Source organism: Epargyreus clarus, unplaced genomic scaffold, assembly GCF_041222505.1.
Source record: "Epargyreus clarus isolate Ecla_fem2 unplaced genomic scaffold, WU_Ecla_fem_2.2 ptg000023l, whole genome shotgun sequence".
Classification (NCBI taxonomy): Eukaryota; Metazoa; Arthropoda; class Insecta; order Lepidoptera; family Hesperiidae; genus Epargyreus; species Epargyreus clarus.
The window spans coordinates 10437529-10509617 of NW_027332230.1; the positions used below are offsets into that span (position 1 = coordinate 10437529).

At 38.2% G+C, this 72089-nt stretch overlaps 1 protein-coding gene across 1 annotated transcript; it reads left to right on the forward strand.

Moving 5' to 3' along the window:
- The first annotated feature begins 7055 nt into the window (after nt 1–7055).
- Nucleotides 7056–60004, forward strand: LOC140751606 (zeta-sarcoglycan). Its single transcript, XM_073085574.1, has 7 exons — nt 7056–7325; nt 8451–8733; nt 41417–41642; nt 42641–42830; nt 51135–51327; nt 57861–57984; nt 58719–60004. Exons 2-7 carry the CDS (start codon nt 8651–8653, stop codon nt 58911–58913), a joined length of 1011 nt encoding a protein of 336 aa, XP_072941675.1. The 5' UTR covers nt 7056–7325; nt 8451–8650; the 3' UTR covers nt 58914–60004.
- Nucleotides 60005–72089: the final 12085 nt, after the last annotated feature.

Consider the following 72089-nt stretch of genomic DNA (forward strand, 5'->3'; position numbering starts at 1 on the left):
AATTGACACGGTTTTAACGGTTATTACTGTGCTAACTGCGTGTGCTAAGTGTATACATAACTAATTTATATAAATATAAGTAATAATTAAATAAATTACGATCAAATAAAAGACAAAATATGTTTAACTTTTTTCTATTAAATTATCTACTTTTAACTCAATTTTTTATTCAAAATAGGTTTTTTACAGAGCACTTTTTGAATGTCAATACAACTACCACCACTTCACAAGGTGTTTCGTTATGGAGAAGAAGCGGCGAAAGTATACACTTTGTTGCGTTCTTGTTAGATACGTATATTTTTAACATCCTTGTTTAATTGACGTAACAAGTTTAACATGAACATAGGACTAATGATCACATATTTGTAACTTCATAGTAATAATGCCCCGTTACCTGAAACCCAGAAGTTTAAACTACGGTAGTCGCGCTATACCGAGGTGGTTAATTATTTGATGCTTGCGCCTCGGTATTGCACCACATTAAACAAAGGCTGACTATATACATGGTGTTAATTAATTATCATGGCTTCAAATCTTTTAAGTTTAATATTAACCTTAATGTACTAGGATAAGATTTTTTAAAGTATTTTCATTTTTCTATTGTTATATCGTTACTTTATTTAAAAGACATATGAAATTATTTTATGAATATTGACGATAGTATTTTTTTTACATTTCAATTATTTTGTACTTATTTTTATTACTTTTATTCAGTTATTGTTATGTATGATTTTTAGGATCCCTGTTTGATTTATTAAAAACACATATGAAATTATTTTATGACTTATCAATTATATATATTGACGATACTAAAATTGTATACTGTTCTACTCCATACCAATAGTTCAGTTCTTGTGATGTAGGATTTGCAGGATCCCTGTTGTTTCTTAAAAACAATTTGAATAGGACTAATGATCACACATTTGCAACCTCATACTAATAATGCCTGTTATCTGAAACCCAGGAGTTTAATTTTCCTCTTCCGCGGCTGTCCCGCGCCGAGCTCATTAATGCCGCGACAATACTTGCGCTTCGGTATTGCACCACATTAAACAAAAACTGTCTATATACATGGTGTAGATTAATTGTCATGACTTTATATCTCTAAAATTTAATATTGACTTAAATGTGCTTGAACAAGATTTTTTAATGTTATATCGTTACTTTATTTAAAACACATATGAAATTATTTATGAATATTGACAATACTAAAACTGTGCTACTCCGTACTAATAGTTCAGTTCTTGTGATGTAGGATTTGCAGGATCCCTGTTGTTGCTTAAAAACAATTTGAATAGGACTAATGATCACATATTTGCAACCTCATACTAATAATGCCCGTTATCTGAAACCCAGGAGTTTAATTTTCCTCTTCCGCGGCTGTCCCGCGCCGAGCTCATTAATGCCGCGACAATACTTGCGCCTTCGCTGCGCCGAGGCGGCCTGCATTTTACTTTTAAACAAAGCCCTTTATATATCTGCGTTTTCCGTTCGCTAATGAACTGGGAATCTGGAAAAATATTTTTATTTAGTTTATAATTCTATCGAGGGATATTCAGTGAAGAAAAATAGCGTAGGAAGCAGATGTGCTCCATATAAAAATATTACTACTTAGGTATGTAACTGGTGATTTTAAATAACCAATTAGAACTAAAAATTAAAAAAGAAACCCGTAGGTAAGAAAAATGTAAAGATATCTTAATTGTATACATTTTTCACATGCGTAAGGAAATCAAGATGTAATAAAGTATATTACAAACATGCAAATATAGGCACTTTTTTTTATAATATAAGAGTATCAGACGAGCATGCAGTCCACCTGATGGTAAGTGGCTACTGCCGCCCATGGACATCTGTAATGAACTCCAGATAGGATTAGATATTCCTACGTGAGGTTGGCCACAGATGCGCCGCTACCCCTGAGGACTAAGCTGGAACGCCTCTGAAAAGTCTGTCTCCCTTACCACACCCTTCAAACCGGAACACAGCAGCGCCTAACACTGCTGTTATAAGGTAGAAATAGGTGTGGCGGTGGTGCCGCCGGAGTCGAACCACAAAGGGTTCTACCACCTTCATAAGATAGGCATAAAAAACCATAATTCATCTTTGAAATCAAAAAGTAAAAATATTCATTATTACGAATCTACGCAAACGATTATGTAAGCTCTTGTTAAAATTTCATGAAATAAGACCTACTAAAAGCATTTACTAACAATAGTAAGAGGTAGAGCTGCGACATTAGTCTCATGAATGAATGATCGCGATCGCCGGTCGGCGGTCGTATTCGATTAGCGCGAATAATTCCGAAAGGGAAATTGAAAAGCTAAAGCGATGCCCTGAGGACTTGCTCTTTCTGTTATTTGCGGCCAGCTGGTACAGCGAGCGGAATACTAAAGTAGACCTACTGTTTACGCTACACTGATCTTGAAGATGAGGTACATACTCATATGACATATTCGAATTATGTAAATATTGCTTTTTTATAGTATAGGAGTAGCAGACGAGCATACAGTCCACCTGATGGTAAGTGGCTACTGCCGCCCATGGACATCTGTAATCAATCCCAGATAGGATTAGGTATTCCTACCTGAGGTCGGCCACAGAATCGCCACTACCCCTGAGGACTAAGCTGGAACGCCTCGGAACAGTTTGTCTCCCTTACCTTAGGTGCGTGCTTCGACTTTGAACTTCAGCCCTCTCCATTCAGAGACCAAGTTTCGCTATCACAATGATAATTAATGTATCATATACATTTTCTATATTGCAGTAGCAATAAGCTTGCAATCCACCTGATAGTAGTCAATGCCGCCCGTACATGGGTATCTCAAGTATTAGCAAGGTTTTACCTGAAGTAAACCGAACATGTATTTCCTTTTCTAAGGACTAAGGTTTCATGTAGGTTAGGTTGCATTCACATCCTTTCACTGAAACGTACAACTTCACGGTAGAATATTTATTTTTTTGTCAAATGAAAATAACAGCAAGGTGGTATGCAAGTTGCAGTGTCGTAAGTCCTAGCAAAGTGCGTCGTGTTTCGACATTAGCCTCATGAATGAATGATCGTACGGCGCCCCGGCCGGTCGTATTCGATTAGCACGAATAATTCCGAAAGGGAAATTGAATAGCAGACGCGAAGCCCAGAGGACTTGCTCTTTCTGTTACTTGCGGTAGCCGCCGTAGTGTGCGGAATACTAAAATGATCTACTCCTTACGGTCTATTGACCCTAAAACTTGTTTACTGTTCCCTTAAATGTATGACATTGAACAAGAAAAAGTTGAGCGGTTTTTAGTATGGTTGAAATGGTTAGTTTTTAAGAAATGTTAGTAACGAGCTTTTGCCCGCGGCTTCGCTCGAGTTACGAAGTAATATTATTAACTAAGAAGATTTATAAAAACTTTCATCCCCTATTTTATCCCCTTGGGGGTAGAATTGATCTAAATCATTTCTTAGCGGATGCCTACGTAATAACATCTACCTGCATGCCAAATTTCAGCCCGATCCGTCCAGTGGTTTGGGCTGTGCGTTGATAGATCACTATGTCAGTCAGTCACCTTTGAGTTATATATATTTAGATACATATTAGGAAGAGCTGACTTTGATTTTTAATTTTGTTTCTAATTTTTTTATGAAATAAGCATGTCCGTCACACAAGTACCTATATTTGAGTTAAGATATATTTTAATTTAATGTATGGTTCAATGTTAAATATTCATCAGTAATAACATAAACATAGGTTACACAATCATTATACTTTAATCTTTCTGAATAAGTCTCATCACTTAAATTCTATACACTTGTTTCTACTACTTGAGATTTTTGGTCAATGTTAAAAATAAATGTTGTTACATTGTTTTGAACTAACTGGGCTCGAACAGCAGCGGTCGACACATTATTTGCGCTGTCTTCGATTCAGTTGTAAACAGTAAATAGCCGTAGACGGTCTGTTCGGTAATCCAGAGTTAATTAGTAGTTGGTTGTGAGCAGCGCCACCCTGGACACACGGTTCTGTAGTTCCAGGAATAAATAATTTGAGTATTCTTTGACTTGGACTGGGAGAAAATACTATTTAGCATTAAGTCCGCCTTGCACCACATTGTTTTTAACGTGGTCAAAAAAAAAAATTAAATAAATGAAATCTTTCTTGTACGTATCTTGTATGCAATATTATTTATATGAGTTCGTTCGGGCATAATGTTTTTTTTTAGAACTTTTTTCTTTTTTTCGTGAACGTTTATTTATTGTATTTTTTTGTATAAAGTCGTAGCGTACAATTAAGTAAATGTTGTATTGTATGTTAGATCCTTCATTTCAATTTTTTTTTGTGCAACATAAAAATCGTCCGAGATTTAAAATAAATTTTAACTATCCTCACGTTCAAATAACATTTATACTTAGACTTGCGTCATAAGCTACATAGAAAACATACGAATGCTTTTCTTATTATGTGACTCATTTTAGCAGTGACTCGATATATTTTAACACCTTGCACTATAGACTCCGAGTTTATATGTTTGTATGTTTTCTTATTATCTACATCACGAATAGCCTATTTTATACTATTATAAGTTAAATAGTACATTTGGCTAACAAATGTTGAAACATTTGCTCACCGTTCTTTAAACCGTGTGTCCCAAACGTCCCCATTGTAGTGTAACGAAGTAACGCGCGCCGCATACGATCTGCTTTTATCAAGTTGTTACCCCGTGGATGTGTACCGGGAATTCATAATTATCTTCCTTGGGTGCGAATTACCTTGATGGGACTTTATTGGGCGGAAATTTGCTGTTTTAACACGCTATACGTTGTAAACATGTAACATTTAATAGGCTTGTATGGTTGACAAAAAAATGTTATAAATTAGTAATAACAAAGTGGCTCTGATTTTTTTCAAATTAGTTGCAGCTATTAAATATATATGTATAGTGTAGTCATTGGCATCGTAATCAATTTAACAAATACATAAAATGTTGTTAATATTGACAATACTTCTAAAAAAGTTCCAATAAATAATCATTGAAGATTTACACATAAATCCCTACACCCTTTAAATATTTATTAACCTACAAGTTACAAAATATAGATACGATTTTTAAGTTAATGAAATTGCTCATTGTCAGAACCAGTAACGGCACTTAAAATTTTCGACTACTAGACGCATAGTGTATACACATATATACGAAAAGTTTTGTACCATTCGAAATAACAAGCAATCTCAAGAGTATATTAGAGGACAACGTCCAGCCTCACCGTCGCTAATCCACTCCTAATTGGTGGGTAGAAGACTATTAGACTTGAAATGGCCGAGGCAATGCAATTATCGCCACAAAGGATTTGCCAGATCTATATTACGATTATCTTAATTGATCTAAACACACACAGCTTAAAATTTTAACAAAGAGCATATATACATACATAGAATGGATTTATTTAATTTATGAGCTAATGAATCAAAAATTAGTCATTTATTCCATTCGTAGAAAAAAATCTCATTCCTAGTTTCCCTTGGACAGTATTCTTTATCTTTAAATAATTTAACTATTGTTAAAACAAACAAAGGAGTATAATTTATACATAAAAAATCTACTTTTCAAGGTTACAAAAGCATTACAATTGAAAAGAAAACACTGAATAAAATATCCGAACGCAATATAATCTAAGGTAAACTCATCTTTGACAAGAAAGGAACCCATCGAAATTCTTAAAGGGAAATATTACTTTGCAATCGCGAAATTCCTCGCTGAAACAACTCGTGGAGAGGTAACGTTCATTTCGACAAAAGACGAGCAATATTCCGTGCACAAAGGAAAGCAGCCGATATATTCAATGCAGTGACACAAGAAATGGCGGCACAAAGCGGTAACAAAGCTCATATTGAAAGTTACATCGCGGGGAACGAGCGTCGTGGTTACGCGCTCTTGTACTGTGATACACGAAAATGTTCTCGTTCGATTAATTAAACATCTTGCTAATTGAGAACTAAGTTCCTATTAGTAAATAAAAGATAGTTATATGGGAAATAGTAATTAAAAGGTAAAAAATGGTTCTGTTGTCTTTGCATGAAAATGTGTGCTTCTTATACACGAAATTTTTCACTTCGTTCGGTTAATTAAACATGGAAACTAAGTTCCTATTTTATAAGTAGAATAGGAATTTGGGAAAAATCGTAATTAAAAGTTTAAAAAATGGTTGATTAAATACAAAAGTGTTAGATTTTTTAGGCTATTGTAATTAATTTATTTCTTAACTGCTTGGTTTACCTATTTCTTGAATAAAAATATATATTTTTAATTTTTTATATGAAAAACAATATTAAATTTGATATTGTTTTTTACTTGCTTTTTAGTAAATTACTTTATTTCGTCGGTCTGTTATAGAAGAAAATTGATGTACAGAAAGAGTAACACAGGGTAGAAATTTAACTTTTTAAACAAAATTTTAATAGGCGTATGTGGTTATGTTGTAGATTTTATTATAATGACTGGTTATCATATAACTATTATATCATAGACATAAAATGCTTTAACTTCGTAGAGATACTTAGTATAAACGAAACAATATCATCGCCATAGTCATAACCGTATCATCGGTTTTGTTCTGAAACTACAAAAATATATTTATAACGCGTGAAATTATCGACAATTCATTTAGCATACAAGTTCAGACTTTCTGAAAATTTTCAAAAGAGAGACGCATGCGCGCGATTTACGCACCACCCCTTGAGCTCTACGACCGCCTCCGTAGAACAAACATAGCCTGAAAATTGAACCTTCGGGCTCTCTACATAGAGCTTTTCACTCGCGCGATTCGTCATCAAACGAAAGTTGGAAACTTGAAATCATCCTTCAGTTCCAAAGCCGTCATTATGTTCGCGTACGAAGAATTAGATTTTCGTAACGTGTCCTTATACTCTACATTATTCGCGAAGAAAAGATTTCTTTTTAAGGAAAATTAAATTCCACCGCGTAGAGTATAGAGTGCATGTTCGAGCGACGATTTCGATTGAACAGGATAATTGTAGAGTAAAGAGTACAGTGCTCTCAGTCGGCTGCGAGCCTTGAGCGAGGGAACATAGCCTCCTTTACGTATCCGTGCCGCGTTCGTAACTTATTTCGTGCTACGTCGTAGATCGTAGAGCTTGCTACGGATTTCGCGTAGCGATGTTTTTTGAATTAAGATATTAAGCTTGCTATGGATCTGGCGTAGCAATGTTCGATTGAATAATTAGTTTAGTTGTATATTAATTTTGGTTTTGTTTCCTTTTTGTTCAAATTTTAGTGGTTTTATTTCTTACAAAAGTTTTGAATAACCGTCGGCAGAATATTTAGTGAGTATAAATATTTTGCGTCACACTATGAACAAATTGAAATATATATTTTTTTATACTTTTTGAAATCATTTTAATTTATAGCAATTCAATTAAAACAATAAACAATCAAAAGTTAGTTAGGCTTTAACAATAAAAATAACAAACACTTTCCAAGTGTGAAACTCGTTAAAGAAATTAGTTAACGTAATAAAATTTATAGCGTCTTTAAATTAAAGGGAACTGTGATCCTGTATCGTACAATAAATAAACGAGAGTGAATGTAAATCGTAGTTAGCGTAGCCGCCGCGGGGGTGGCCGCGTTGCTGGCATATTTGCCGTTTCGCCGACATTCCCCAGTTAATTAAAGCCCATTTGTACACTGTCTTGCGAAATATAATTTATGAAATGAGAAAACATTTAACGTCTGCAAAATATTTGACTGCTCAGAATGTACGCGTAATAAGTATCGTATTTATTAGACATTTAAACAATTTGAATTTCACGCTTTACAGTATAAGTGATTAATTTGACGTTAATTTAAATTTGTGTACTGAGATTAGAATTTGTGTAGACAGCGAACGAATTCGCGTTTCTTATGTATAGGTAGCTATTGATAAACAACGATCTCTACTCCACCTCCTTGTCGATTCCAAATAAGCCCGCCTCAATTCTTAGCTCCGCCTACTCAGAGACGGTAAATAATGTATTTTTATATACTCCAAGAGGGCATGATATTTTTTTACATGTATGTCCCTTCGCGTTGACCTTTAGGATAGAAGCGCTTGTCTTACCTTAGTTGTTGAGTTCAAGGCTATAGAATTATGTATCAGTTACCTGCTGCTATCTAACTAAATTAATCGAAGTTTAATCGAGGTTTAATTTCTTTCAGTTCTTAATATTTTATACCTTGAGATCGATAACAGTGTATACAATTAATAATAAAATCCTACCCTAATTTAGCAAAAATATACATCACATTTCTAAATTAAAATAAATATAAAAGTACTTACAAATTACCCTTAATAAAAATAACACCACTATTAATATAAATAAGAAATTTAACCGCAAAGAAATAGCTCAAAAGTACTGTCGCTAACGAATATAACTGATGAACAAAATCAACAGAGGGTCAAACTTTTACAGCTAAGAAGTCGAAACTGTGTACACAATGTTGGGGGCGAGCTTTAACAAGCCGGCCATCCGAAGTTGTTAAACGTGGGCAGGCGACTGCATAATCTACGACTAACTGAACAGACAGTTTACAAGTGTTCGTTGCTAGCTCCGCTACACTGCGGCCTCATTCCTTCATGGACCCGTGAAAACTAGAAACAGACCCAAACGAAATGGACTCGCACTCCCTCGGAAGAACCCGACAAACTCCCGCCGCCAGAAACCACATCGTATACACGGACCACAAAGGCCGCAAGTGAGTACCTAGAATTACACGTAATAAAGTACATCAATTAATTTATTAAACGTCTTGATTGTCAAGAGGCAATTAGGTACGAAGGGAGAAATTTAAACACTTAAACCAAACAAATGAGTGCTATTATTTCTCTCAATTTAGCCCTACAAGCAAGTTAGAGCCGAAGGTTCACGAAGTACGGAACTCAATGACCGTGAATTTGTAATCTTCATTATTTTCCAGTTAAACTTCGTTCGAGCCCTTTCACTTTTGTTCCCGTTAAAATTCCGTTAAAAACTTTTTAATTTTAACAATAAATATTTGAAATTTGTATTTGTGTCATTTTAAAATACGCATTTGTATTAACGTCATTTTCAACTTCATATTTGTATTTTTGTCATTTTAGAAATTATATGTGGAGGAAATATAAATGTAAGCTTTTTCATTTATCTGAAGGAAATATGAATATAAACTTCTATTAACATATTCTAAGTGAATGTTGCTTTCCGAACTGCGTTTAACTTCAGGAAACTATATTTCAGGGACATTGCATAAATTATCCATTGCGTTTTATGTCTTGTGACATTGAAAATGTATTTTCATAGTTAAGTACCCAACATTTATACATTCGACGTACATTTGTATAAAAAGTACAAATTTAGTATTGTTTTAACTGACAACAATACTTAATTAGTATTAAAACTGAATACAAAACAAATATAATATAAGTTTTAATAATATAAGTATAAATAACATAAGTTTTAATGGAATCGGGTTTCATGTTCATAAGACAAAATGATACGAGATTAATTAAATTGAATTAGCAGTCTAATAATAACTTTTCCATTTTCATCTGTAGATATAGAAAAACGCACCATACCACGTAATTATAGTTTAATAACTAAAAACCACGCTAAAATCGCACAAGGAAAATCGTAAATCCTCATTTCTGACGGTCCTGATGAGGAGAATGGGATAAAATTATTAAAATCGTGTATTGTCATCGGTTCTTAATAATTGTTCAAATTTTTAAATTAATTTGACCGTTCAAAGTGGGTAACAATCGAGTTCAAAGATTCCGTTACCTACATACATCCATACATACATAGAACCCAAGCTAATAAAAGCGTGTTAAAAATAACCATTTACTGATCTTTCCGTTTATTAAGCGTTTTTTTTATTTTATCTCAAAATGGAATATCTAAAACTTCATATATTTTTAACTTTAACCGTAACAAAACCAATACAAAACAAAACAATTTACAGTTTTTATCTTTAAAAGTCTTATCAATTTGCAATATAGAATGTTCTGTTAGGAATGTTGTATCCTGAGACCAATCATCACAGTTAGTACGTTTTAATAATATCCTAATTTAATTTATATGTATTCAATAAAAATAAATTTGTCCAACTGTCCACCCATAAATATTTGAACATAACCCCAATTACAAAAAGAATACACAACCTTAAATTATACGAATCCAACAATACCTCATATTAAAATCCTTCAAGTCGTTATGGCTGCAGAGTGTGCCAAACGATGAGAATACCCTAGTAAAACATTACCTGCCTCAATTGGATTTTAAAAAAATAGAACTAATTTAATTGACATTACTCCGATAGGTCCTACCATAAATATCTATTTCTGTTTCTATAGGTTACTGGTCTACCCTGTATGGTATTTTTATAGTATAATTTTAGTCCTATTACATGACTGCACTCACCTCACAACAAGTTTTATTCCTCAATACAAGCAATGAGGCCGCTGTCACAGCCTAAGGTAGGATGAATCATGAAAAAAAATGTTGCCAGAAATAACTTAGGCACTAAAGCACACATGATTTAATATTAACAGTTTTTTTGTAACGCAAATACGAGTAGAATGACGTAACCTAACCTAACCTAACCTAAATATAAAGGAGCGTTGCTAACACACAAATGTGATTGAGTTTAGATAGGATTTGGTTACAAATTGTTCAAAGATTTGAAACTAATCTGATAAAACAATAAACATTACTGGATAAGTAATAGAATAAAAAACATTCCGAAGTTGTAAGTTTAAATTTTGGAGCTTGGTTGTAATAATGAACATAATCTCTGTATTTTATATTACGCATTGCACTAAAAAGCGCGGACACGAGATAAAAACTAGCAAAAACTCAAAAAGTAATGAAGAGTAACATTTAAAATAAAATTAAACCAGTTATGTCGCTGTAACTAAACATAAAATAAGCAACCAAACAAGGCTGCATCATAAATGGAAATGCAAATTCAAAATTTATAGTTTGTTGCAGTTTACATAAAACCATTGCAAACAATCCATTAGTTATTCAGACGGATTTGGTTTTTGGATGGCTTTAGTTAGGCTATGTTTGGACACTTATTTTTATGTTTAAAATGGTAAAGGATAAGTGCGTCTTTTTTATGAATTTTGCAAGTTATGTGCTTGTTATAAAAATACTACCAATTGTTTTAACGGTAAAGAAAAACTTAAGGAAATCTCTGATAATTCTTTAAAAAGTTCTCAAACATCTATTAGATCTAAGGTGCACACACGGCCAGCGCGGTAGACTATCGCCTAAATTCCTCTCGGACTGAGAGGAGACGCTTTTTGTAGTAGGACTGTCGGGTTGACGACGACAATATTAAGACAAGCAAAGGAAATTAGAAAACAAGGCTAAAGTGCAAAACAATGGCAATGCCACAGAAATTAATCCACGAAGACTTCTACTTTTATAATATTTTATATTTTAATAGACTGATAAGAGTTAAATTAATTTGCAGTCATAATAATAAAAAGAACCTCAGCCGCTGCAGAGCGCTTCAGATGTGATAATCCAAAACTATTTTGTACAGAATATTTGCATGAAAGCATTCTTTATTAAATGATATAAATACGGTTTCTATATTCATTGCAGTAACAATTTTTCATAAGGCTAATTCACTATTTTTCAGTCTAGCCTTTTTTTATAAAATAACTGTTGTTAGGAGAATCATAGAAGGAATTAGTAGTAAATAATACAACAGAAAACAATCCCAGATAAGATTATGCACAATAAATCAAAGTAGATAAAAGTGTTAAACAGCAGTTTCGTCTATAAATCTGATATCTGAAACATTGTTTGCGTGACTTTTCATAATTACTACAGGTGGCTCACCTTCAGTCGGTTCTATTGAGCCAGGTTTCATAAAGTAAATTGTTAGTTTACTAAAACTTTCCTACAATTGCATTAGAGGAAAATTGATCGTTAATGTAGTTCGTTTTAACTTTCTGGTCATTAACCTAATTCTTTGGAGCTATTGACGAGTTTTGTGTATAAGTAAATAATAGATTTTTTGTAATACAAAAGTTGTAAAGGAACCTGCAGTCTACTTGACGATGAGTGGCTACTGCTGCCTATAACATTTGTAATCAACACCTGATAGACTTACGCTGTTTGTCCACCAAGCACCGATACCGAACCAATACCGATAATTAATGACGGCGCCGAAGTAGCGTACATACATTTACTATAGCAGCTTGTCCACTGAACGTCCGTCACCCGAGCACCGTCATCCCGGCCGCCGATATTCCGAGTAGATCGGCGTGACCGCTAGATCGGCTCCGAGATTTTGAGGGGCCGATGTGCTGGCAATGTAAAACACATTGGAACTTGTCCATACACAGCCGTCACACGAATGACAGCTAGAACAAAATAAATCGCCGATATCGGTCGCCTTGGACAAACTATCGCCATCACGACATAATTAAAATCGGCCCGAAATCATCTTGTTCTCGGTATCGGCTCGGTGACGGTGCAGTGGACAAACAGTGTTACTCTGTTTGTCCACCAACCACCGATACCGAGCCGATACCGATAATTCATGACGGCGCCGAAGTAGCGTACATACTTTTACTATAGCAGCTTGTCCACCGAACGTCCGTCACCCGAGCACCGTCATCCCGGCCGCCGATATTCCGAGTAGATCGGCGTGACCGCTAGATCGGCACCGAGTTTTTAACGGGCCGATGTGCCGGCAATGTAAAACACATTGGAACTTGTCCATACACTGTCGTCACACGAGAACAAAATAAACCGTCGATATCGGTCGCAGTGGATAAACAGTCGCCGTCACGACATAATAAAAATTGGCCCGAAATAATCTTGTTCTCTGTATCGGTTCGGTGACGGTGCAGTAGACAAACAGCCTTAGAGTCCTACCTAAGGTCGGCTACAGATGTGCCCTTCAAATTCACACAGCAGTGCTTAACAATGCTGGTATAAGGCAGATTTCGTCCTCTGGTAAGCGGCCACAGTGTCTCATAACTAAGGACTAAGTTGAAACGCTTTGTCGCATGTCTCCTCCTTACCACATCCTTAAAACTAGAACAGAGCATCGCAATACTGTTGTTATGAGGCAGTCTTGTGGCGGAGTCGAACCACGAATGGTTCTACGCACTTATCGTACACGGGGAATATTGTTTATATTGTTTATTGTAAACGAGGTAAATATATTTAAGCAGTACGTGTCAACGGAACGTAAAATTTACATATAACTTATTTGCCGGAGGTGCGTCGGCTCGTAAATCTCGCGACAAGGGGATTTCTGTTTGTGAAGTTTCTTTTTTATTTCCACTTTATCTGTAACGCAAAGGCCTGAATACTCAGGCGCAACTCGGAAACCCGCTTAACTTCAATAAATCAATTTGTACACTTACCCTTACTTATACACTCGCGCCGAGCGAGTTCGGGAAGTGTGGAGAGGAGACAGACTGAATGAAAAATTTTTACTTCGTGACAGGATAGTTATGTACCGAGTACCAGTACTAAATCTAGTAAGATTTAAGTACCATTTGCAGTTGAGATTTTTTCTTTGAATGTTCAAAAAGTGTATTAATTAAACACTTCCTATGTCATCTTCAAATGTATAATAACAATAGATTTTTTAAATAAAGAAAGTTGCCTTTTCTGTCTGTAAATAGAATTAAGAGCTCCCTGAATACACATTGGAACAGCGTGGAGTATGTTTTAAGCCTTCCTATTTGTGGAGAGAATCGTGTAGTGTGACATAAAAAGTGTTGAAGCAGCAATGTTAAGCAAAATGTTACTTGTTCATTACTTCAATGAGTAAATATTTAAAATTAATACACTTATTTTTGCTATAATTTATTTAACTAGTCTAGTTCGTAAAATGTAAAAGTAAAGTGAACGTATTGTATTAAGTTTCAACAAATCCCGTTACCGAATTGCAATAACCCTACTTTCTACGTTAGTCTTGACGTGTCCACTTTGCACAAAGTTAGATGTGCCTGACGTTCTATTTTAAACACGATAACGCCAACTTTCCAGTCCTCGAAATGTGAATACCTTGTTGCGAAAATGTGACTAACGGAAACTGTACAAGTAACTCGGCTGTCCTTCCCCGGCACACATTCACTCGCTCTTCGGTTCCCCCTTCTCCCCTACAAGGTGGACCGCGGGACTATTTCTATTCAAATTTCCTTATTGTAACTACCTACTTATTCTCCTACTTCAACGGAACAGTTCGGGCCTTAACAATTCTTAGTTAGAGAACTTATGATATACTCCTACCTACGTCTTTTAAAATGTTGGAGTTGCGGTTACTGCATATCATTGACTTTAAATTTGAAAGTTCATGCATTAAGTACTATGATTTTAAAAATAGTAGTAATGTGCCAAGAGATGGTTTTTGCTAAAGTTTTAAGTAAACGAGAGTTATGGTTCAAGTAGAGGTAGGAGGTAGGAGAGGTTATTCTTAGAAGCATTTATGTTGAAGGTATTTCTCATTAACCCGTTATAGTGCCAGTGCTGGGGACCTGTGCCCAGCAATGTAAAATCCTGTAAAATGGAGTACTATGTACTAAAAAACTGATATTTTTTTTTAAAATTGCTATAACTGTCAAAATTTCAAGTTTTAAAAGAATAATGGAATTATGCTAGTTAAACGAAGTTTTATTACACAATATACAAAGAAACACATTTGTGACTAGGTTCATAATGAAAAAAGAGAAAAAAGAAAATAAAATTTAAACAAAGCCCATTTATTGATCTTTTAGGTATTGTTTCAGAAAGGTCACATTCGTACTCCTGCAGACTAACTCATCGGTTTAATTAGTCAGTTGTTAACCCCGTCGGCGTAGTCTTTAACGAGTTAAATAACTTTGCCCCAGCCAGGAAAGCCTTTCTTTAACCTTCTTATCCAACAAAGGCGTCTAATACTTTATATATGTCAATTGTTATATATTTATTAAAATGATATAGGGAGCGTGAATGTGTGAACATTAGTAAGTAACAAACAATTAAAAACAACAAAGCAATTGAATTTTTAATTATTTGTTGAACTACATTGTGATATTATTGTAAATGTACGGTAATAGTATTCTTGATTTTTGGCTCTAATAATTTCACACTAATAAATAATATAATTTCACACTAATAATATAATTTCACGCTATGGACTGTCTTGTAAGAATAACTACTAACTAATAATATAATTTCACGCTATGGACTGTCTTGTAAGAATAACTACTAACTAATAATATAATTTCACACTATGGACTGTCTTGTAAGAATGGTATTTTTTTGAGAGTCAGTATGTATTTATTTATGTCGATTCTGACTCGCTTTGTTTATATTACAACGATCTTTCATAAAATAATAACATTTCATGACCATAAAAAAGGCTGTCAAAGCGGCGGAGGAATAAAATAAAATTCATTCATTTCAATAAATTTAATTGTTCCTTTGAAAGAAAGTTAGTGATTAAGATTTCACTCCAAGTTTTGAGCCAACGTGGCGTACGCCGTACTATTTTTACTTATTATAATAGTTAGATAAATGTAGTTGATTGTGTTTTAAAAATTGCTTCTAGTCGTAACTTTGTTTAAGTGAATGGCATTTTTGTAAGTGGCAATTGTCACTCATGGACTACTATACGAGTATCTAGAGTTCTAGGATAGAGATCCAGGCAGAGTTAAAAGATCATAGTCCCCGCTAAACTGCTAGTCTGCTCTGAAGTTGTTGCGAGCAGGTGTAGTCATACAATTTGCTATGGCGACGCGATTCATTTCTATATTCAGAGTGGACTAGCAGTTTTGCGGACTATACCTAGAGCTTCCATATGTGTTGCTGCCGATTAGGACTAAGCTGGAACGCCTCATATTAGCATCTGTCCCTGAACACACTTTTCAAATCAAAAGCAACACCTAACAATATTGTTACAACAAAAATAGTTGTGGCGGTAGTGTCACTGTACTCGAACCACGATGAAGGAGAAGATTTCTATCTCATTTTACTATGTAGATATATCGCAAGTAGACTGACAATTAGTAGACAGTGCAGTCACAAGCCTAGATTATCTGCAAACAGAACAGAAGCTATGTATGAAGTCGATCACAAACAGGTGTTTCGGATCCCTGAGGTGAGTTGGAACCCACTCTCGTTATTAAATCTGTCTACCGCATCGTCAAATTAGAACATAGCAGTTCGTAAGAGACTGAAATGCAGAAATAAGTGCGATTGAGGACGAAAATTCTTCATATATACGAGTACGTCAGTTGCTATCCACTCCCTTCCATCGAAACGCAAGTTTTTTTTTTATAATATCGCAGAAGCAGACGAGCATGCAGTTCCAGGTGGACTGTAAGTGGCTAATGCCGCCCATGGACATCTATCTATAGGATTAGATATTCCTACCTGAGGTTGGCTACAGATGCACCGCTACCCCTGAGGATTAAGCTGGAACGCCTCGGAAAAGTCCGTCTCCATTACGACATCCTTCAAACCGGAACACAGCAGCGCCTAACACTGCTGTTATTAGGTAGAAATAGGTGTGGCGGTGGTGCCGCCGGAGTCGAACTACAAAGGGTTCTACCACCTTCAAAAGTATTGATATTCTAGAATTCCAGATTGTTGAAGGTGCATTATTGTTCATATCAAGGGCTTATTCAAATATACGTGTGAAGTATGTGGGTAGCCCAAAGGCTCATTTCATAGACAATGATTTAAATTTTTCACGAAAGTGAGGAAGTTGATAATTTACGTGAAATTTAAGCCATAAAATTATGGTTATGTCATGAATGAATATGAAATGTATCGCCTCGATTCGCGAAGTCGGCGGCTCGTATTACGCTATTAGTATGCAGGCATTTTTCATACAAATCGGTGAGGCTTTCTTATTAGAAACGATTATTGTGATTGGACTATAATGGATGGATTGGATTATAATTTATATTTGGAATAATTTACATTATTATTTTTCTTATAACACATATTTATAATATCTAATTATTATTTATTTGGAAATTATACCTATTTATCATTTTATAAATACACTTATTTTTTATTTAAGGTGTTTTCCTTTTTCTTCCATACGTACCTATTTCTATCAATATATCTATATTAATATTATAAAGAGGAAACCTTTGTTTGTTTGTTTGATTGTAATGAATAGGCTCAAAAACTCCTGGGCCGATTTTAAAAATTATTTCAGCATTCGAAAGCTACATTATCCACGAGTAACATAGGCTATATTTTATATGAAATATATTTGATAAATAGATTTTGAGGCGGTACAAAGTTTGCCGGGTCAGCTAGTTTTTATATAACTCTCTATTTTTGCTTTGCAAGTTTTTTAATGTGAGGTACAATAATACCTTTGATGATGAACCTTTCAAATCTTATTCTGTAAATACAAAGTAGACCCGTATCTTTAATTATAAGGCTTCTATTTTCGGTTCAGTTAAGACTTATTCGGTTTTGATTTTTCCATCAAAACTTTCATATTTAACGAGAAAAGTTAGTTAGCTACTTAAAATACTTTGAAGTACACAATGATAAATGAATGCATTTGATTCAACTGTAAAGTTTCCATTAATTGGTAGTATTGCTGCATCGGTCGATAGTAGGGATGTGCAATATCTGGATTTGATCCGATTTCTTGAATGTCGCGAATAATATGATTCGATATTTAAAAGATCGTTGAAAAAGACAACCGTAGAGAAAAGCGTTGGTAAAGCGTAACATAAACAGAGTTTAAGTTTTATCATGTTCTGATAGCATAATTATGTAAACTTTCTTGTATTTATGATTTGATCCATGCGATCTGATATCGGGTATTTCAATCGATTTGATAGAAATCAAATGGCTTTGAATCGATCCCATAATCACTTTGTATCCAAATTTTATTTTCTATCTAAATTGGAAAATTTGTAGTATGAACTAATTGTCAAGTGATTACATTAATAATAGGGTTCATCGTATGCTCGTGATCCGATTTAACCCAAAAATCTATTCGGATCCACCCATCACTAACCATAGTATATGAGTGCCAACTGACGTGCAGCTATAAGTAGAAAATGGTTTTTGACGCTGTTCAGATGTGATATTTATTCATCGAATTAACATCCAGCAAATGCAAGCACAATTTAAACGCTATTTTCCGGGCAAAATTTCTGTTTGTCAATTAAAATATTTGAAACACTGAAATCATTTCAGTAGCGGTTAATTTGATTACTCGGGGAAACTCGACAAGAGACAGCAAATTACCGTTCGGTTATTGTTATCATTAGCGTATTGACTCTTTGTTTTAAATATGTATGTATGCGCTATACCTATAATACACACACACACACACACACACACACACACATACACACACACACACATACACGCTCGGATTTTAAAACCCAGGAGATGCCCCACGGCTGACTATCCTCTTATCCCACCTAACACCACAGGGATTATAGGAGCGGCTGAAAAACAGCGCTACTCGAATTCCTGATTCTGAGACAGCAATGCTGAGCCGAATTCCTTTTGTCATATTAATATTACTGTAAAATGTACATTTATTCTTTGTGTAAACTGTGTTATTATGGCAATAAACGTTTATTATTATTATTATTATAATGTATATTTATCACTAGTCTTCCTTATTGGACTTTCTGTCTAAATTCTCATATTTTATGGTATCGATTGAAGACGATGACGTGCCGTACGGTGCCGTGCCGTACGGTCACACGAAAGAATTGATTTTTGATCTTGCGCCGGTCGCTTGCACAGGTTCTAAAAACTGCACAGGTCTATTCCCACACATAGTCCAGTCTATCCGCGCAGATATAGACCTCTTTAGTACACCGAAGTGTGGATGGTAGGCATTAGGCGTGTTTCAAAATGTATACACAAATAAATAAGTAATAAATTCTAAAGCATTTCGTTAAACAAATTCTGTTAAAATTTACCGTGTAAGTCTCTAAGTTATCATGTTATTATTCCAAACGTGATGTTAACCAGTGACTCTCTAGAGCGGTAAGTAGGTAGAAGGCACATTTGCATGTATATGTTCTAGACTAAAGCTTATGACAGCCTGAGTAATGAGAGTCATATCGTGTACGCTAGTAGCTCATCGAGTTTGAAGTAGAAGAACGCTCTGTGGTTCGACTCCGGATGCACCAACGCTGCACCTACTTCCGCCTAACCGTGTTTAGCGCTGCTCCGTGGGTTCGGAGGGTGTGGTAAGGGAGACATACTTATCTCAGTCGTTCCAACTTAGTCATCGGCCGACATCAGGAAGGACTCTTTGGGCCCTTGTTTGTTACTTCTACTTTATAAAAAATGACCTCAAAAAAGAATACAAGCCTTGGGTAAAACCCTATTTAAATCTATCCTGTGTATAATTTTATCTACATCAAAAAAACCTGTTTTCTTTTCTATTAATATATTTCATAGCATAATTGTCTAGGCTAATAACAAGAATAAAAAGTAGCACAATCGAGGTTTCATTACTCATAAAAATATTTTCATTAAGCACAGGGCAGAACACTAGTCATTTTAGAACAAGCAATCAGGCGGCGATAATAAAGGGGACAATACGCGGTGTCGCCGTTGCGCGCGGCTCATTATCTGCCGGCGATATCCGGGAACTGTGTCATGCTATTGCTATACTTTTAATCACAATAACTTTTTAGTTTAATATAGCCACGTTAATCATTTTTCATTTTGAACTTGGTTTGGTCCTTTTAAGGAGCGTACTTTGTGTTCGTCTGTTTTCATCCTGTCTATAGGTGTTAAACTTTCTTATGGCGCTACTCTTTTTGTCAGGATTTTGAAAGTAAAAGGTAGTGATGTACTTGTACGTTGTCTACTAATGAAGAATTATAACATTATCAACGTTATAAGGAATTTCGTTGAAAATAGTCAGTAGTGTAATTTCCGAATATCCTCACTTTCTCCCTTCCCGTCAATATTGTAGGAATGGTAAGAGAAACTTGTCAAGAGCTGTTCCGCAATTTGGACCGAGATATTTTTACTAAGCACAGGGCAGAACACTAGTCATTTTAGAACAAGCAATCAGGCGGCGATAATAAAGAAACAATACGCGGTGTCGCCGTTACGCGCGGCTCATTATCTGCCGGCGATATCCGGGAACTGTGTCATGCTATTGCTATATTTTTAATCACAATAACTTTTTAGTTTAATATACATATAAAGGCACTTTAATCATTTTTCATTTTTGACTTGGTTTGCTCATTTTTAAGGAGTGTACTTTGCGTTCGTCTGTTTGTCTTCCTTTCTATAAGTAATCTTTCTCATGGCTTTACTGATGTTGTCAGGATTTTGGAAGTAAAAGGTAGTGATGTACTTGTACGTTGTCTACTAATGAAGAATTATAACATTATCAACGTTATAAGGAATTTCGTTGAAAATAGTCAGTAGTGTAATTTCCGAATATCCTCACTTTCTCCCTTCCCGTCAATATTGTAGGAATGGTAAGGGAATCTTGTCAGGAGATGTTCCAAAATTTGGGCCGAGATATTTTTATAAAGCACAGGGCAGAACACTAGTCATTTTAGAACAAGCAATCAGGCGGCGATAATAAAGAAACAATATGCGGTGTCGCCGTTACGCGCGGCTCATTATCTGCCGGCGATATCCGGGAAATGTGTCATGCTATTGCTATACTTTTAATCACAATAACTTTTTAGTTTAATATACATATAAAGCCACTTTAATCATTTTTCAGTTTGGACTTTGTTTGCTCATTTTTAAGGACCGTACTTTGTGTTCGTCTTTTTGTCTTCTCCTGTATGCGGGTTAATCTTCCTTATGGCTTTACTCTTTTTGTCAGGATTTTGAAAGTGAAAGGTAGCGATGTACATAAGTACAAACGTTGTCTATAATCAAGAATTATACGATTCACAACGTTATAAGGAATTTCGTTGAAAATAATGATGTCAGTAGTGTAATTTCCATATATCCTCACTTTCTCCCTTCCCGTCAATATTGTAGGAACGGTAAGAGAAACTTGTCAAGAGCTGTTCCGCAATTTGGGCCGAAATATCTTTATAAAGCACAGGGCAGAACACTAGTCATTTTAGAACAAGCAATCAGGCAGCGATAATAAAGGGGACAATACGCGGTGTCGCTGTTACGCGCGGCTCATTATCTGCCGGCGATATCCGGGAACTGTGTCATGCTATTGCTATACTTTTAATCACAATAACTTTTAGTTTAATATACATAATATACTCACAGAGTAATGTACTTAAATAAATTTTCGTTTTGAAATTGGTTTGCTTGTTTTTAAGTAGTGTACTTTGTCTATTTGTCTTCCTTTCTATAAGTAATGTGTCTTATGGATTTACTGATGTTGTCAGGATTTTAGAAGTAAAAGGTAGGGACGTACTTGTACGTTGTCTACTAATGAAGTATTATAAAATTATCAACGTTATAAGAAATTTCGTTGAAAATAGTAGTGTCATTACCGAATATCCTCACTTTCTTCCTTCCCGTCAATATTGTAGGAACGGTAAGAGAAACTTGTCAGGAGCCGTTCCGCAATTTGGACCGAAATATTTTCATTAAGCACAGGGCAGAACACTAGTCATTTTAGAACAAGCAATCAGGCGGCGATAATAAAGGGGACAATACGCGGTATCGCCGTTACGCGCGGCTCATTATCTGCCGGCGATATCCGTGAACTGTGTCATGCTATTGCTATACTTTTAATCACAATAACTTTTTAGTTTAATATACATATAAATCCATTTTAATTATTTTTCAATTTGAATTTGGTTTGCTCCTTTTTAAGGAGTGTACTTTGTATCCGTCTTTCTGTCTGTCTATAAAAATGTTAATCTTCCTTATGGCTTCACTCTTTTTGCCAGGATATTGAAAGTGAACCTAAGTGATGTACGTTGTCTACTAATCAAGAATTAAAAGCTTTTCAACGGTATAAGGAATTTCGTTGAAAAGAATAGTGTCATTACCGAATATCCTCAATTTCTCCATTCCGTCAATATTGTAGGAATGGTAAAGAAAACTTGTCAGGAGCAGTTCCAAAATTCGGACCAAAATTCTTCTAGACTCTTAGCATACCCAAATGAACTCAGAAGGGATCCCTGTAGCTGTGCACAAGTAGCACAAACGAGATTCTGTGCCATCTTATTCTCACCAGCATCAATGCTACTGAACAGAACAGAAGGAAGTGGAACAGAAGCAAAGCTTTAAGAAACCTATATACAGTCCAGAGGGAAAATAGACAGCGCATTGCAGGTCCTTTCTTTCTCCTTCTTTCTACAAATAATATAAAAATTAAAGGACCAAATAGATTAAAAGACTGTACAGTAAATAACGTAGGACAAGTAGTACGTAGCAGTCAACAAGAGTTTAAAATGTAGTTGTAAAATTAACTCGAGTAACTTAGATTTTAATCACACTTAGGTTGACTTTATGGGTCAAGATTGCGAGTAATGTAAGTCTTCGTTAACAAACCTTACTTGTTCGTATTTAATAAAAGATGTACAATGAATATGGGATTATTAACAATTTTGCAAACGTATTAATTGTAGGTTATGTATTTTGGATGGATTGCTTGGATATTGTGGGTGGATTGATGTAACTGTTTTAGTATACACTGTGGGATATATGTGTGTCATAATTAATTTGTCAAATAATCAATTGGACAATACTTATATATTTTATTGAAACCGATCAGAGACTAGGACAGAACTATTGAGTGAAAAAAGTTGTAAAATAGAAAAATATAAGACTGAAAAAGAATGTGGAAGTTACCGTGTAAATTCTCTACCCATTACATCTGTATTATCATGTTTAGAAAATAAATTTCACTTTCTTTAACGATGAATGAAGAACATAGTGAGAAAATCTGTATATCTGACAGATTTTTAAAAAGTTCCCGAAGGTATGGAACTTTACTAATGCGAAATTGGCTAGCCTGGTAAACTATGGCTTAATCCTTCTAATTTGGAGAGAAGACCCTTACCCAGCAGTGGGACAGAAATAGCTTGTCGACGACATCTGTTTTGACGACATCTACTTATATTTGTTTTTAAGTATGTTGTAGTGTGCTTTAAGCACATAAAAAATACAGCGCAATGTGCATTTTCCCAAAAAAAAAGAGAAACTAAATCCCTTAAAATTATATGTGATCGGATATAGGGATTGATAAAGATTTATCGTGCGCAATCACGGATCAGATGTTGGTATTCTGTTCAAAGCCCGCGGGAGCCAGCTTCGTATCGACTGAATAATTTACACATACCTTCCTGCTCCTTCGATTGTGGACCACTTGCGTATGGTAGGCGTGTCGGGGAATGTAATGCTTTTCCTTAACCGCATTTACTTTAGAGCTGGAGATGAACAATACAGATTTTTTAGTTTTATTTATAAGTAATGTTAGGTTTAATATGGTTAATATTGTGTGCATTAGGTTTTTGGTTGCTCATTTTTTATTATATAATACAAAAACATTAAGCTAAACAAGAAATGTAAGTATATACATATTTTTATAGGTATAGAGTATTCAGCAAAAAGCAAAATGATGAAATAACAAAGTTATAGTTATGTCCTACGCCACTCAACAAACAACAAAGTTCTAGTTATTTCATACGACACTCTACAGTCAACAGTAAACAATACTTATATATTGAAGAAGAAAGAAGATATCCTTACTCGATCTAGTTACAGGATTATAAGAATTGTATCCACAAAATCGTCATATTGCTTATAAAAGGAGTTAGTTGACCTTACCGACTTACCGACTGATGACACAACTGAAAAATGTAATAAACATCAAAAATTGCTAGATCATTCAATAAAAATATATCTTTCCAAATGGTTTAGTCCATTGAACTTATCCAAGAGTTTCTTACCCTTGAAGTCCGTAAGTAAGAATTGCATTTATGAAATGTTCATATTCTTAGATGCACTTAAAAGTGGTCGTACCGACTTTATGAGTGGAATGCGCCCGGGGCAACTTTGCTTGAACTAACTTCAAGTGTTGGGGTAAAGTCTGCGGCTTACTCGCCTTCCCGAATTAATTCTAAGCGATTTGCTGGCAGAAGGACGTCAATTGGCAATTCAACGTTTTTATAATTTCGAAATATTGATCTTAATACCTACGTTGGTGTGTAATACACTTAAAGTACTAATAAAGTAAGGTCACTTTTAAGAGCGAAGGAAAATGTCTCGAGGAACGTTTGGTAGGTATCCAGTAACAATAAGTAAATGCTCAAGTCAACTCACGTGTTCGCAAAAAGGAGAGACAAAACATAAAGCGTCATTTTGTCAATTTAGACATTTAATGTTACGATACTGACACTATAGTTCTGATACAATCCGCCAGGGGCGCTGATTGGAAATCGTGGGCAAATACGTAAACAAATACCAAAACAGTCATATTTGTCAAAACGTAAAAAATCATGGTATGGGTACTGCTCTGAGTCTGGCTTTCATCAGCTTTATCCAAACAGTAATTTTTCCGCGAGTCACAACAGCAATACTTAAACTGACATCAAATCGAGCGGTTTTCAGACGCCTAATGTTTGAATTGATTTTTTAAATTGCAGTTTAATTGTCATTCGTTCATTATTGGAATACGGAGAGAAGTTTAAACACGTCTCATTAATTCGTAATGCTATTATGTATTGGCCTTTTGCAAATGTCAGCGGCAATTTAATGAAATTCGCATTTCATTATCTGTTCTGTACTTTTGACATATTGGCGAATTTTTGAGCATTGTCCCAATTAGCTGCCTTGAAACTATGAGTATTAAAATGATTTAAACCCAAAGCGTGTTCATCAAGGCATTGTCAGTTTTAAAGTAGGTTGATATTCAGCAGAATACTTTAAAAAGATGAACGGGTAGTATCGTTGTTAACGCCAAAAATTTCACTTACGATGTTTTGTTCAAAGTGTTTACTATAACTAATTAAATCAATCCGCCGAAAAATATGTCCTGTTATGTAGAGTTGTTATATCTAGTTACATTGACATCTATAATGTATATACTATACAGCTATCTTCCTATACCATGATTGTTCTGTTCGACAGTATGTTGCTAAATGTTTAAGGAGTATGGATGGAGAACCATCAAAAGGCTCGTTAAGTAATAGGTCTCATACTTATTCATAGTTTCAAATAATTGGTGTATTTGAGTTTTATGAAATAAAAGTTAACATTTATACTTATACATTTTAATAGTATTTTCTTAGCAACTTTATACTAGTACGAGCTATTGCCCGCGGCTTCGCTCGCGTTACGAAGTAATATTATTAACAAAGAAGATTTATACAAACTTTCATCCCCTATTTTATCCCCTTGGGGGTAGAACTGATCAAAATCCTTTCTTAGCGGATGCCTACGTCATGGCATCTACTTGCATGCCAAATTTCAGCCCGATCAGTCCAGTGGTTTGGGCTGTGCGTTGATAGATCACTATGTCAGTCAGTCACCTTTGAGTTATATATATTTAGATAACAGAAATGAGATAATACAACACTTCGTGGTACATTCTGGAGGCACCACCGCGTCTAATTCTGTCTTATAACAGCAGCGTCAGGCGGTGCAGTGTTTTTTTCAAGCTTTTGATAAAGGAGAGACTTATACGAGGTAACGATGTGACTGTGGCCGACCTTACGTAGATTCCAATCCTATCTGCGTTTGTTACAGCTCTTCGTGGGCTGCAGTGGCCTTACAATCAGGTGAACTGCATGCTTGTTTGGTTCTTATTATTTAATAAAAATGTTTTGTAATAAAATACTTCGCAACGAATTAAACTCATTTGCATATAACACAGCAAAATAATTAGTGCTTATAATGTAATTGGCTTACTTACTATTATTTGCTTTAGCGTTTTAAATACATGGCATAGATTAATTGGCATCATCGGTCAGTAATTTTTGCGGACACCAATGTGTGAACAACATATTTCATCGTCGAAACTGAATTAATGTTGCGCCATTATGCTCTTAAATAATATTATTTTCACAACACGAACATAACTAATTTGATGGAACTACTCATGTACGTAATAAATTGTAATTAACATGAAAATTACCTGCGGCTCCGTTTTTACTTATCGGGTGTATGGTTACTTCTAGTATTATACCAATAATCATGATCAGCAGTTTTCGATTACCTACTACCGCTTTGATATAAAAGGAAATTAATTACGAATATCTCTCTTTCCGTTCTATTTTTAATACACGATCACATATTTTTGTTTATTTTTATTTTTTAAATTATTTTTTTGTTTATAATATAGGAGTAGCAGACGAGCATGCAGGCCACCTGATGGTAAGTGGCTACTGCTGCCCACGGTCATCTGTAATCAACACCAAATAGGATTAGATATTCTTACCTGAGATCGGCCACAGATGCGCCGCTACTCCTGACGATAAAGCTGGAACGCCTCGGAAGAGTATGTTTCCCTTACCAGAATACAGCAGCGTTTAACACTGCTATTATGAGAGAGAAATAGGTGTAGCGGTAGTGCCGCCGGAGTCGAACCACAAAATGTTCTTCCACCTTTGGTTGCCGTAGGTATACCATTACGATATTACCGTTTATTATAATAATTAATTAGATGAGTCTAAATATGCGTTAATTTGTGTATAATCGTATTGTTATTGAAATTAATTAAGTATTATTATGATTTACTTCCAAAACATGTGTTATATTGTAATTCTATTCGTCCAAGTTAATCTACCAAAAACCTATTACTACAAACACTGTCATTAACATACACATAAGAAAGCATTCAAGAAATAAAACCTACCTTGTAAACCACTGATTTCTTGTACTTCACACGGATAGATGTTTCGAATACATGTCATATAAGTGGGGTGGGTGTGAAATTACGTCTCATTACAGCGATCCGGGCAAATTGAAAGATCGCAAGGGGTAGCAGACGTTCCCTCTGAGGCGTGAGCGTTATTTTATGGTCGTCGTGCCGCCAACAAACTTCGGCAACTGCTTTATGATCCTAATTTATAAGTGAGCGGCGTCGTGAGTATTTACGACTCTTTCTACGAACCCTCCGGAGTGCGTTCAGCTCTGATGCCCTTAACACGAGAATCACGTTCATTTTGCCCAAAGCGCAGCGAAGGGATTATGGTTTAAGGCTTGATCTCTATGTTACTTTTATGTCATGATTAAAAATGTTTTTAAAGCCCTGTCCTGAATATTATTGTTAAGTTTAACGAATGTGCAATAAAGAGTATTGCATCTATTTCACGGCCAACATAGCATATCGGACTAATCATTCTGACAAACAGAGGGTTCCGGGTTCGATCCTCGGTCAGGCAGATATCCAATGATAAAATTAGATTTCTAGCCAGGATTACATTTTTATGTACCCGTCAATTTCTGTGTCAATGGCGATCACGTCACTACAAAAATTCTAATGTGAATTCTATGTATATTCGGATTGCACATGACTTGACTTCAATGTAAATTGTAAAACAGAAATTTATTATGTACATCGCAACAAGTTCCTTTCATCATTAAAGTTTTTGACAGAGCGCACCTGGAGTTACGTGGTACCAGTGGTGGTGTCTTTGAGGCATTATGTTTGGAACTAAGGCAATCAAATATATAATAGCATTTCTATATGCTAAAAACGCTTAGAAGGGCTTCCAATAACAATATATGCTTCCAGAATCATCAACATATATAATAATTCATCTTTATCCGCTAATTTATCACACTTCCTTTACATAAGACATTGCAAAAATCGCATTGCATTTCATAAGCAAAGTAAGACGGACTATTCCAAAAATATAGTAGAAAAATATAACCAGCAATTATACGGTTTGTATATGAATCAGTGTGATGTGTCTGTAGCACTTTATATGACCTCTTTATGTTGTACGAGTAAATACGTCGTTGAAATATTGTAGATAAAAGAAATACATACAGTTGACCACACTCCTGCTTTTTCGAAGTCGACAAAAAATATTATCTTTCTTTTTTCTTGAGGCGAAAAACATAATACTAACTTACATAACTAATGAAGTATATCGTTTATTTTTATGAATAGGTGAACATTTTATACAAACTTTTGACAGTATTTTGTGACTCTACTGACATCCAAGTTTATTTTTGTTTCAACTGTAATGGTCTAAGATCCGAAGCTAAATCGAACTGGACCGAGCTGATAATAGAATGAAACTCATTTTATAATGAAATTAGTACATTGGGTAATACATTAAAAATGGGTTTGCTAAAAAAATCCTGGACAGGATAATTTTAATTATTTTTTGAAAAATTAAAATTTAATTGAAAATTAAATTTTGCAACGTCAAGATAATAAGAAAATTCTATTCTGAGTGAATGTTAAAAACATACAGAATGTGCAGGCTTTGGGTTGCCTATTATTTACGTGGACGAACTACTGGGTTGTCAGGTATAAACAGGTATTTCGCTGGCAACTACTTTCACTCATGATGATAATAGATAAAATTTTATATCAGTAGAAGCGCTGTTTTATTGTGAACACGTTGATATAGGGTTGTCTGCAAAATGAAAATTAATTTTTCAAAAAATAATTAAAATTATCCTGTCCAGGATTTTTTTAGCAAACCCATTTTTAATGTATTACCCAATGTACTAATTTCGTTATAAAATGAATTTCATTCTATTATCAGCTCGGTCCAGTTCGATTTAGCTTCGGATCTTCTACTATAATATTTACGCTGCAGTATTCTGCTTTTAGAAACTGTGTGGTAAGGTAGCTATTCTTACGTGAGTCGTTCCAATTTATTCATTAGGTAAGTTAACTGTGATCGACCCGAAGACACCTTTTTTTAGAATTGCCTGCATACGAGCATATTTTCATGTATATTTTCTTTATATAATCAATAGATATTGTAACACCACAAATTATTATATATCGTGTAAAGATTAAAATAATTAAGAAACTCTTTATTTTATTATTTTTATTACTGTAGTGCACATTAAATTGTAAAGACGCATAATTTTAAAACAAAATAACCTCAAAATAACCTTAGTACCTAAAGTTTACAAAAGTTCCGATAAGGACAGTATTTCCGATTAGTAAGTAAAAGGAAGAAGATATATAAATATAACAGTTCATGAAACATTTGTGACAATAAATTGAATACATATTACATTACTACATGTCGTTCCAAGGACTGAACTGGTTAGCTTACGCACAGTTAGTGATATTACAACTACTTAGTACATTAATGAACGAAGTTACGTCACGATGACTTTAAGGTATTGTGGTAGAAGAAACAAGCGAACTACTGTTCAGGTTTCATGTTGCTAACATATTATACATGAATGTGATTTGTGCATAAGGTAGACATACTTTTCCGAGGCATTTCAGCTTAGTCTGCAGGGAATGCGGCGTATCTATGACGAACCTCGGATAGGAATATAATCTTATCTGGGGTTGATTACAGATGTCCATGAACGTCAGTAGCCACTTACTATTAGGCGCACTGTATGCTCGTCTATTACTCCTATATAATAAAAAAATACGAAACAAGTATCATTTTGTTAATTAAAGAGGACTTCTTGCTGAGGGATTTCATGTGCTTCGTTAAGATCAATAATACGTGTTCTTCCTATACCCATTACTTATCAAATGACCGATGAGCACTGAATACTCATTGGACGATGTATCACTCTGGCATATGACTTTTATTTTCCTAATCCTTTATCCTATCACGAAGACTTTCCATAGTACTTGTGTGCCTAGACAAGTCGCTAAACTCGTAGTGGCATTTATTCTATTTGTGTCTACATTAAAATGAGAACTATAATTTAGAACTATGGTTAATGTCTTTCTAAATCTGGGCCAAGTTTCAAATGTTCGCAAAGATGCATGAGTTGTATTAATCCACACTTAAGCACCATGGTGGACTATGACCTAAATTCTTCGTACTCTGCTGGAGTAATGGAAAGATTGTGTTTATAAAATTGCCTGGAACTATATCATCATATGGTTCATATTTTAAATTTAGGTCTATCTATTCCTATCAATTCCCAGAGAACAATAATGAATGTATATCAGTGGCATAATTTTTCGTTTATCCAATCGTCTACGTATATAATTGTAATTCGGTTGTAATGTTAATTTTAATTACTTTTTTCTTTTAAAATAACACTAATGTTACAACGAAAAAGGTCAAACGCTTCTTAAAATTCTTTTTGAATTGAAAAAAATGCCCTTAAATTTTCCGCAATACTTTCAAATCACATTTAGTTATAAAACCCACATATGAAACATACATTCTATCTAGTCCTATCAATTCTCGGAGAACAACAATGAATGTATATCAGTGGCATAATTTTTCGTTTATCCAATCGTCTACGTATATAATTGTAATTCGATTGTAATGATAATTTTAATTACTTTTTTCTTTTAAAATAACACTAATGTTACAACGAAAAAGGTCAAACGCTTCTTAAAATTCTTTTTGAATTGAAAAAAAATGCCCTTAAATTTTCCGCAATACTTTCAAATCACATTTAGTTATAAAACCCACATATGAAACATACATAAAATCACTTTCCGTTTCAAATACGTGTTGTATTTCCATATCCTTTGAACATGAAGTATCGTGTCACACATTGGCAATCTGTGCGGGCTTTATACGAAATTTTGCAAGCATAAATTAATTTTCAATTTGCCTTTGACGTTTCGCTGAGCCGGCCGACGTGTCTCTCAGGCGAGGTATTAACCCGAACATAACGCCCTGTGCCTATTCGTTGCACCATATCTCTGTACACAGCTATGTCTTGTCACACGAGTTATCAAACTTAATTTGAATCGGTGCGACTGATAGTTTATTCAAAATAATTGTGATTGTGTGTGGGTAGTTAACTTTTAATATTATATTAGCGTTTTCTTATTTATGCCGGTTAAGTCGCAAGCTATTTTCACTTTATCGTTTCATTATTTCCACTGAGGACGGTGTTGACTTCATTGGCCATTACGGGTCACTATGACTTAATCATTCCTAATAAGTTTATGAATTTCGCTTGTGATCTAGTATATCAGAAAATGAAAAAAATATTGTATTCTTAAGACAAGTTTGTGTAATTCAGTGTTTATTATAATTTTAAATTTGTGGTGTGAATTATATGGTAAAATTCGAAAAATTCGAAGATATTGTAACCTCGGACCTCCGATTGAGAGGCTGAGTTGTAACCACTACGCAATCAAGAAATAATATTACTTAATAATAAGCTTTTTATTACTGTTACATGCGCAATTAACTAAAAGACTAATTTACATAAAATATTATAAACCAACTTCTACAACATAAATACAGTTAATAAACGCTGCAAAATAAATGTTAAATCCCACTAATCAGGACATACGACTTTCCAAATTCATATGCGACTGTGAAACAACATGTCACTCGGTTTCATACGTGTTTGAATAGCTAAAACTAGTGTTAAACACAGTTGTAAACCGACGGAATCTGTGGCCGAGTTATTTGGTACACAGCGACACTATAAACGCAATAAAGCCATTATAACAACGGGATATTAAAAATTTAATGCGTTTGTTAATTAATTGTTTTGTTGAAGTTTTTTGCAATGATGTAAGGTTGCATTTGTTTAAATCTCACACTGATTTTCGAAATAACAGCATTGTTAAGCGCTGTTGTGTTTAGGTTTGAAGGGTGTGGTAAGGTTGACATACTTTTCCGAGGCATTCTACCTAAGCCTTGTGGGGTGGCGGCGCGTCTGTGTCCGATCTTAAGTAGGAATCTAATCTTATCGGAGGTGGATTACAGATGTCCATGTGCGGCTACCACATACCATCAGATGAACTGCATATTCGCCGCTGCTTTCATATTATAAAAAAAGTACATACATATGCACGAAAAATATTACCCATCATAGTCGTACAAAAAATTTAATAAAAACACTTTTTGACAATAAATATTTCTGTAACCATGCAAAAGTATTTTTAGCGTATTCTGTCTGCAGGTTGGACAGTCGTGTCGTGTCACTTATATCGTAGTCAAGCGGACGGAAATATTGAGTGAGACTCAGGGCGGCGCGAACTTGACTACGTAAAATGCATGTAAAAGTCGTTGTCAAAAGCTACTTTTTTATTTTTTGCATCGTATTAATAAATGTATCGAATGTAGTATATTTAGAACAGTCTATACGGAATCGCGGCCTTTAAAGATTACTGGATGTAGGCCTCCCTTAATTTGCGTTTTTCGTATTATGTAAAATTCGCCAAGTCGTTATAGCTGCAGGAATGCCCAAAGAATGCGACATACATAGATACGCTTGTAAAACATTACTCTCCCCAATCGTAAAAAATGTAATATAAACCACTTTTTGACAATTATTATTTCTGTGACGATGCAAAAGTATTTTAGCGTATTCTATCTGCAAGTTGGACAGTCGTGTCGTGTCACTTATATCGTAGTCAAGCGGACGGAAATATTGAGCGAGACTCAATTCGGCGCGAACTTGACTACGTAAAATGCATGTAAAAGTCGTTGTCAAAAGCCACTTTGTTCGGTTCATTGCATCGTATTAAAAGTATTGAACGCAATCTATTTAGAATGGTCCATACATGGATTACCGCTTTAAAAAATCTATTACTGGACATAGACCTTCCCTATGGACCCTATCATGAAAATTCTTATTTAACTACCCATATCGAAAATGTATCTACAATTTTTTTTTAATATAATATGGCAGACGAGCATGCACTCCACCTGATGGTAAGTGGCTATTGCCGCCCATGAACATCTGTAATCAACCTCAGATAGGATTAGATATTCCTATCTGAGGCCGGCCATAGATACGCCGCTACCCTTGAGGACTAAGCTGGAACGCCTCTGATAAGTATGTCTCCCTTACCACAAACCACAACCCTTCGAACCAAAACCCAGCAGCGCTTACACTGCAGTTATTAGGCAGATAGGGGTGGCAGTGGTGCCGCCGGAGTCGAACCACAAAGGGTTCTACCACCCTCAAATGTTATGAGTCGGTTAAAAAGTGGTGTAAAGTGTGATTGTGGACCTCGGGATTCGAACCTGGACCTTTAGCACGAAAGGCTGTATGTATAACAGGGCCATAGTTTGTTAGGGTTTGGCAGGGTAGTTCAAAATCCGTCTCGGTGCGATGGTTCGTCGGCACGAAGGAGGAAGGAGATTTCAATACACTTGATTTATGCGCCGCGTAATGGCCGCTGCGTTGCATTTGTGGCATGCAATCACTGGTCCTACTACTATAGGCTCGTTTCATATTTATTTATTCAAAAACATGTACAAGTGTACAACATGTACAAGTGTTTTGAAGGTGGTAGAACCCCTTGTGGTTCGACTCCGGCGGCACCACCGCCACACCTATTTCTACCTAATAACAGCAGTGTTAGGCGCTGCTGTGTTCCGGTTTGAAGGGTGTGGTGAGGGAGACAGACTTTTCCGAGGCGTTCCAGCTTAGTCCTCAGGGGTAGCGGCGCATCTGTGGCCGACCTCAGGTAGGAATATCTAATCCTATCTGGGGTTGATTACAGATGTCCATGGGCGGCAGTAGCCACTTACCATCAGGTGGACTGCATGCTCGTCTGCTACTCTTATATTATAAAAAAAGTGTTTCATATTTTTATTTTGTAACACATGTAGGTTTTTTTTTATTTTTTTGTTAAGATGTTTACGTGTTTGTCGATCTCGAGCTACTTATGTTAGCTACTACTACTACTACTAGCTGACCCAGCAAACGTTGTGTTGCCACATAAATAAAAAAAATACGTGTGGCACTCTGAGACTGCCGCGGTAAAGCTATTGCATAGCATTTTTTATGCTATGAAAACGCTCAGAAGGAATTCCAGAAATACAATATATTCTTCCATAATCATCAACATTTACATTAATACATCTTTATCCACTATTTTATCATATCTCCATTATATAAGACATTGCAAATATCAGCTGACATTTCATAACTCCAAGCAAGACTGAACATTCTAAAATATAAAATAGAAAAGTATTTAATAAGTGACGTAAAGTATTAACAACCAGCAATATAAATGGATCAATGCGATGTGCCTGTGGCATTTAGCCGAATGTTACAGGTACATCGCATTTTTCAATAATAAATGCACTTTGTTTATTCATATATAAAACACTTTGTACACAAATTATTTGTACCATAAATCATAATGGCGTTTTGATTTTGTGCTGTCAAGTCTGTCAGTTGTAATTGTACGTTTAAAAATAACAAACACTCTTTTACGTTATTTTATCAATCCAGAATTCAACATAGCTTATTTTGATAAAACATATTATTTTGATATTATGGTAATATAATTTTATAATGGGAATATAAAATATACTTCACGCAATTTTAAGATTTCTGCACGGATTATAAAAAAATGTGTATTACTGCCATCTGTGTTCAAGTTGACGAATTAAGGTTATCAAATAAAATAATAAGGAATGTAAAATAATACTTTATTCAATTATATCCATATTTTTCTATTGACAGTCAACAACTCGGTTGCCTGGAGACTTGATATCCAACAGTCCTCCACCGCTATTTTCACTTACACCACCAGGGGCGCCGGCAGCATTTGGTCAAGGTGACGGCGCACCAGTATGCCATTTTCAGTTCTGACTTCATAATGGAGTCTACCTTATCTTCGGATGACGACTCCGAACTCCCATTTAACTCTTGGGTTGGTGTAACTGCGGACTTGTACCTTATCATCTTGTCCGAACTCCTGCGTTGGCGGTGCATTGTAATGTAATCTGGATAGTGGGGCGGATTTCTTAAATAAGGCATGCATATAGGTTCTTACCTCTCTGCCGAACATTAACTGATAAGGTGATAACTCTTTTGTATTAGGTGTACGTCTCAAGCGTGCCTTGACAGTTAACAGTTTATCAAATAAACTTCCGCTCTTGCTGATATAAAAGAACATTCAGGTATTAGCCGATTATTTTCTTTTTGTACATTCAAAAATTTAAATTTTAGCTTTGTATATATTTCTTCAAATTCGTACCTGTATTTTATTTCCTCTTCTAAATTTTCTTCTTCTGTAAGCCATTCAATTTTTTCTTGAATCGCGTAGAATTTGTTCAAATTTTCTTGTAAAGAATTCAGTCGTATATTTATTTCTTCAATGTCAATTTTTTCTATTCCCGAAATGTAATTTTCGGTTCGTTTCATTAACCCACGTAATTGGCTCGTATTTCCTTATTGTTTTTTTAGTTCATTCGACATCTCGTCGCCAATATCAAATAAAATAATAAGGAATGTAAAATAATACTTTATTCAATTATATCCATATTTTTCTATTGACAGTCAACAACTCGGTTGCCTGGAGACTTGATAGTTGGATATCAAGTCTCCAGGCAACCGAGTTGTTGAAAGGTGTTACTTATTTTCGTTACGAAATTTCTCGATTCGGTCGCCGCGCTCAAAGCCCGCGATAAAAGCTATGCAATAGCTTAAAAAATGTTAAGGGTGAACAACGCTTATCACTTACGGGTATGAAAAATAGATAGTAGCCAATTCTCAGGCCTACTGAATATGCATATAAAATTTGGTGAAAATCGGTAAAGCCGTTTCGGAGGAGTACGGTAACTAACATTGTGACACGAGAATTTTATATATAAGATTTATCTTTTTATAATATCAAAAATATTTCGCTGAAATTGATGCTAAATCCTAATCATATTTTTTATCGTAATTTGGTAATTTCTGTATTACATTTTATTCGTAAATAACAGCATTTTAATAAGTAACACACGGCGTATAAGTACTTTTATAGTTAAAAGGTGTAAAGATCGCAAAAAGTTCTTATTGCAACGGTGCCATAAAATATTACACTAAACAACTAATTAGAAATCGTATAATAATGCAAATGTAAATGTATACAGAATCTCTTAAAGTTTTTATTCTATGACAAAACCAATGCAAACGTTACATAAACAACAAATTGCAAATAACAATGCCACTTGAACCGAACGCTGTTGCTAATTATAACCGAACCGCGCTTCCGCTCTTATGCCGACGAGTGCTGTCGCGAGGCAATATTATGTACAAATCAGGAATCATGTGTCACTAGTGTATGTTCGAAGCGCAAAGTGCTACGTTATTCAACTTAATGGCTATTAGTTTGGTTCGTTAGTGGAATATTGCTAACGAATGTGCAACGGCCGCGCATTCCAGCGGCGGCGCGGTGAAACGCTCAATTAGCACTCGCTACTCGACTATTCTACCTCGGTTTTCATATAAAACGTCAGTAATCACGTCACGCTATACGAGTAATATAGCGTAACAACATTAAACAGCATACCGAGGGTTGTTAAGCTTTAAAGTGCTTTTTCAACGAATTCAACTGCATAAGTGTTTGAAACAAGTTATCAATAGCGCTTGATGAAATTTATATTATGTACATTTTGATTGCATTAATTTGAAACACCTGAAGGTGAGAGAAGTAGTACTGGTTACATCATCTTGGTTGAAATAGTTTAATCGTTTTGCGGGAAGGTTTTTTATTCTGACCGACATGCGTATGAAGCGACGTTCTCAGGAGTGGCTCATTTGTTGATTGATTGCAAGTAGAACCCCTTTTTTATATGGATTGAGATACAGATGTCCAAGCTCCAGTGACTTACCATGAGATGAATTACCGTTACCACTCCACTATAAAAAGAATATATAATATATACTCCAATATTAAAGGTGGTAGAACCCTTTGTGGTTCGACTGTGGCGGCACCAACGCCACACTTATTACAACTGTGTTAACCGCTGAATTTTCAAAACTTTCCAGCTTAGTCGTCAGGAGTAGCGGAGCATCTGTGGCCGACCGCAGGTAGGATTATCTTATCCTATCTGAGGTAGATTACAGATGTCCATGGGTGGCAGTAGCCACCTACCATTATGTGGACTGCATGCTCGCCGGTACTTCTATAGTATAAAAAAAACATTGACAAATAAATACGAACACAAAATGAATCCAAAGTCAGATGCAAAAGGATTTTCCTTCAAAAGCAGCTTAAGTTATCCGCGAACATTTTTGTAAAAAGAATAGATTGTCCTATTAAAGCATATCTGGCAGCGGAAGACGCTCAGAAGTCGACTTGCCGTGATGGTGATGATTAATATGCCTCATTTGCGGCACGCGCCCTCCGTAGAGCGGCTACGGGCTACGAGCTACGCCGCTACGAAACGCTACGTGCCCGACTACGTACATCGTTTACGCTTCCGCACGGAGAATTTATTAGATCCCACCCCATTTATACCTTTTATCTCCATTATGTATTTAATGTCATCTCGGTTTAGTGGCGAGCTCGGCGTAAATAATAATCGCAATATTTCTTACCTTTCGTATTAATTAAATAATATCAATTGAAAACTAAAGTAGATAATGATGATGTCAAAAATAAGATTTGTTCTTAATTTCAAAGAAACGTTTATTGAAGTTCAAGTAATACTTAAATCTCCTCTTATTTGATTCCGATAAAAAGCTTGTAAGAGCCCAATATAATTGTTGTAATTGGTTTCTAATGCTACATAAACCCTCCAAACGTGTTGGAGGAGTGGACCGGGAGATAAAGTGCACGGCGAACGCTTTCGCGTTTCCACAGACGGTTTTCTTTTTACTGTAAAAGGACAGACAATATTTATTTTATTGTTAACTCTATTGAAACTGTATAATTCAGGAGAACTCCGTGACTGTACTTTCTACAGCGGTGCTGTAATAATACAACTTCTCTCCGTAGTAATTATAATACGGAAAGAAAACTTTAAGCGTTGTACAGACCAAAGTTGTGGCTCGGAAGACTTATGTAAATTTTTACAAATTACATTTTGTTACGTTATAAACTTTGTTATACTTATGGACACATATTTTAACAAGTAAAGTTAAGATAAGTAATTTTAATTCTATTTAGTCTAAAGTTATCATGTCATCCACATTTGATTCTATACATTTATTTTAACAATAAGATTTATTATATGGCAATACCTTTAATGATTATCTTCTGTCATTTTACGGTTTACAAAGACTTATAAAGTAAATAAATAAATAGAAATCGTATCTTCTGAATTTTAATCTTAATTTAAACTGCTGTTATCTAAAAAAATATAACCAATGAATATAACATTGTTTTAACGTTGCAATATTCTATTTTGGAACCTAGTAAAGATAAGGTCGATACCATTTCTATGAATATTCGCGTGTATCTCACTCAACAGAATAAGCTTTGGGAGGTTAGGAATTGAATGTTCGCTCAAAATTTCCCCGAAAGCCTCCGCTCTTATTGTATTAGGATTACGCCCGATCCGAGAGACACTCGTTCCAACAACTCCATATAATGTTTGCATTCAGACAAGCCTCGGGGAAACACGGACACAAAAAATACACGATTCAACCACCATTGAAGACAGATTTGGTATCACAGTTGAGTTTTTCAGCAAGCCATATCAGATCGTTCTGTTCAGAAACTACTTTTAATTATTTTCATTTAGAATTTAAATTATATTAAAGCTTATTTTATTCATTTTATATTTACTAAATATGAAAATTGCCACTGCTTACGAAGCACAGTTTACAAAAAGAAATTTGAATAATAAAGTCCCACAACAACACAAATAGTAATGTACACTCCATGTAGTTACATAATTTGATGAATATTGTGTTTTGTTTAAAAGTATTCGGTTTCAATATTGTATTCAGTTCGGTGTTTATTAGCATAACATCTTTAAGTTATATCCTTTTAAACCCATTACCATTCTGCTACTGGACACAGCTCTCTTTTTAGTATAAGTAGGGTCTAAAGGGTGGGAATTCCACGCAGGCCTAGTGCAAATAGGTCGACTTCACACATCGTTGGATTTTTTTTAAACAAATCTCAGATTTACTCGTGATGTTTTCCATCACCGTTAAAGCAAGTGACGATATCGAGTTCCCAGGTATTTCTAGAGCAAGGTATTTGAACGCAAGTACCAAATACTACCAAACAATGTCCTTACATCTCACAGCTAGACCACAAGCCGGTATTTTTCAGTGCGCAGTGTTGCTGTCGCGTTCAAATCCTTGTAAATTTATGACCCTCGCTGCAACGGTGACCAGTCTACGGATACCGGTAATGGTTCTTTCTCTGTATGTCTTTAGAATTGTACATTTAAAGAATATACCCAAGGTAACAAAACAAAGAAATTAAATCGAATTGGGAAAACATCTGAACACCAAAAGCAGTTTAATATATTAGTCGGTTCGTTGGGTCCCCAACGTACAAAATAATTGGAATTAGCTAAACAAATTTTACTGATACTCTTACATCCACTACAAGATAGTTAAATTAGTGAATTACATAATTAGGTGCTTTTTAATATGAAAATATTTTAGGTTTCTTAGTAAAATACGAGCGATGATCCGGGTAGAACGTAGTGAAATGATATGAAATATATGAAATGAAATGAAATATATTTATTTTGTATAGGCCAACGACGGCACTTACAAATTGTCAGGTACAATATTTCTCTTAAACTACTACCGGATCAGAGTGTAACACAACAGGCGCTTGTTGTAACAGTGATCGATTAAAGAATATTTTGATATTCGTCGTCAACCTTTAGCACGGCTGGGAGCAAGAGTAGCTTAGATCACATTTCACCGCTCAATTGCAGACTAGTAGACTTCACGCAACTTTTTCTAAATAACTCTCAGGCGTTTTGGTTACGTCGCGATGTTCCTTCTCCGTTATAGTAACAATTAAGTTTAATAATTCAATATATAAATAACTTTAATAAATCTAAGATGCAATTTCAACCTAAGTAAATAAGTAAAGAGTAACTTACTAATTTTGATATAACGGTAAAAATAAAATACAGTTTTTGAAGTAAAACATACAATTTTACTGTCGTTAATACGCACGGGATTGCTAGTCGCCCGGCGCCCGCCGGTCGACCTGCAAAAGTAAATTCAAATTGTAAAAAACAAAGCTGCACGAATTCAACTTTACTACTTGCCTGTAAACGTGAATAATATAGTAGGGTACCTATTTTATTACTGCAAGATAGTTCCTCGTACTATATTATACTCGTGCTAAAATTGTCGGTGCTGACCATAATACGTTACTGAAGACCGCTTTACATTCAACTGAGGTTAAATTTCACCGCTATGTGAATTTCCTTAGAAGATTAATATCAAGCTAATAATGATGTGTGAGTTTAATGTTTCAAATTATACATGGTATAGTCCGCGTAAAACTGCTAGTCCGCTCTCAATATAGAAATGAAACGCATCGCCATAGAAAATTGTATGACTACACCTGCTCGCAACAACTTCGGAGCGGACTATCATTTTGGCGCGGACTATACCTTATATTCTACTTGTAAAATATCTTACTTTATAAATAATATTACTTTCGTCAACCTATCACATTGAATCCACGCCTAGAGAGTATATTGAAAAAAGAACAAAGAAAACAATGTACGAAACACTCATAAAAATATAGGACGTAGTTTTGACGATCGTAAATACATTTGAATAATAATATCTTTATAAGATGGGCACAGGACTGGTACGCGACATAAAGCTGGATTCGCCGCGATCCGTAGGGCTAGAGGAAATAAAGTTATGATTTATGCAAGTGAAATGTGTTTCAAACAACGCTTCGGTGTAAGCACCCGTCGTTGTAGCGAAAAATTTCACTGTGTCAAGACTATCTTTTTAGAATAATGCCATAGACCCCGTTCACCCAAGAATATTTGGTTTCGTATGTAGGTTATGTTACAATTTCGTCTGTATTTGAACAGTGTATCCTAAGTTTCGTACAAAATGTAACATTGTGTAGAACCATTTTTACAATCATACATTTTATTTAATTAATTGTTCGGTGCTTAAATTCGCACTGTTTTACAAATTAATGAGGCTTGGAAAATATATTAACCATTTAACTAACCTATTGTGGTTTAGATTCAATGTAATTTAATGTTATGCATGTACATAATAACAAATATATTAAACAGGGTTCATTTATATCTACCGACTATCAGAATAATATTTCTACACGCTTTATAGGTATTAGCTTCACCTGTATGTACACAGTTTCACACGTATATATTAATGGGATTCTTTCAATTTGACTTACATTGAATTTGAATGATTATTTCTTGGATTTTTTGTGTTCAATATGTTTGAGCGTCACAGCCCATGTCTTCGCAGTTGTTTTACGGTGTTAATAATTAAGTTAATTCACGTTGTAATTAAAAAAAAATAAAGTATTTGGGCATAAATGAGGTCTAAAGTATAACACCACTGCCAAAGTGGACTTTTATGAAAAATCCAACACAACCGGAGTTAAAGTTATAAAAACTTGTAAAAACTCGATTGTTCAAAAATGGAACTGTCATTTGACATAATGCTATTTTTCGCAGGATCCCATATGCTGACAAAATCACTCCAGAGCCAATTCTAAACAACAATGCCAGTCGCGACACAAAAGCGGATTCGATCAGAAACAGTTATAATAGCCAATTCAAAGTTGGTATTTACGGCTGGCGGAAGAAATGTCTCTACATTTTGGTGATGGCGCTCATGATCATGATGATAATCAATCTGGCGCTTACACTTTGGGTTCTCAAAGTGTTGGATTTCAATTCGGTAAGACATATCATATTTGTTTATTAATAATAATTATAAAAAAATGTCTCTACATTTGGGTGGTGGCGCTCATGTTCATGATGATAATCAATCTGGCGCTTACGCTTTGGGTTCTCAAAGTGTTGGATTTCAATTCGGTAAGTAATATAATTGTTATATTTGCGGTATAATTATATGTCTTGCGTGGTAATAGTCTTAAAAATAAGCCACTTTTTAGCGCGGTATAATTATATATTTATATATTTTGTGCGGTAATAGTAAAAAAGTAAATTACATTTTACCTAATGAGGAAATTGCACCTTTTTACCATATTAATTTCCATATTATACAAGACACGCTATATTGCCAAAATCTATAGGTATATATGTCAGATCGCCGAGCCTCGCGTCTGACCGATATAGAAATGCCAGATGGCGTTCCTTCATAGTGCAACAACTGCTTTCGGTTCCAACAAAGAAGCACACAAGAAAATAATAAATTCGGAGCCGATGGATTTACAAGTCCACACGCCATCAACGTCAATTGTCAACTCACTCTCAGAAACGAAACAATAATCATAGTTCTTATAACAAAAAGGCGACACTTGCAACCCCATCCGGAGTTACCCGCTCCAAAAATATAGTCTACTAAAATAATTGTTTATGAAGTAATTTGAATGGAAATCATAAAATAAGATTAAATAGCTTCAACTCAAAATTAACTAAAATTAATTTAAAATAATAGCCCGCGCCGTTATATATAATATTGTGAACTGCATACACCCTTGAATAGCGTCTATTTTGTATTTTACTCAATAACCCAGTTTTTGTTACTTATTATAACTAACATAAAGTTTTAAATATTAGTCATTATAACAGAATTGTAAACAAGCAGTAAGAATGATATTTTTATATGATTTAGTCGATATGTAATTAGTTTAGTACACTATTTTAAGAAATATTTATCTTTGAATATTTGTTTGTTTCTGTTTAACATAATAAATATTTTTTCTCATGTAGGAAGGAATGGGCCAGCTACGTATCGTCCCAGGAGGGTTGCAGCTGCTAGGCCAAGCTTTGATGTTGGATTCCTTATTCGCATCCAGCATCAAGTCTCGCCGAGGACAGCCCATCTCAATCGAGTCATCAAGGAACTTCACTGTGCTAACTCGGGACTATCATGGGTTACTACAGAGCCGGTTATTCTTAGGTAAGCTTTATCTTATAACTTTTAGAAATTAAAAAAAAAGCGACAATATATTTTTTTCACCGTGGATTAGAACCCACGACCGATGAATCGCGGGGAACTTCAGCAAAGACCCGCGCCTTAGCCTGCTTAGCTAACGAACACACTTAAAGTGTGTTCTTATATAAGTTGGATATATACTAACAGTCATAAGTCACTTGCTCTTATTCCAAAGGAGAGTTACACACAAACCCACAAGCATATATACATACTAATAAAAGGGTGTTAAAAAGTGATCAATTTGCGATTTTAAAATATGACACCATCTTAAAAATGCAATACATGTGCGATAGCCCATAAAACACAAAAGTTTTCTCTATTATAATATAACATATTAAAAATAAATATGAAAACAATAATCCTACATTATAAATAGCGTCGCAAACAGGAACAATTGTTTTTAAATCTCCCCTTTGTTTCACTCAGATCCTAAATTCTGTTTTAATAAGTATTGCTGGCATAACTAAACTGGAGCAACAGTGTAGCAGTGAATTTCCTAGCGTACTTGTAGGCGTTTGTTTTCCGGGATAATCTTAAAATCCGCTGAACAAATTTTGTTGCGATGTTCGCCGTTTGTTAGCCAACTTTTCCGAGAAAGATTTTGGTGAGTTTAAATGTTAAAAATGAATGTAAAGCGATAAGACGTTGTTGTTTGAAATAAACTCAAACAGTCGTTGTTTTACTAACGTAAATATTCGGTTTATTATACTTTGTATTTAAAATGTTGTGACTAGTGATGCCGCTCGATATGCTACTATCGATAGACTATTGATAGTTTATCGATAGTGTGGCAATAGTGAGAATATCGATTGGACTATCGATAGTATCGACACAACCGATACTATCGATTGTATCGATAGTAGCAAAATCTTAATATTATTAATGATCTGCAATAGTATCGATAGAATTAACATAACAAGTATAGTATTAACAAAACAATATTACCGGTAGTATCGGTTGTGTCGATATATAGTCCTATCGATATCCTAATTTTCGAGATCAACTATCGATAGTGTAACTATCGATTGTTCGACATCGCTATCATAGACAAAAGATCGACTTAGGCAAGATCACTAATACATCACAGAGATGTTTAACCGGAATATAATTTTGAAACCCCATAGGCTTAGCAATCTAGAAGGGTTAGCAAGGGTTTGAACCCACAAAGACTAATGTACGGACATAGAAGAATATATCTATAGCTTTGAACGTTGGACCAATGCTCTTTTTGCTTTTACGTAATCGAACCTTGGACTTGAAACATACGTGTAATAAATAAAATAAAGAGAAAGAGATATCTGATTTTCGCGTAGAACTAACACTATAGCGCCGTTTTCATACAGTACTGTTGTCGCGGGGCGCTGTGTTCGGCGGTGTGGTGGTATGCCACGCCGCCACCTAACCTGCGACCGTATAGGGGTGCGGGCGTGATGTTGTACGGACGGCCTTCTTCCGTCCGGCGCCGGAAGCCCGCTCGTAGTGATAGTCGTCGCGTCGGGGAGTTGCGCCTGTCCCGTGCCGTAGAGAGGGGAGGTGCGGGGAAGGGGTGACGTGCAATAGAAACAATAATTGACGTGCAATAGAAACAAGAGTGTAGGCCAGCCAAAGCCTCTTCCCTATCCCGACCTAACCCCTACTTCCTCTTCTTGCGCAGGAACGCTTCCGTCTTCAGATTTTCCTTCTTCTTCCCCAGTAGTCTTCTTCTTCTCCAGGAGTCTTCTTCTTCTTCAGGAGTCTTCTTCTTCTTCGGGAGTCTTCTTCTTCTTCAGGAGTCTTCTTCGTATTCTTCTCTGCTGAGACCATGCTAAGGCCTATCTATCGCTGGGACGTCTTACCCTCCGGGCGCACATATATTGCGGCAATGACAACATAAGGGCGGTGGGCAGGAATTTCGGGTCTCGAGGATACCCTCTTTGCCCGGGCAGATTCTCAGGTGGTAAATACCCCCCGGATTCTTGATATTTATTCATAATAGTATAATGTTATTTAAAACATAATAAAATAATGAACAAATATTAAAAATGTCTATCATCCCCCTGTTGAGGGGGTGATTCGGTAATTATCGCGTCGTTGTACCGAGCGGACGGTCGGCCCCCTGGTGGTCGGGGGTCGCCAGCCCTGGGAGCTCCCGCGGGAGCGGGCGCCCCGTAGGTGGTCGATCGTGTAGGGGCGCGAACCCCTTTAAATGGGAGTATGGTCCTGCCTCCGCCCGCTCATACATTGAGCGTGCGAGGCGGACCACAAACTCCTCGACCGTTTCGATCTTGAGGTCGCGCCACACCACTTCGTTCCTGACGTAGCGACCCGCCCCCACGATTGCTCGCAGGGCCAGGTTCTGCTGGGCCTGGAGACGCTGGCGTTGCGACCTAGATACCAACGCGTACCATGCCGGCGCCGCGTAGGTAAGTCGTGAACGAATGTAGGTCTTGTAGATCCCTAGTTTCGTCCTTAACGGTAACCTGGATGTAAGCACCGGTCGGAGCATCGCTCGGGCCGCTCGGGCCTGGTGGATCGATTGTTCCACCTGCGGGATCATATGCAACGAGCGATCGATGTTACATCCTAGGTATTTAACTATTGGCTGCCAAGCTACCTCCGTGTCACGGAGCCTCAGCGGAGCCGGCATGATACGCTTGCGGCTGAAAAGTATTGCGACTGTCTTTCCGACATTGACAGCCATGCGCCACTTATCCAGCCACATAGGTAGTAAGTCGAGCAGACGCTGCATTCTCCGTGCAGCTAAGTCCGCTCGGCGGGACGACGCGAAGTACGCACTGTCATCTGCGAACAACGCGAGCATAACGTCGCGCTCCCAGTCTTCCAGGTGACCTTGGAGAGTGGGGGCGTCGTTGGTATACAGAGCATAGAGCCACGGAGAGAGGCAGCTGCCCTGCGGCACCCCCGCACGTATGGGCCTAGGGTCTGAGGCGACGCCCTCAACCGAAATGTAGAACTGCCGCTCACTTAGAAACGATGCTATCAACCGTATCAGCGTCGCCGGGGCAGGTGTATTCATCATTTTGCATATGAGCCCCTCATGCCATACGCGGTCGAACGCCTTCTCGATATCGAGAAAGACGCCAACCGTGTGACGGCCGTAGTTGAGCTCGGATGCTAAATGATGAATAACCCGCGTGAGCTGCAGCGTTGTGGAGTGACCGGCGCGGAACCCGAACTGCTCGTCCCTTATAGTAAGGAACGGACGCAGTCGTTTCAACGCCAGTCTCTCGAACAGCTTGGCTGTGGTTGATAGCAGGGTTATGGGGCGGTAGTTACCCGGGAGACGGCGGTCTTTCCCCGGTTTCGGGAGGACGATTACCTTCCCTAATTTCCAGATGGTCGGGAAATGGCCTGTGCGTAGGATGGCGTTAAAGACCCGAGTCAATGAGACAAGGGCCCCTCTGGACAGCATACCTAGCGCCGCGTTGGGGATCCCGTCGTGACCTGGGGCCTTACGCCTTGGTAGACGTAAGGCCGCCTTCCTTACCTCAGTGGGAGAGATAAACTCGATCCCTTCGAGTGCCGGTGTCGGGTCCCTAAGGAGGTCCCCTACTCTACGCCCTACATCCTCGTGATGCGCGGAGGCTGACTGTGCGGGTGGATGGGGCGAGAACTGCTCTTCCATATACTCCGCAAGTATCTCCGCGCGGTCCTTCGCTGCGTGGACCCGCCTCCCCCCGCCATCTAGGAGAGGGGTGACGGGGACCTTAGCGCGAGTCAGCTGTCTATTAAGATGATGGAGAGACGTTTGCGACTCGCCAGCCTGGTCGATTCTCATCTCCCAGGTGGCCCCTCGCAGCTCCGCCATCTCAGCAGACAGCCGCTCGGCCAACGCATTCAGGTCGCGCTTGACCCGGGGACAACGTGTGCGCGCCCAGAGCTCGCGCAGCTTACGCTTCTTAGCGAGCATTTCGCTAAGACGGACTGGGAGTGGTGTACTGCAGCGGCCCGTCTCCACAGGGGACTGCGAAGTCGAAGCCGCCAGGGCATTAATAATTGAGGTTTGAACCGCCTCGGTGGCGGCTTCGACCCCCCCGGCGGAGGAGAGCGAGCCGCTAAACTTAATGGAATTTAAAGTATTTTTAAACTTATCCCAGTCCGTCTTGCTGCGGAGTCTGGGGGGTTCCACACACGCCGCCCCAAGGCCAAGAACGACCAATATGGGCAGGTGTTGTGTGTCCAGGTCATACAACACCTCCACATGGACTGGACACGCGAGATCCTTGTGGAGTATGATGTCCAGGACATCTGGGCGGTGGGACTCGTCCGAGGGGATATGGGTAGGGGCCTCAGGACCCTGTACCTCATAGCCTTTAGCCTCGGAGTCTTCATACAGCTTCCGTCCCACGGGACTGATGACTCTGGACCCCCAAGCCAAGTGCTTGGCGTTGAGGTCACCAGCCACCAAGGTCGGAGCACCACCATCCATGATGTTCGAGATGTCCTGCGGGTCAAATTGGGGACCTGGCGGGCGATACGCCGCATAGAGTCGCAGGTCCCTTCCCGCCGCACTCAACGCTACCCCTATGGAGCGCGTGTGGGTGAACGGCGGGTGTGGCAATTCCTCGTGTACCAAGTCGTGTCGAACCGCAACCGCGGTTCCCCTAAAGGGAAATCCCGCGGGCGTCTGTTCGTCACGCCGGTACACGTGGTAATTAGGTAGCCTTAGATTGAGGCCTGCACGCAGCTTGGTCTCGCCCAGGAGCACGACGTGAATGTCCTGCGCCTGTACGAGACCACGCAGCGCTTGCAGGTGTCTAGTGACGCCGCCCGGATTCCAGTACAGCACCCTGAGGGACGCTGCACTGGACCCCGAGGACGTCTGAGACGATCCGCTGCACGGCCGCAACCAAGTCCGGGTGCCGGGCCACTGCCTCGCAGATGGACTGCACTGCTGTGACAAGGGCATCTGCGGGCGTGTCAAGCCCGAGGGCACGAAAGGGCCGCGCAACGGCGACCGGTGTTGTGGTCTGACGGGGGCGGGGTGTTGGTCGCTCCTCCGGTTCCTCAATCCTTAGCCGCCTCTGCGGTCTCCTGCGGCCGGTGCCCTCCTCGACGACAGGCTGGGCCGGGAGTTGGGCACGGCGGGGGCGCGGAGCGGGCTGTCGCGGCTGTAGGGCCGGCGCGGACTCAGGTATTACCTGTACCCGGGCCGGCTCCACCGCCGGAGTGGGGGCTGGCCCCGCGGCCGGGTGCGTCTCTGGAGCCTGGTGTTCGGTCTCCATCGGCTGGGGGGTCGACTCGGCGAGGGGTACCCGCCGGGTCTCCCTCTGGTTCCTAAGACGCGCGGCGTTCCGACGCCTGTTATGCCTTTTACGCTTAGCAGACGTCGGGCGCCTCGCCGGTGCCATTAGAGATGCACCGGCCGCGGGTTCATACTCCTCCACATGCCGCACTGAGGGCCCCACTGCGGTAGGCGGCGCACGGCTCCTAGCTGGGGGCGCCGGAGCGGGTGCGGCGCCCCGCTGTTGACGAGGGCCGGGAATTGGTGGTGGTAGCGCGATGCTTTTAGCCCGCGCCACTCTCCTAAGAACCGCACATCGCCTATCATTGGCCATGTGCGGTCCATGGCAGTTGGCGCACTTGGCTTGGGCATCGCGCGGTAAGGGACAGTCCCGGGTTGCGTGCCCCTGCGCGCAACGGACACACTTCGGCCGCTTGAAGCAGTTGTACGAGGCGTGGCCGAAGCCTTGGCAGCGGTGGCACTGGGCCGGGCCGCCTCGGCCCCTCCACGCCTCGACAACCACCCCCGGCATGTTAAGTAGCTCGTCCACCCTGTAAAGGCGGGCGAGCTCCTCCTGGCCCAAGTGGTCCATTTGCACGTGAAACGTGCAACCCGGGCGTCCTCGCCTCGGTGGGATATACGTCCCGAAGCGTACCGGAAACCCAAGCGCCCTGAGCGCCCCGCAAACTCTCTCCGGGTTCGTATCCGCCGGCAATCCCCACACAGCCACCTTGGTGGGGCGGTTCTCGCGCGGCGTATAGCAGAACCAGGAGAGGTCTGGCTCTGTGCCTGCCAGGTCGGTCAGGAACGCCTGGATCGTCCGGTATTCTTCGGGCGTTTGAGGGATAAACCTTATCCCTCGTCCATAGGGCCGTGCGCTCGGCGCGCGACCCAATCGGGCTCGCAGCACCTCGAAGTGCTGCGTCCAGTTCGGGAACCGCTCTACCACAATGGGGGGGTAACCCTTAGGCCTGTCGTCAGCTCGAGGACCCTGGGATGGTCCACCAACGACGGGTGAACGCGGCGCTATACTAGCAGCCGCTGTTGTCGGGGATGGTGAGGTGGGCGCACTACGTGGCGCCTGAGTTGTCATTGCCGCAGCATAGGTGACGCCCTGCCTCAAGCCACTAGGCGAGGCCGGTTCGTCATTAACCCTAACCCTACTTACATCATCGCTCTCCAACTCGTTCGCGGCTAAGCGGGTAGGAAGGGTAGGGGGCTGGGCGGGAATGGTAAGGTTGCTGGTGGCCTCCGTGTGGCCGGACGGTGACGACCTCGATGCCATCTGAACATACGAGGTCGAGTCGAGGCCGGCCTCGACGGAGGGTGCCCTCGGGGGCGGGGGGGATGGGGAGGGGGAACGCGGGGGTGACCGGTGCGCGATGACATGCACCGCAGCAGCAACCTCCACGCCAGCGCTCTGCTCCTCCACGCTATCCTCATATTCCGAGGACTCCGTCGACGCTTCCAGCACCTGCAACTTCGCTGGTCTCTCCTGAATAGGGTCTGAGGGCGAGACCCGTCTGGGGATCTTACTCGCCCTCCTTGGTGGTGTTATGGGTGCAGGTGCTGGTTCTGGGTCCAGCGTCGGCATGTCCTGCCCGGGTCCTTCTTCTGGATCCGGCTCCGGTACTTCTGGGGGTGCATCCGACTCCGGCCTGGTGGTCGGCAGTGGGACCTCCCGGCAGGCTACGCGCCTCCGAGTACCCCGTCTTCCCCCGCGCACGAACATCGTGTGCAGGGGGTCCTCCGCTGGACGCGTAGGCTCGCTAGGGGGCGCGAACAAGTCGCGCACCATTATGCGCCTACCCTCATCCACGGATGTCGAGGGAGCGCCGGAGGACCGGCGCGTCTCCTCCTCCTTCTTCGGTCGCCGCGCGGCCATCCCCCCACCGGGTGAAGTGCGCTGGTGCAAAGCCCAGTGAGGGTGCCAGCGACGGACGACGGATCTTCTTGACGCGCGGTCTCTCCAGCACACCCCTCTTTACTAATGAAAGGAGGGTAGTGTTCGGAGGCACACAATGGTGCTTTCTCACTCGCACCCCAAAGCAAGCCTGCGGAGGGTATTCGCAAAAAGATAGAATGGGGGGTACTCGGGTCTTACCTCTCGCTCTAGCGCGGAGCTCTCCAGCGGTAACCTTGGTCTCCAACCGGGGGTCCTGCACTGCAATCCGTAATCACCGAAATCCAACCACCGAAATCCAAAAACACTGCAATCCAAGTCACTGTGATCCAGATTTTGGCCGAAACGTAAACCGTATCGCATTCGTGGGTTCTTTGTGCGCGTGTAAAAACCAGGGGGTTTGTGAGAAACGCTAAGGCCGGAAAACTGGTTTTCTGAGCTACCCCAGAGCAATACCGTAAAGAGAGCCGCGCTTTTTTAGGCCCATTTTCGTGTTATTTTCACTTTGGCTGACCTAGTTTTTCCTCTTTATTTATTAAATTCCCATAAGTTACACATATGTATCATACATTGTTGGAATCCTCATAATTAGCCCTATCCAACTACATAAGTTACATTTCCATCCCTAAATGAGTTACGAAGTTATTCCCGAAAATATTCCAAAAATGTAAAAGTTACGTCATTTCACATGTCAATAATCCTAATTATCTCGAAATTATCATAATTGATTCTTACTATTCTTACATCAATATGAAGCTAGAAACATATTCTAGGAGATAACATAAACTTTAGAAATATAAAACATGTATAAATCTCAAAATCTTAACCTACAATACTATTTTCATAAAAATACCTAAAAATTCTAATAAAATACTACAAATGCGACCGATAGCGCCATCTACCGTGTCTTATCCCTAAACTTAAAACTTACGTAATTTATTTCTCTCATTTAACTTACTCGTATATAAACATATTTAGTCAGACTTAAAACACAAGTTTATCACAATTATTCATAAAATATCGTTAGTCAGTCGCCGACAAGTACTAATAGTCACTTTTTGTCATGTAGGTGTTTTATACCTAAATATATAATTATGTTATTTGTTTAACCTATTTTTTATCATAAAGCCTTTGTTTACAGGTCACGACCGTTTAGAAATAAACGTCGCCCGTCTAGAAGTAAGGGATGCTCGGGGTGTTCTAATACTGGGTGCATCTGAGGACGCTATTACAATGGGCGCAGAAAACCTCGTAGTGGCCAGTCCTGCTGGTGCAACCTTTCATACGGCTGTACAAACACCACTTGTGAGGGCACCGCCGTCTAAGCAACTTGTGTAAGCACTTTTGTTTTTTTTTAAGTCAATAACATTTTTTTATATTCTACGTGTCAATCCATTACTTACTGGGCGCAGCTGTCTTCCCAGAACGAAAGGGTTTTAGGCCATAGCCTACTGCGCTGGCAAAGTTCGGATTGGTAGTTCACACACATTTCAAAACTTTTTCAAAGGTCTTTGAGGCATGTTGGATTTTCACGATTTTTTCTTAACAGTTAAAACCAGTGACAATAAATTAATTATTCGCAAATTACTTTAAAAAATCAGAAGTGTGCTCGAGGGGATTGCAACCGCAGACCCAATAGAGAAGTAATTATTTGCATTTATATATCCTATCGTTTTTTTTCCTATTCTGTGTAATACTACTATCTCTATCCCTTACTTTCTTCACCTTCTACACTAGCTGCTAATATGTCCAAAGATAAATTCTAGTTGGTATGTTTTTACTTTTGTACACCTCTACCCTGTTTCTTATATGTGATATGTTTTTCTTTCAATAACTCTATGGTTGTCTGGAAGAGATCGCTTTTAAGTGATAAGACCGCCTGTTGCACTTTTCATTATATGTATGTGAATATTTGTCATTTATTAGTTGGTGTACAATAAAGCATTTTTCTATTGTATTGTATTGTAATTGTGAAATCTGCATTCACAAATAAATACAAAAGTGTAGTGATAGATAAATTGCACACGTTTTGTTACGCGTCAAGAACCTACATGTGTAAAAAGACCAGAAAGCCACAACAGGAGTTTTATTTCGAGATTTTTGAGAAAGTATAAAGGGCTTATAGTTCGACGTAGGCATAGGAGTAGCGAGTACGGTGATTATAACAAGCAAAGGGCGTCATTACAGCCGGCAGTGACAACAGACTGCGGATAATAATGATACATGTGCGATATACCTGTAGTAGTGTAACTATATCTTCACTTCTTTAAGTTCAAAGCAGTGTAAGGTTTGAATGTAAGAGGAATACTATTTGATAGTGTGGGCTATTCCCACATACACACATACATAATCACGACATAAATACATTTATACATACAGACACACTTACATACATACATCCTTACAAACATACATATATACATACAAACATACTTACATACACATAAAGACATACACGTCATACATATCATGTGACGAAAATAATATTTAATAAATTCTCGATCGACCGGTTGCCGTGCGCTATGGAGCGGCGCACCTTAGGGTGTACCGTTATCCAAGTCACGTTGCAACCGGCCGCCGCTCGATGCATCCGAGGCGGCGCGCGCGCTGCAGTGGTCTTGTGTCGTTCGTCTATAACGCCCGCGCCGCTTTGCATAATCGCTTGCTATAATATATCGCCGCTTTATATGCTTTACTGAACTTTCTAGTATATAGTGCATTTTGTGAACTTTCTTCTGTGTGTGCCTTGTAACTCTAGTCTTCTATCTTGTGAACTATTGACTTTCTATCCTTCAATATCTATTACTATCGCTTGTACTATTCTCCTTCTTATTAGTGTAGTGTTTGTTGTGTGATTTGTGTGAGGACAATAAACTGTGTCCAAAGGTAATTGTTTCGGACTTATGGCGATATAACCTCAACCTCCACCACACACACGCATCTCCACATTGGTGACCCCTGCTTGAGCACCCGTATTGTACACCCTACTTGAGCACCCGTATTGTACACCTTACTTGTGCACTCTAATTGTACCTACAGTGTACACGGAAAATGAGCGATAGTAGTGACTCTGCACGAACGGCGACATCGCAAGATGGCGAACCACGCGCCAACGTGACCGTTCGACGCGCCCGCAAAGTGCGTGTTTCCACCGCGCCCGACACTAAACCCGAGGTGTGTCAAATAAAAATGATTCCATTCGCACCGGAGGACCCCGAGATTTGGTTTGCAATGCTTGAAGGCCAATTCGCTGCTCATGGCATTGTGGACGACAGAATTAAATTTTCGAACGTCGTGATCGGCCTCGATATTGCTCATGCAAAAGCGGTCAAGGATATTATTAAAAATCCTCCATCGACTGACAGCTATGACAAAATAAAGGCCGAGCTCATAAAGCGCTTATCAGCTTCAAATGAGAAGAAGGTGATGCGACTTCTGACCCACGAAGAACTTGGCGATCGAAAACCTTCGCAGTTCCTGAGACACCTACAGGATTTAGCAGGACCATCGGTGCCAGAGAACTTCATAAAGTCGATTTGGAGCAGCCGTCTGCCGCAAAGCATCCAGACTATCCTGGCATCCCAACCCTCTCACTCACGGAAGAGCTGTCTGACCTGGCTGATCGCATCCAGGACATCATCACACCTGGAGGCGTGGTAGCTTCAACCGCCGTGCCTGTGACAGTCGCTTCAGGACACCAGAACAGCGAAATAGCGGAGCTGAGGAAGATGATGGAGCAGCTCACTACTCGTATGGACCGACTTTCGCGCGAACCACGGCGCGAGATCCGTCGTCCCAGACCCCGTCGACGCGCTTCATCTTCGTCTTCGCGCACCCGTTCGCAGTCTAGCTACAGGAGACACCCCATGTGCTGGTATCATTTTAAATTTGGTTCCAACGCTCATAGATGCCAGCTCCCGTGCGACTTTGAGAAGTCGGGAAATGCCAAGGGCAGTCGGTAATGGCGACTAACGACTGTCCAACGACTGGTCGCCTGTTTGTTACGGACCGTAACACGAAGACCCAGTTCCTGGTCGACACCGGCAGCGACCTCTGTGTCTTCCCTCGGTCCCTGCTGCGAGAACGTCGAGCGCCAACTAATTATCAGCTCTCTGCAGCCAACGGGTCGACCATCGAGACCTATGGGTATCACCACCTGGACCTGGATTTGGGACTACGTCGTACCTACCCTTGGCGGTTTGTGGTAGCAGACGTTACAAAGCCAATCATTGGCGTAGACTTTTTGTGCGCGTATAATTTAATAGTTGATTGTAGAAATCAAAAATTAATAGATAATACTACATCTCTTTCTGTTGTTGCTTCTTTGTATAACTGTAACGATGCTTGTTCAGTAAAGGTATTAACCGGCGAATCGCGCTTTCATAAATTGCTTTCTCAAAATTTTTCAGAGATTACGCGACCCGCCGGCACACACCGCACAATACCACACAGCACACAACATCATATACGCACCACTCCAGGTCCCCCAGTTTCCTGTACCCCTAGGCGCTTGGCTCCAGACAAGCTTAAGGTTGCGAAGGAAGAGTTTAGGGCCATGCTGGCCAATGGGACAGCTAAACCTTCAGACAGCCCTTGGTCGTCGCCTTTACACCTGGCAGCCAAGAAGGACAACGGATGGCGCCCCTGCGGCGACTATAGGTTGCTGAACGCCCGCACCATACCTGACAGGTACCCCATCCGTCATATACATGACTTCGCGCATGACCTTTCAGGTTGTACAGTTTTCAGCGTTCTTGACCTTGTGAAGGCGTACAACCAGATACCCGTTTGCGCTGACGACATCCCAAAGACGGCGATTACCACTCCGTTCGGCATGTACGAGTTTCCGTATATGACGTTCGGCTTAAGAAACGCAGGCCAAACTTTTCAACGCTTCGTCGATGAGATGATGCGAGGACTGGATTTCGTCTATTGTTACCTGGACGACATACTAGTCTTCAGCCGCGATGAAGCTCAACACGAGGAGCACCTTCGTACAGTCTTTACGAGACTTCGGGACTATGGCATGGTCATCAACGTGTCCAAGTGTGTTTTTGGGGCTTCCGAGGTAACCTTTTTAGGTTACACTATTTCGGCAAGCGGAACCAAACCACTTGACACAAAGGTCCAGGCCATAAGAGAGTTTCCCCCACCAAAAGACGTTAAGACACTCCGACGCTTTTTGGGTATGGCAAATTTTTACCGGCGTTTTCTGCCGAATGCTGCCCAAATACAAGCGCCTCTTAACGCCCTTCTCACGGGGGCAGTCAAGGGTTCCACGCCCATTAGTCTGACCGGCGATGCTCTGAAGGCTTTCCAGGACACCAAGGAAAGCCTTTCTAATGCAGCTCTTCTTGCGCACCCAGACTGTCGCGCAAAGCTTGCGTTAGTGTCAGATGCATCAGACACGGCTATTGGGGCAGTTCTGCAACAGCTCCAAGACACTGTGTGGCAACCCTTGGCTTTCTTCTCCCGAAAACTCAGCCCGTCTCAACAGAAGTACTCCCCGTACGATCGAGAGCTTCTTGCGATTTACGAAGCGGTAAAGTATTTTCGGCACATGGTTGAGGCGAGACATTTCGTGATCTATACTGACCACAAGCCGATCAGTTTTGCGTTTCACGAAAGGAAACATAACTGTTCGCCGCGGCAGTATAGACACTTGGATTACATCTCTCAGTTCACAACCGATATAAGGCACATATCCGGCAAAGACAACGTGGTAGCCGATGCCTTGTCTCGCGTTGATGAACTGAGCTCACCAATACGTCTCGCCGACCTAGCCAATGCACAGGAGACGGATCCAGAACTGGCGCAGCATCTCAGAGACGAATCGTCCCTGCGCCTCTCTAAAGTGGTAGAGCCTGGGGATCGAATATCTGTGTACTGTGACATCAGTACATCGACCCCCAGGCCATTTATCACCCAACAATTTAGGAAGCAGATCTTCCATAGCCTCCACTCCCTAAGTCACCCAGGTCCCAACGCTACGGCCAAATTGGTGGCCGAAAGGTTCGTTTGGCCGGGCATGAGAAAGGACTGCCGCGAATGGGCCAGAACGTGCTTGGCTTGTCAGCGCGCAAAAGTAAGTCGACATGTAACTACTCCGTTAGGTACTTTCGACTTACCTCGCGCGCGATTCAAGCACGTTCATATTGACCTCATAGGTCCCCTTCCAGTTTCCCAGGGAAACAGGTATTGTTTAACGGCTATCGACCGATTCACCCGATGGCCTGAAGTCGTCCCAATACCTGACATCACTGCGGAAACTGTGGCCAAGGCTTTTCTTTCGGGATGGATCTCCAGATTTGGTAGCCCGATAGATATTGTAACAGATCGCGGACGGCAGTTCGAGTCCGCGCTGTTCCAGTACCTATCCAAGGCTATTGGGTTTCAGCGGAAACGCACTACGGCGTACCATCCGTCTTGTAATGGTCTGGTTGAGCGCTTTCACAGGCAACTTAAGGCGTCGATTACCTTGGATCGACTGAAGCCAGCGTACATACTCGCTGATGAGGGACATGTAGAAAAACCTACCTCACCACCCGAACGATCCTTCCCGCATACCCCTCCTGCCGTACCTAACTTACCTCCTTCTCCGTCTTCACCAGTTTCTTCTTCATCTTCACCAGATTCTTCTCCATATTCATCTGAACCTTCTTCACCACATCCTCCTTCGGCACCATCCAAAATTACCCGTTACGGACGAAAAGTCCGATTCCCTAATTTTTATCGCCCTTAGCCAGGTCTCTGGGGGGGAGTGATGTGGGCTATTCCCACATACACACATACATAATCACGACATAAATACATTTATACATACAGACACACTTACATACATACATCCTTACAAACATACATATATACATACAAACATACTTACATACACATAAAGACATACACGTCATACATATCATGTGACGAAAATAATATTTAATAAATTCTCGATCGACCGGTTGCCGTGCGCTATGGAGCGGCGCACCTTAGGGTGTACCGTTATCCAAGTCACGTTGCAACCGGCCGCCGCTCGATGCATCCGAGGCGGCGCGCGCGCTGCAGTGGTCTTGTGTCGTTCGTCTATAACGCCCGCGCCGCTTTGCATAATCGCTTGCTATAATATATCGCCGCTTTATATGCTTTACTGAACTTTCTAGTATATAGTGCATTTTGTGAACTTTCTTCTGTGTGTGCCTTGTAACTCTAGTCTTCTATCTTGTGAACTATTGACTTTCTATCCTTCAATATCTATTACTATCGCTTGTACTATTCTCCTTCTTATTAGTGTAGTGTTTGTTGTGTGATTTGTGTGAGGACAATAAACTGTGTCCAAAGGTAATTGTTTCGGACTTATTGCGATATAACCTCAACCTCCACCACACACACGCATCTCCACAATAGAATGTTCTTATTTTTTTGTGTAACAAAAAAATGTTTTTGCATTAATGTGACTCTTGATCATAAATGGTTAGTTGGCATCATGATAGTTATACTTATACTAGAGAAATGGGTAATATGGGTCGTAGTCCTATTTTTGAGCAGATATTATTTTTCTGATAAATAGTGGGTTAAATTCAATCAGAATAATTTAAGTCTCACTAAGTCGGAGTGTTGTAATACTTAATCAATAAATTAACCCCTAAACCGTAAAATGATTTTGGATATTATTCAAATACCTATAGAAAACTTATTTTAAAATGAATATTTTATATTTGGCAAAGGGAGATTTCCCACTAGGGTAGGAGAGCCTTGGATACGGCCGTGCTTCACTTCAGATATTTAGAAAACTTCCTACTGCAACTTTCAACTCATGTGAAAATTGCCACACCTTAAGAGATATGAGGAAATCTATTAATGAACATATTTTCAGCCTGGAATCTCCGACCCGGTCGTTAGAAATGCACGCGGCTCAGAGCATCGCGCTGGAGTCCCGCGCGGGCGACATTACTGCGAGCTGCCTCACCACTTTCCGGTTGCGATCCGTTGCCGGCGCGGTAAGTGCATCATGTCCCTAAATTACTATATTTCAGCGTGGAGTCTCCAACTCGATCGTTAGAAATGCACGCAGCTCAGAGCATAGCGCTGGAGTCGCGCGCGGGCGACATTACTGCGAGCTGCCTCACCACTTTCCGGTTGCGGTCCGTTGCCGGCGCGGTAAGTGCATCATGTCCCTAAACTAGTATATTTTAGCCTAGAGTCTGCAATCCGATCGTTAGAAATGCATACGGCTCATAGCATCGCGCTTGAGTCGCGCACGGGCGACATCACAGCGAGCTACCTCATCACTTTCCGGCTTCGATCCGTTACTGGCGCGGTAAGTGCATCGTGTCCCTAAACTACCATATTTTATCCTGGAATCTCTAACCCGTTCGTTAGAAATGCACGCAGCTCAGAGCATCGCGCTGGAGTCGCGCGCTGCCTCACCAGTTTCCCGCTGCTATCTGTTGCCGGCGCGGTAAGTGCATCATGTCCCTAATCTACTCATAAATAATCCCGATAGTATTTATACTTCATGACTATTGTCGGTGGTTAAAATACTATTAATTTCATCAATAATATCTTAATGAATGAATTAATGTATGATATACAGTATAAGTATACTGTATATCATTGTTACTTGTACTGTGTATCAGATATAAATCATATCTTCTTAAATGGATTATGTGTAGATTTTGATAGAAAACAGACGGGCAAAGAATCAAAGACTCAAAATATTTTACCCTTACAGATACGGTTAGACGCACCCAGTATATACATGCCAAAGCTAAAATCAGCGCTACCACTTCCACCGTCAACGCCGCACACCCACGACCCGCATCATCAGAACATATACCAACTGTGCGCCTGCGCAAACGGAAAACTGTTTCTTGCACCGCCCCACGGCGCGTGCGCAGCCCGAGAGGAAAGTCTTATATGTCGATGATGTAGATGTATCATAGATATTGAGAGAGCTTACTTATGTTCAGTTGCTAAATTATTTCAGTTTCGCTTCAAGTCGCGTTTGTAACGTAATAATCGACCATGTAGATAACTTGTTTATATTTGCAAAGTACGACGAGTAAGGCCATTTGTCCACAGCCGCCGTCACCGGACCGTCACCGAGAACGAGATTATTTCGGGCCGACTTTAATATGAAGTGACGGACGTGCGGTGGACACGCGGCGTAAATATATGTACCGCTGCTTCGGCGCCGTCATCTCGTTCCCGGTGACGGTCCGGCGACGGCGGTGGACAAACGCCCTTAACCTAGTTAAAATACGGTTTAAAATGATATCCTATAGAGTTATTGTTGTAGATGTTGTATGTAAATGTATGGGCTTAGTTGAATTGTCAAAATACAACGACTTTTGAAACGTATCAGAATACATTATTTATAATAACTAGTGCCTTTTATCGCGTTTAGGATAATATTTGTCTGGAAAAGATTTAACCGACGCGTTTTCTGCAAAGTGAATGTTGTAGAACCAAAGATTTGAATCTGAAGATATGCTCCAGCGTACGGCTGTGTTTGTTAACAAAGAGCTCACTAATTCAATTTACATTAAATATAATGTATTAATGTTTCGAATGGTACAAGTTAAGGCTGTTAGACCTTGTAACGATTTGAGGATACTGGTACCTGCGACTTAACTGTTTCTACCTTTTTGCAGCAGTGTGTAAACGTTTGTTCTGGTTTATATGGTATGTTAAGCAATATATGCTAACATGAAGTACTCCAACTTAGCTCTCAGGTGAGAAAGAGACAAGAGAGAGGGATATGGGGTTATTTACGAGTAACTTAGAATAAAAAGCGATACGAAAACCTAGAGAAAATATATATCTGCTTGGATAAAGTCTGTACTTAACGTATTACAAAATTATGACACGATGGTATTTCTTACGATTTAAATCTATGGTGAAAATGTATTTGATGATTACGTATGCATTGTTGTGATAGTTCATAGAATGTTTAGAGCAGTGTTTAGAGAAATATGTGAAGGTATAGTTCTTCAAATCGAATTTTATTTTCTTTTTCAAATATCTTTGCTTCTTGTAAATTCTAATCAAAAAAGGTATTCGACTTTTAATTTTCGATTTATTGATGATCCTTCATGACAGAATTATAATTTTAGATTGTATATTGTATATTGTTGTTCTTTTTTACAAATGGTTTTAAAAGATACAAAATTAACATAAGATCAATGTGTGTATGAGCTGCGATCGATATTACTACTACTTGTAGTACTAGTACTTAAGTTGATATTTTACGTTTTTGTGTGCATCCGAAAATAAAAAAATAGCTAAAAAATTAGGCATGTGAATTGTACAGAAATGTAGATATAGAAAATGTTACAAAAATATGTGGTGTCTGTTAAAATTATAACAATATTTTGCTATAATATAGTTTATTGATCAAAATATTATGAAAATTAAATTCAAGATTGCATATTGTAATATTACGTTGTCATATCTATTTCTTATAGTATGACTGCTTTATTGATGTGTTTAAAAAATATTTTCTTTTAAGTAATATACCTACTATGTATGGAGTATTAATTTTGTATATAAAAGTCTCTGAATTTCTAAGTACCTATATACTATTATTTTCATGAATGAATGTTAAATCTTGCAAGAAAAGTAAATGTAGAAACAAAATATACTATTTCCTGTTAAACTATATAATTATGTAATATATTAATGTATGTATGTCGGTTATAGTGAAACTTGTTGATATTGTTGTAAATATACGATAAAATACAAGTATATAAAGTTATATTATATGGGAACTAGTTTGTTTTATTCAGTTACAAATATATGATTTTGTCACTGTTGGTAATACTCGTATTAATTCCTATACTCAATTTTTAATTCAAAGAAAAAAGTATGAAAACGCAAATATATAAAAATACACACATACTCACACACACACGTAGACAATTTCCAGTTGCTATAGCAGATCCGTGTCCAGTAGGAGATCTGTGTCAGTGGACTTTAATGCGGTAAACTTTATTGTTGTTCGTATACGATTGCATATATTTTTTACTCAAAAACTAAGTTTAGTATCTATTACTTATATTAAAAACCAGGTTAAGTTTCATGACTAGCAATCCATTTATGCTTAACTTCAAGGAATTATGTGGTATCTTAATATAAATACCCTGTTTTGATTTACCCATTTGCTATATATATTACACAAAAAGTCAAACCAATTTACAGACAGTCGCGTTCACTTCATTACATAAAGGAGGTCGGGTTCATCGTAGTACACATAAATTTCGTTAATCCAAAATTATTTCCACAGGAAGTAATTTGGTCTACAGGTATAAAATATTCACAAAGTTGTCTAATTGAACCTCAAACCTGCACAACTACTTAATTGCATTATAAACGAACTCGGAATAACTTTAAAACTTTATCATTTAATTTTGGTTTCAAGCATGTTTCCACAAAGCAACTGATAGGCAGACAATTATGCGCGTCTAGACATCTTCAACATACTTTTCAGGTTACAGAAACATTTCACTAATTTTAGAAAACTTTAGATATTATTTTTAAGTCATCGATTCTTACTATAGTGTAAAACTTCTGTTAACAAATAATATTATCGCAGTAATATTTCTTCCTTAATATCCTATATCACAATGTGTAAATAAAGTTAACTACGAGTTAAGTTCGCAATCGGAAATTAAAAACATTATGGGTTTTTAGTACATGGACTCCCTTTTTTATTATATATTTCCAAGTATCTGCTTTTATGTGTAAAAAAATGTCCCATTTTTAACCTTTTGTACTAAACCTTAAAAACAAATGTACGTCCAAACCCCATGCACTCATTAATTAACAGAACAAAGAAGTATTGTAATATCATTCTACAAAAATAGAAAAAAAAAAAAACAAAAACAACAAACTAAAGAAAGCTCGCAAGAAAGAGCATAACTCACGTAATCTTATAAAACGTTTTACCGGTGAGCAACAAAACAGTCAATATGGCGGGCATATTGCTAGACACAATGAGTCTGACTCACTTCTAAAGTTTAATTAAAGATTCATGATAAATTGTCGCAGGAAGCTGCATTCTGCGAGGCGTCTCGCACGTGAATAACGTCCGTTCCGCGAACACTTAAATAACTTAACCTAACCTAACCAACAATAACAGACGTACGCACCATATAACAGACGGAGGGACAGACAGCAGAGATTTATATATAGTTGTTTTAACCTTTAGCTACTAAACCCTAAAAACAAAATATGTCCCAACTCCATTCGTTCATTAATTAACAATACAGACAAGTGATATCATTCTACAGAAACAAAGAACTAAAGAAAGATCGCAAGAAAGAGCATAACTCACGTAATCTTATAAAACGTTTTACCGGTGAGCAACAAAACAGTCAATATGGCGGGCATATTGCTAGACACAATGAGTCTGAGTCACTTCTGAAGTTTAATTAAAGATTCATGATAAATTGTCACAGGAAGCTGCATTCTGCGCGGCGTCTCGCACGTAAATAACGTCCGTCCCGCGAACACTTAAATAACTTAACCTAACCTAACCAATCAATAACAGACGTACGCACCATATAACAGACGGAGCAGAGATTTATATACAGTCGTTTTAACCTTTAGCTACTAAACCCTAAAAACAAAATATGTCCCAACTTCATTCCCTCATTAATTAACATTACAGACAAGTAATATCATTTTACAAAAACAAAGAACTAAAGAAAGCTCGCAAGAAAGAGCATAACTCACGTAATCTTATAAAACGTTTTACCGGTGAGCAACAAAACAGTCAATATGGCGGGCATATTGCTAGACACAATGAGTCTGAGTCACTTCTAAAGTTTAATTAAAGATTCATGATAAATTGTCGCAGGAAGCTGCATTCTGCGCGGCGTCTCGCACGTGAATAACGTCCGTTCCGCGAACACTTAAATAACTTAACCTAACCTAACCAATCAATAATGGACGTACGCACCATATAACAGACGGAGGGACAGACAGCAGACATTTATATATAGTTGTTTTAACCTTTAGCTACTAAACCCTAAAAACAAAATATGTCCCAACTCCATTCACTCATTAATTAACGTAACAGACAAGTAATATCATTCTACAGAAACAAAGAACTAAAGAAAGCTCGCAAGAAAGAGCATAACTCACGTAATCTTATAAAACGTTTTACTGGTGAGCAACAAAACAGTCAATATGGCGGGCATATTGCTAGACACAATGAGTCTGAGTCACTTCTAAAGTTTAATTAAAGATTCATGATAAATTGTCGCAGGAAGCTGCATTCTGCGCGGCGTCTCGCACGTGAATAACGTCCGTTCCGCGAACACTTAAATAACTTAAGCCAGTAACCTAACAATAAATTCATGAGCCTTCTTACTCCTTTTGTTTCGGCCGCGCTATTTTCACGCTAATTGGCAGGAAGAACCGTTGAAACGTCTTTGATGAGCGCTTTATCGCATCATTATCATATTTGTAGCGTCATGTAGCTAGACGTACTGTGACGTAGCGCTTTTTACACGTTATATCATATAATATATACATGTTGTTATAAAATGTACGGAAAATCAATTTGTACGATTATTCGCTACATAAACTTCGCCCAAAATTGTTTTCACGTATATAATTTCAAATTATATCCTTTAATACTTAAAACACACATTGGTAGTTTTTTGTATGTAGGTAATATATAAAATATGTTCACATTGTATCTATTAATCTTCCTCAAGAAATACAGAAATAAACGAACTCATTATTTTATATAAGAGTAAAGTAATAAACAAGCCTGTATTACATGATGGCAAGTGCTCATTACCGCCCGTGGACATATTTAATTAACTCCATATTGAAGAGCCCCATGGTTACTTTACCTGCCACTTCTCCGAGTGACAACGCACAGATTCGTGTAGAACTAACATTGTGAGATGAGAACTAAGAAGCATGTAAGTGCAACACAAACAACTTATTACACAGACAAACTCAGATAACCTCATTTATAATAAGCAACGATAGATTAATTAATGTTAACTGTAAGTAGTTTTAAAAAACGCGGTCATTACTCTGGGTAAATTAAATTGTATACTAAGAAATATTATCTGCTTTCCGCCGTTCCATCTACACCTAATTTAATTTTGCAATCCTTTGTTGTGGCAAGCCACGGAACTCTTAAAGGCGTTTCAAAGACACCTCGCTCCAAGACGGCACCCAGTGAGCGAGAGGAAATAAAGTTATGATTTATGTAGTGAAATATGTTGTGCGGGGTGGCAACATTTTCTACGTCAATGTGCTGTTTGATTTCGTTGAATTTAAGCATTGAAAACATTAGTACCTACATGTAAAAACAGTGTAACGCTTCAACTTCTTTGTCCCCCTGATAAACATGGATTTCCTCTCAGAGTAAATAGAGTTTCCATAGTCCACGTTGGCCAAGTGCGGGTTGGCAGTTCAAACACTTCCTTCGAAAACTTTTTTGCTGATAAATGCCGCCCATGGCTAATATAACATCTGTGATCAATTTCATATAGACCAGAATCTACCTGAAGCCGATACATAGTTACTTCTGAGGACTAATATGATCCTCCCATATATAGCTCAGTCAATATAAAAAAACGCATAACTACTCTGCGCTAGAAAATAATGTGGAGGTGGTACCTTCCGGTACTAGCTAGCAGTCTACCACCTTTTGATCATAAGCATGATACAGTGGATGCTGAGGTAGGTTCACACCAGTGATATATAGTCTTTATATATCATTGGTTCACACACGTAACGATTAAATAGATGAAAAATAAGTTACAAAGTTCCAATTGCATTGTAGCCGTATACACGATTTTATTTCCCAAGTTCATTGCCAAGTTTGTTCACGTAGCATCCTCACAAAGTTTGTACCGGTGTGTTTGTGATATTATCTGTACGGCCTATAAAGTAAATTGGCCACATCTCCGCCGCTAACAAGAGAAAGCTTGAAGATGTTTTATGAATTGCGAGTTTTACAAAAATAGTCGTACATTATTGAAACACGTGCTCTACAGATTTCATTTACAAGTTTAGAGTGGTAGTATTATTTTATTATTTAGTAGGATGTATTCAGGAGGTATTTGTATTATCTGTCAACGTTTTTATTTTTATTAAATATTACAATTTGTGGTTAGATATTCCATTAGCAACAACATACCTTCGACTTATAAGAGTACAGTATTGGATTATCGCTTCTATTAGGAAAATCGGGTACTCTTGACAGTACCGTTAACACCATAAATAATAAAGTATTAAATAGACTTGCTGAATTACAATAAAAAAATTCTTGTAGAAAATATCAGAATGTAGATAATACAACAATGTATGATACCTAATTAGGCATTTATACTAAGCATCCTATAGAAGGAAATGTAGTTCCTATTTCTATTTTCTATATATTTTATTGGGCAAATGATCGGATATTGGTAGCGACGTCGGGTCATGTTCGCTCGCTCGATGTGACGGAGGTGAAGCGTGGCGCACTCCGATTAGGACGCTCGCCCAACCCGATTTGATTACAGCTTGGAGCTTGAAGATCATTGTGATCACTGTACGTTTTTGAGGTAAGTATTCTGACGTGTATATTATTTAAGACTTCGCTGTCTATTTTGCTATAAGCGAAGGATTTTAAAATATTATTGTCAGTTGAATACATTTTTTAATATTAAACTTAGTAACATATGAGTTGACCACAAAAACAAGTACTATTGACACATAATGAAGTACTTACATCAAAAGTTATATGAAAGAAAATGTAGTACGTATTTCAAATATTTTATTTGCTAATCGAGCCGGATAAAGTTATTGTTGGTAGCGATGTCGGGTCATGTTCGCTAGCTCGATATGACGGAGGTGAAGCGTGGCGCACTCCGATTAGGACGCTCGCCCAACCCGATTTGATTACAGCTTGGAGCTTGAAGATTACTGTGACCTCTATATTCGAGTACGTGCTCTTGAAGTAAATATTCTAATGCGTATATTATTGACGACTTGGCTGTCTATTTTGTTGTAAATTGTAGAAGTACATTGATAAGCGCATGATTTTAAAAGAAAATTGTCAGTTAAATACATTTTTAATATAAAAAGTAGTAACCATTTGAGTTGACTAGAAATAATTATAGTTCAAAAAACTAAAAAACACGCTTTTATGATAAAATCAACTAAAAAGTAGAAAATAATTTTCAATCTAATAATCAATTAAGGAACAGTAAATAGTATAATTGTGGAAAAAGTGTGGGGTGCTCCATTTATCAGGTTCGAAAAGCACCCCACACTTTTTCCACAATTATACTATTTACTGTTCCTTAATTGATTCTTAGATTGAAAATTATTTTCTACTTTTTAGTTGATTTTATCATAAAAGCGTGTTTTTTAGTTTTTTGAACTATAATTATTTATTAATTTTTAGTATTTCTCGTTATAGCGACCACCATTATTCATCGTTTGTAAAAAAATCAAGTGTCTATCTATTACGATTTAAGAGATAAAGCCCAACGACAGACGAACAGACCGCAGAGGGTTTCGTTTTAACCTTTGAGTACGGAATCCTAAAAATCATTCTACAAGAGCGCATTATAGATATGTTTCAGAACATTTGAGTTATAGGGAAATAACATGATTATTTTCTAAACTAAAAATCACGATATAAAAGTTACGCCTATTGAAACTAAATAGCAATAATTATTTGCAATCTAAAGTTGCGATGGACTTTGCTGAAGGTGTTTGAAAAATCTCGCCTCGAAAATCTTTAATCCAGAGGATGTAGATACGGACAATGGTACAAAACTATTAATGTTTAAAATATTGAATTGTCATCGGTCCTTAATAAGTATGCCAAATTTCGAGTTAATCCGACGTTTTGAAGGGGGTTAAAATCATGTTCAAAGATTCCGTTACATACTAACATACCAACATACCAACATACATACGTCTGAAGCTAATAAAAGCGTGTTAAAAAGCAAGCACTACTGTCACATAGTGAAGTATTTACATAAAAAGTTATATGAAAGAAAATGTAGTCCGTATTTCAAATATTTTATTAGCTAAACGAGCGGATAATGTTATTGTTGGTAGCGACGTCGGGTCATGTTCGCTCGCTCGATGTGACGGAGGTGAAGCGTGGCGCACTCCGATTAGGACGCTCGCCCAACACGATTTGATTACGGTTTGGAGCTTGAAGATTATTGTGATCACTGTACGCTTTTGGAGTAAATATTCCTTTATCTTATATTATTTAATACTGAACATTTGATTTTGTTGTATATTGAAACAGTAGACTTACAAAGGTAGAATATTTGGAGAATATTGCCTTAAAAATACAAGTTGTAATTTAAAAAAATGCTACATTTGAGTTAATAACTAAAAAACCAAGCATTGGCGGGACATAGTCTCGTAATTTTAAAAATATTGTAAAAAGAAAATACAGTCGTTGATAGTTCATATATTTTATTAAGCAAAAGAGCGGATAAAGTTATCGTTGGTAGCGACGTCGGGTCATGTTCGCTCGCTCGATGTGACGGAGGTGAAGCGTGGCGCACTCCGATTAGGACGCTCGCCCAACTCGATTTGATTACAGCTTGGAGCTTGAAGATTATTTTGATCACTGTACGCTTTTGAAGTAAATATTCTTGAATGTTTTATAATATAATAATAATAATAATACACTTTATTGTACCCACAACATGAAATAACAAAGTAACATACAAATATAAAACAATACAATAGGCGGCCTTATCGCTAATCAGCGATCTCTTCCAGGCAACCCTAAGGTGAGGAGTAAAAATAAGGATGAGATAAAAATAGGTAGGGTGCAAATAGAGTGCAGTATTAAATAACAGTAAAGTAGTGAAGTTAAATTGATGATAGCATAGAACATACAATAAAAGGAGAAGGAAGGTATAAGTGAAAAGAAGTAATAACAGTTTTAGGATATAATAATTAGAATATAATTTGAAATTAGCCTATTTAAGTGCATATTAAAGCAGCAGATCGATAATGGCACGATTAAAAAAAAATAACAATAAATATAAAAAAAAAACAGAATGAACGTCTCACATAGCCTTGCTAAAGTTTTCAAAAAAAAAATGTTGCAGTCAATAACTAACTGAAAATCAAAGATAAAAAACATGTATTCATTTAATTTGCTATATGCTAGTAATTTTTGATTAAAAAAAATACAAGCAAGTAATGTAGTTTTATGTTAAGCTTCTGTGAAATATAACGAGTGTTATTATTAATTTATTAAGCGGTTATGTCTCTATTAGAGATTAATCAAAAGAAAAAACAGTTGGTACGCAATAATCTAGATAGCAATTAAGTCATCACCGTCTTGATGCCCTATCGATATTAAGCACTATGGAGATGTAGCCGGCTAAATGCCCGTTCGGAATCCAGTTCTGTGGCGGCGCCCAGTGCTCACAATCGAATAGCATTACATTAGACACTGCTTGCATTCCAACTGCTCAAACCAATCTGTTCGAATCCTAACGCACCTTGTGTTATTGGAGTTATAATCGGATTACTAAGACATATTTAAGTTATAAGTTGGTTGGTTGGTTATCATTCGTGAAATTTTATAAAATATCTGTGAGGTGATAGGGTAAGGATAAATTTAAATACAAATGCTAACATTCAATTTGTTTTATTTTATTTTTATTTCTTAAAAAAAACACTTTACACAATCCTTGCCAATTCACCTTGGAGTGGAATATTCTATAGGTATTTCCCAGTTGTGGAAATCCCATGGCTAGTAATAGCACATAAAAAAGCTCATTAAAGCCAGCCCAGATTTGAATATCAACATGTCATCGTCGTGTGTAACGTTTAAGAACACTTTGTTTGGGTTGATGGCGTTGTGCGTTAACTTCATTGGCCGCGTGACAGTTCGCCTGACGCGCGCTGTCGGCCTGACGCAGGTCAGCTTGAAGACGGTCCACTTCGCACCGCACACAATTGAATTATACAGACACGTGATTCACTCCCCGCTCGGTAAAGTTATTATGTTTAATTTATTACATTTTACTTTAGATAAATATGGTTTTCAGATTTTAATGCGTGTGGACATGTATACATTAAATACACACTATTTACATAGCTTTACCGTTTTACATTAAAGAAGCGTGGTGTAGTGTTCTACAGGCATTTCCCAGTTGTAGGATTTCCATGGCTAGTAATGGCCCATAAAAAGGCTGCATGTGTCAAGTACTCTATATACGATAAAATACTACAATATACAATATACTCGTACTTTACATACACACAATTTAAATAAGAATGTCCCATATCTTTTATATTTTACGTCATTTCCCCGAATCCCACTTTAAATCCAGATTTGAATATAAACATGTCATCGCCGTGTGTAACGTTTAAGAACACTTTGTTTGAGTTGATGTCGTTGTGCGTTAACTTCATTGGCCGCGTGACAGTTTGCCTGACGCGCGCTGTCGGCCTGACGCAGGTCAGCTTGAAGACGGTCCACTTTGCACCGCACACAATTGAATTATACAGACACGTGATTCACTCGCCACTCGGTAAAGTTATTATGTTTAAATTATTATATTTTACTTTAAATAAATATGGACTTCACTTTGTCGTACGTGTGTATAATGACAAGCCAAAATGTTACACATTATTTTTTCTTAACTTTTATATTACTAGGTCTCTTTCCAGAATATTAAGCTATATCTATCACGCTGACCAAAAAAGAGATGGTAGATTAGACATATTTTTGAATTGAAAGTTGAACTCTCAATCGAGAGGTCCGAGGTTCGAATCGCAAGCACCTCTGATTTTCCAAAAATAAAGTTTTATTACTTACAATGGACTATGGCCCTCTCACTATGAAAAAAGGCTGTATCTAGCCGTGACAATGAATTTACGATGATCTGTTTTATGTATTTTAGAATGCAATTTTAATAATTATGCTTGGAATGCACTTATAAAAATAAATTCGAATGAGTAAGATGCAAGTATTAATATAACCAAGAGCTCTATTGGGCATTAATCGCTCTATCATCATTGTAGACTAAGTTCAACGCATTTGGTCTACTGGAATGTTAGCAGTATCAGTATAATGTTATACAATTGAATGCAGTTCGAATGCTAGCCTTGGGCGATAGCACAGCACTGTATTTCAAACAAGCGTTTTGAACGATAACATCTACGTGTATGTCTAGATATTGGAACACCTTTATGACCTTTATAATTCCAAAACGTAATCGATATTACGGTGAAAATGTAGGTTACTAAAACTTCACGTATCTTTTAATAATAGTATTATTATTATTTTGAAAAATTGGAGTAGAATATGAGCTTGTAGTCCACATGATGGTTTGTGGTCACTGCCACCATATACAGCAGGTACTCTTAATGGCTAATATGTAAATAACCCTTTCCACCGAAACGCAAAACTGCTTCGCTAGAAAAATTGGTGGCGGTGGTACCACCCTGCCACCGAATCATACTGGCTCTACCAATCTTCAAATTCAGTTACGTGAATAGAATATCGTTTGGTTACTGTGGCTAATATTAATATCAAAACCCACTGATTGAAGTTCTAAACTCGGTTAGAGTATTCATGATGTCTGGGTCAAAAACTCAACAACTCAACTCAATAAATCGATCAATCACTCAATCGATGGTAATCAAAATCAAAAGTTGTTTTCACTACTGACGACTTGCGTGGCAGAGCGGTCACCATTACGGTCTCACGCGCAGAGGGCCCGAGATCCCCGACCAGACAGATATCTAAATGATGAATTTAGGTTTCTGTTTCCGGGTCTGGATGTTTGTGTATTTATGACTGTGTATGTCCATTGTACCCACGATACATGAAAATTAGTGTGGAGCTGTGAGTGCACGCGTTTAAACGTTTATTACTGCTGGACACATATTTTCTTTCAAAAAGAGCCGTATTCCACCATACTAGAAAAAATTGTGAACAATCAACCAATATTCTCCAATTGTTAAAACATTTCAAAAGTAATTTCTAATTCCCACAAAGCTCATAAAAATCAAATAATAAACTATGAGTTTCAATGAAAAGTTGGAAGTCGTTTCATATTAAGTACTATTCACCAATGTCCTACACAGTTATCACATGATACATATTTTGGGTTCTATTCCAAACCAGTGTGAATAATATAAGCAATAAGTATAAGTTGCATATCTCACGAAGCTATACTGACCATATTTTTTATTTTAAAACGGGATATATTTACCAGGCATTTTAAGAAAAACTGGAAAATATATGGAACACATTGAAACAAACGCCGCCCGGGATAGAACATGAATTCACCATCTACTATAAAGAATTAGTTGACAATAAGATCTTGAACACTAATTAGTCTCTGAATGATCTGTTTCTGCTATTTGTAGGTAAAAGAAGGCTCTCCCATTTTCGATTCAACTGACTACCTTTAACTACTTTCAGTTTTACTCAAAAAGCAAAATCTCGCGTTACCTTTCTTTTCTTCGGAATACCGGGACAACGCAGCGAAAAACAGGACATTCCCGTGTAAAATGGGACGTATGGTCACATTAAGTATAGCTAACATAATCCTGCGGGGTCTCAACTGTCTACATGTCACCGCTGTCGACAAGACTTTGGGTGATGCCTTTATCGTATGCGGACACGGTACCTTGCTAGTTCTGTGAGCTAGACTCGTACATCTCAACCTAGTACCTTCGTATATGTTTTGTCCATGTTGGGTTTACTTTGATATGAACAATGAACATACTCGTATTTAAGACATCTAGAGAAATAATGTGAATACGAAGTTAAATACTATATAGTTATATCAAATCGGTAGCAATTTTTGTTGAGGTACAATTTGTCATTTTTCTATGTTTAAATTATTATTAAAGGATACATAGAAGCGACGGGAGACGCGGGCAGATCCAGGATGCGCGCTCCTTTTATCTCAACATAACACGCATACCTCACGTAAGTTATGTAAAAACCCACGAGATGTCCGTGTACAAACCGCATCTCACTTCGCTTCTACCTGACTTTCACCTTTAGGCGTTACAACTTCAACTGTTGGTTAAGCCTGAGGTGTGGTAAGATACACTGTAATAAATTTGTGACGTA

Excerpts from the sequence above, each read along its gene's own strand:
- LOC140751606 (XM_073085574.1), top strand. The coding sequence starts at position 8,651 with ATGGACTCGCACTCCCTCGGAAGAACCCGACAAACTCCCGCCGCCAGA. Across the intron at positions 41,643-42,640 it reads AAGTGTTGGATTTCAATTCG|GAAGGAATGGGCCAGCTACG; the intron begins GTAAGACATATC and ends TTTCTCATGTAG. Across the intron at positions 42,831-51,134 it reads ACAGAGCCGGTTATTCTTAG|GTCACGACCGTTTAGAAATA; the intron begins GTAAGCTTTATC and ends CTTTGTTTACAG.